The 58707-nt window shown below is 42.1% G+C and overlaps 2 long non-coding RNA genes across 3 annotated transcripts; one reads left to right on the top strand and one right to left on the bottom strand.

The window, feature by feature from the left end:
• The first annotated feature begins 5574 nt into the window (after positions 1 to 5574).
• Positions 5575 to 30769, top strand: LOC135101576 (uncharacterized). The gene is made up of 4 exons (XR_010269312.1): positions 5575 to 5776; positions 11886 to 12041; positions 30307 to 30497; positions 30647 to 30769. It is a non-coding gene; the product is annotated as an uncharacterized LOC135101576 (long non-coding RNA).
• LOC135101575 (uncharacterized) lies at positions 30503 to 43474 on the bottom strand. Of its 2 annotated transcripts, none has more exons than XR_010269310.1 (7): positions 43367 to 43474; positions 39166 to 39386; positions 36740 to 36936; positions 32572 to 32685; positions 32198 to 32276; positions 31954 to 32060; positions 30503 to 31766 (listed from the first exon to the last, which is right to left on the bottom strand). It is a non-coding gene; the product is annotated as an uncharacterized LOC135101575 (long non-coding RNA). The 2 variants fall into 2 exon arrangements; XR_010269311.1 differs by having other exon boundaries at positions 32225 to 32276.
• Positions 43475 to 58707: the final 15233 nt, after the last annotated feature.

The raw sequence follows: 58707 nt of genomic DNA, 5'->3' as shown, positions 1-58707 counted from the left end.
GGCTGAGCGGAGGCGATGAGTGGCGATAGACGATTACTGTACATTAAGGTATTAGTGTATCGGTCAGATTAGGTTAAATCAGGTTTGGTCAGATCAGGCTAGGTTAGATTATGTTAAGTTAGGTTTTTGTTTGGTTTTGTTTAGTTAGGTCAGATTGGGTTTGCTCAGGCTAGGTCAAGTTAAGGTTAGGTTAGGTTAAGTCAGGTCAAATTAGGTTAGGCTAGGATTTACTTCTTTATTTCCAGTCTGCATGATATGAAATATAAAAGTCACTCGGAACTTGACTGACCACATAAAAGATTCTCTCTCTCTCTCTCTCTCTCTCTCTCTCTCTCTCTCTCTCTCTCTCTCTCTCTCTCTCTCTCTCTCTCTCTCTCTCTCTCTCTCTCTCTCTCAAACACATTAATAGTTTACTCTGCTTGGCGTGGGGTTGTGTATCAGATCAATGGAAGAGGAAGACGTGACTGCAGGAGAGGCGAGGAGAGGAAAGGAACGCGCCTGCTAGTGAGAGAAAAAGAGAAAAAACACTGTAAATATTAGATCCTCTCGCTCGACTGAAAAATTTTACCCCTTTCCGAAAAAAAAAAAAGTTACAGAAAACTATAGAAGACAGGAGAGTGTTTGGACAATGAAGACTTTGGGTGAGGCAGGGAGGATTGGCTAGGATGAGGAAGCTTCAGGAGGGTGAGGATGAGGATGAGTGGGATCTGGAGCTTATTAGGATCCTGGAAAGGTATAATTGTACGGAATTTCGGTATTGGATTTTTTTTTTTTTTATTATTTCTTTTGACAGCTACGAGTTTATTTGTATAGTTGAGCAAAATAAAAGTTCGTGGCATGTTTTTTTTTTTAAGTTGGACAAGTTTATTTACGTATTATAGGTGTATTTATTCATTAATTATTATATTTTTTTTTTTGGGGGGGGGTGGTAATGCACTGTTGCTTAGGTCTTCCTGCCACACAACACAGCGTCTGGCGTGTGATCAAATCAGAAAACATGTTCATGCTGGTGATATCCTCTCTCTCTCTCTCTCTCTCTCTCTCTCTCTCTCTCTCTCTCTCTCTCTCTCTCTCTCTCTCTCTCTCTCTTGCATGAAATCTACACGACATATCCTCTTCTTCCTCCTCCTTGTTTTTTTTCTTGTTCTTCTTCTTTTATTATTATTATTATTATTATTATTTTTATTATTATTATTATTATTATTGTTATTATTATTATTATTATTATTATTATTATTATTATTATTATTATTATTATTATTATTATTATCATTATTATTATCATTAGTAGCAGTAGAAGTAGTAGTACTGCTAGTAGTAGAAATAGTAGTACTAGTAGTAATAGTAGCAGCAGCAGCAGTAGAAGTAGTAGTAGTAGTAGTAGTAGTAGTAGTAGTAACGTAAGCATTATCCTCATCACCATCATCATCATTATCATTATTATCCTACTACCTCTTTAACCTTCCATCTCCTGTGATGGCAGAGGCGAGAGGGGTGTGGCGTGGCATGGAGTGGAGCTACAGTAGGTGGGTGGGTGCAGTCAGGTGGCCAGGGAGAGAGTCAGGGAGGGAGGGGTGGTTGGTGGGCAGAACAGAAGCTCTCCACCTCTCGCCGCCCTCCGTCACGTTCTCGCCGTCTCATTAGCACGATTACCACGTACACTTCACTGGCAGGCCGCGGAGTTCTTTATGGGTTAATGTTGTAAAAAGCTAATACCGGATTCTGCCAACTACCACCATAGTGTTCTTGCAAGTTTGCCTGTGTGTTGCAACTTACACAGATACAGACACAGACGTTCTCTCTCTCTCTCTCTCTCTCTCTCTCTCTCTCTCTCTCTCTCTCTCTCTCTCTCTCTCTCTCTCTCTCTCTCTCTCTCTCTCTCTCTATCTATCTATCTATCTATGTATCTGTGTACCTATGTATCTATCTATCTATCTGTTTATCCATTTATCTATATATCAATCTATCTGTCTATCTATCTATCTATCTATCTATATATATATATATCTATCTATCTATCTATCTACCTACCCATCTATCTATCTATCTATCTACCTACCCATCTATCTATCTATCTGCCTATCTATCTGTCTTTCTGTCTTCAAACATTCACTCTCACAAACACGCACGCATGTCCTTAAAAACTACAATGCGATGCTGAGAGTCACGTGAAATGACTGAGTTGCATGACTAAGGGAAGATGGTCGGCTTTCGGGGAGTCAGGATACAGTAGGTCAGCACGGTGTGTAGGTAGGAGGAGGATCCCAGGCAGCGGAGGCGTGGTGGTAAGGGAGCGGTCACTGCCTGGGGGGATTGAAATGTAATGAGATACGTTGAGCAATGAAACGACGCGAAAACGGGATGGAAAAAAGTATGTGTGTGTGTGGTGCCGATATGTTGTAAGAATTGTGGAAGACTCGTGACTTCAGTTAACTTATGTAGGTGGTGGTGGTGGTGGTGGTGCTTCTGCTACCGTCAAATTTATATGCCGCAAACTATTAACATTGTTTGCTAAATTGTTTGAAGGTCACTGCAAGGCAACACAAATATCGCACTCTAAGGGTTGTAGGTTTAAGAAGCTTTTAGAAATATTGTTAGTGAAATAAGTATTGTAGCGTAACACTTTTATTAGTCTCAGTTATCCTGGAGCAAACTAATAACTCTTATCGGTGACAAATACATTGCAGTGTTTAATTTTGTGGCTTTTGTCTATTTATTTATTTATTTATTTATTTATTATTATTATTTTTTTTTTTTTTTGCCTTATGCTGTAGAATACATACCTATTATAGAGATCAGCCTTATTCTGATAATAACACTATAAAAATATAAGGGAAGCCGCGAGAAACCAGTAAATCTACACGTGACGGTCCCTGTGTTAAACGTGCCTTACCTATATCCACCTATTATTCCAATCCACAAATTTGTTAATCTGTAATTCCCTGAGTCCGGTAACTTTTTTTTTTTTTTTTCCACTTGGGCGTCAGGTGGTTTGGTTAAGTTCTGTGACTGCTCCCTTGGATGTCACTGAGTTATGTATTTTACCGTGCTTAAATATCTCTAGTTTCATGCAATTCTGACATACAAAAGACTGTTCTAGTGAAGTACACGGGACCATCCAGATTCAAAGGGTTAAAGCACCAAAAATGAGGCGAAAATCTAACTGTTGCCAATTGTATCGATTTACTGCAAGGAAGAAAGCACCTTGAAGAGCAACTTGAATCAGGCGAGACAAAGAAGGAACTAACGGGTTTAGTTGCTCGCAAAATCAACAAGGGCGACAGACAGCGCGCCCCGGGGAGACCAGCAGACTTGAACTTCTACAGATTCAAAAGCCAAGGGGACGAAAGCAAGAGTTCAGCAGATAATCAAATTCCTCTCGTTTTCAGTCCGACACACTGGTGGAAGGTAATCAAATCTCCCCTCGTTATAAAAAGTTTCGCTCGCTCCCTGGCGCCTCCGTCCTCTCCAGTCACTCCACCTCCTCCACATTAACGCCCTGCTGAGAGGAGGGAGGTCAGATTTACCAGCTCCAAATGTCCCCTGTGATCTTGTGGTGGTGGTGGTGATGGTGGTGGTGGTGGTGGTGGTTGTGGTGATGATGTTTCGTGGTACTGTAGATATGTGTTTGTGGAGAAAGGGGGTGTACATGCAAAAAAAAAAAGGGGGGGAGGGGAAGGGAGGGAGGGAGGGGCGAAGAGAGAAGAGAGAGAGAGAGAGAGAGAGAGAGAGAGAGAGAGAGAGAGAGAGAGAGAGAGAGAGAGAGAGAGAATATGTATACAACACATGTATCCTGTCTTGTTGGATTTGTAATATTGCTATGATGACATTTTACTGCACACACACACACACACACACACACACACACACACACACACACACACACACCTCATTAACTACGTACACAGAGAAATGACACTTTACGTAATTGTTCTGTTATGGTAATTATTATTATTATTATTACTATTATTATTATTATTATTATTATTATTATTATTATTATTATTATTATTATTATTGTAATACTATTATTATTGTATTACTGTGGCCGTAGGATTGTGATGTCGGTTTTGGTGGTGGTGGTGATGATAGTGATGGTGGGATTCCAGAGTAGTGATGATGTGTTGCTCTGGTGGTCATGCGAAAGTGGTGTTAGAGTCGTATTGATGGTGATGGTCCTTGTGATCTTATATGTAGACTATGGTAGTGTTTGTATACAAGTAGTAATGGTAGTAGTAGTAGTAGTAGTAGTAATAGTAGTAGTAGTAGTAGTAGTAGTAGTAGTAGTAGTTACAGTAGTAAAAGTATTTGTAGTTCTGCATCACCTTCATTTATCATCATCCATAAAACTGTAGCGCCCTCTATACCAAACTTGACCACATCCTTAGATCTCAACACACACACACACACACACACACACACACACACACATACACACACACACTACTCAGCACATCCAGCACATCCACGGGAGAGGAAGGCGAGGCGCCTTTCCGTGCCAAGGGTGCTAAGGAGGGAGTTCGTCGATTGTTTTCTTCGCATTCTCGAGGTTTTTCCTGACGAAGCTTTCTGGTTTTCGCCACACTGAACCTCAAATAGCTAACCTTTAAAGATAAGATACATGTGGGCCGGTAATCTGAAACGTTTTGTGGCTCTTATAAGGACCATTTTTCAAAGGCCTTACAGATGACTAGTGGGATGCTCATGTTTTTTTTTTTTTTGTATATATTCTCAATGCATAGTCCTTCTTAATCTATCACTAGAATCATACTCGATACCCCCGATAACCTACTTACACAAGGGTCCATTTCAAATGAGGAAAGCACAAAGCAGCATTGGCAGCGTACAGCATGAAGCATGCAAGTCATACGTACATATCCGTATTTCATCACGAGGTAATGAGGTTATTAGCATAATCTTTAGTTAATAGTGGTTAAGGCAAAGATTATATAAAAGAAAGACAGGAAAGACATTACAAGACGTAACATAACGTAACATAACAAAACATAATAAATAAGTGTAGCCAAAAAGATGCCAGGAAACACCAGATGGTTGTGTTTAGAGCGCCATCTGGACTGAACGCCCACCAAGAGGTCACTGATCCAGCCAATATTTAATATTATATTGGGTTACTTGGGAAATATCCACTATATTATTCAAAATAAGTATCAAAAGTGCAAATTAAAAGGATTATTATTTAAATGTGGAATTCGTGAAAACTGAATATCATTCAATTACATTACCTCTTTGTGAACCATGTTTTTTTTTTTTTTATTTATTTATTCATTTTTTTTTTTTTTTACAGTTAGGTCTTTATTTTGCTCTCTGCGTTGTGTTAATATAATGTGTGTTTTACCGTTATGCATGATTTATAAGCAGCACATTAGTGTTGAAATTTCAGAATACCTGCTGGTGTACTATTAATATAAATAAACTTTTAATATTATATCGTCATTTATTTACTTATTAAAGGTACTAGAAATAAAATGAAAATTATTAATGTGGGCTTAAGAGAAAGGCTGGAAATAGGAAGAATGAATGAGTTTCCCATTAGCTTTACATAATTCTCTGCTAGTTAGCGGTTTGGCCTAATGGAGGCAGAACTATCGCCGGCTCGGAGCTTTACTTAAGGGTTCATGTTCCTTGGCCAAACCAGTCCCTTCCTTCTCTGCCTTTGTCCCTCCGCGCACTAAGGACGTGATGGGCCTTGTGCTGCTTCACCTTTGCGACACTCAGGGACTTTGCAAACTGCACCTGCGCCTTAATTCCTGGCGAGGTGAGTGAGTGAATTTGTAGATGCTTAGGTTATTGTAGACAAAGAAAATGGGATGGCATGGCCGTGAGAAACACCCACCCTGAAACAATCCTTCCCTCCCGGCTTCCCCCTTCTCTTCCTGGCCACCTGGTTAAGTAGTCTGTGCACTCAGGGTTCATTTCACCAAATATCACGAAATATAAGGAGTCTTGTATAATCGTAGGGCGGCTCTGTAATCTGGTTCCTACCGCTTTAGGCATTTGTAAGGTAATGGGTTGAGTGAAGTAAGGTGGCAGCGAGGGATTGTTGGTGGAACGTGGTGACGACGATGCTGGGCAGAGGTGTTCCCCGAGGTGTTATTACCAATTAAGGCAGCATGTGGTTTCATTATACTGATTTATATATGCCCGGCTTACTGTGGACGACGAAACAGTTTTTGCTGCCAAGTAAAATACTAGTCTTCATTGTTATATACATACATACGTCATTACGGTCATTAATTCTTAACTCATCCTAACGTAACGTAACTTAACCTAAATATTTTCTGGTAAATAAAATTATAAACTATTATGTTATGCATCATTACGATCACTTTTTTTTTATGTACCCTACTGTAACTCAATCTTGCAAAACTCATCGTCATTCAAGATAATTGCTATGGTAATGATCTATATAGAAATGCTTACTGACATCATCCTTGCCGGAACAGAAACAAATAATCGTCCACCAAAGAGAGAAAGCGGAACCAGCACCGATCCGTAATAACTTGGCGTAATAACAGAAGTGTGATATTACCAAGTGAACCACGAGCACGGGGTGAGGCTCAAATTAGAGCAAACCCTCGCCATAAACACAGCAGCGCAGCACGTGAGGCAATATCCATATCAGCATCAGCAGCAGGATATCAGGCAATGCATAACGTGTCGGCGCTTCATCCCGTGCAGTAATAGCGGGCATCCATATCACATTAGTGGCAATAATAGTCAGAGTAATGGAGATGGCCCATTATTCTTTACTACACATGTGTCTCGCAATGGTCAGGTTAAGGTCATTACGGATGTCGTTCACTCATTGCATCAGAGAGGGAAAAAATGAAGCCTCGACTCCACCGCTCGGAGCAAATCAGTGCCGAGCTTTATGAGGCAGCGTCCAAGAGCCGTAAGCAGGTGCTATTGATGGGAGAGATGTATTAGTGATAGTTGTAGTTGTTGTTGTTGTTGTTGTTGTTGTTGTTGTTGTATTGAGTTACTAAAGTGAAGCATTAAGAGTTACATTATCCTTAGCAGACACAGGTTTACGTCCAGACGAGCATGTTAAGAGAAGCGGAGCAATGTTGAGTTAGGCTGTGAGAATAACCACTTGGCTTTCCTCTCTCCAGTCCTCCCAGACTGCGGCCACAGCTCAGACTGAACCGCGTGGAGGTAAAAGGTTCATAAACATTTCACCTGTAGCTGCCTTGGGAAAAGAAAATAGTGTGACCATTTTCACCGTTTTCTCTTTCAACAATGGTCTGTAAAGCGAGGAAAAAGGGGAAAGGGAGAAGGAACGTGTTGCTAGAAGAGAAGCAGGGGAAAAAAAGAAAAAAAAAAGAGCAGTAGCAGCAGGAATAACCGGCGCAGTAGGAGCAGGAACACGAGGAGCATGCGTATGAGCAGGGACAGGAGGAGGGGGGGAGAGGGAAACTATAAGAGACAAGGAGACCGGGTAAAATGAGATCCCTAACTTTGCCGACAAGAAACCAAAATACTTTAAGCATAATGGGGACGAATTTTAAGACTGTGGCGGCTTGAGGATGAGCGAGAGAGGAAGGCTATTAGGTTCAAACACAAGGGATAAAAATTTCGAGCCCACTTCGTCATTAGTGGCCTTTGAAAATAATCCTGATGAGAGAACAAAGCGTATAAGGATCCGGACCTTAACCTCAGGACGCCGCGCTGTGGTGTGGCAACAGAAATTTATACAATAGCGTTAACGTTGCTCTTTACCTCCTTTGATGTCTTTGCCACGTCCTCCTCATTTTTCTTACCTTCTTTTTTTTCTCTTCGTTCATTTTTCTCCATTACCATAAATGTTTTTAAGGCCACAGGATCCCAGAATTCTGCCGCAATTTCTTCCTTCCGTTTAGTTAACACTTTCCACCCTTTCATCCATCCATTTATCCGTGTTTCTTTTCTTTAGTCCTCTCTTTCTCCTGCCTACGGTCTTCCTGCCATTATTTCATCCTTTATGCCTTCCCATACATCCATTCTTCTTTTCTTTAGTTCGTTCGTTCTTCTCTCTACATTCGTCCTGCCATTATTTCATCTTTTCCGCCTTCCCATACATCCGTTGTTTATTTCTTTCAGCCCTTTTACATTACTAACCCTCCATCTTAACGTCCCTAAATTAGTTTAACCCTTCCATTCATCCATCCCTCTATCCTTGTATTCTTCAAGTTAGTTTTTCCATCCATTTTCAATTCATTCTTTTCTCCTTCCATTACTGCCTATTTCTACGTCCGTCCATCATTTCCATCCATCTTTCCATCCATCATTACTTGCCTCCTTGTCCCGCACTCCAGCATCCTTTTGTGTGGTGGAGACGAGGGGAGAAGGGCACAAGAGAGGAGTGAGGGGGTGGCATTAATCCATCGAGTTGGGGGCAGAAGGGTGTGGCGAGGCGAAGGCTGATAAGAGCACTATTGATGGTGATGAGCCTGAAGCCTTGGGTGAAGTGGTGGTGGTGATAGAGGACGACTTTCACCACTTCTTCCATTGATATAATAAAGTTGTTTACATAACCTCATATACAAGTTGTATGAAGCGGGAGGTTTTGGAGGGAGACGCTGGGAAGGAAGGGGAAGATGGGAGTGAGGGGTAGTTGAAGGCATTCTTCGGATGATGGAAGGAGAAAATGGGTGTCTTGGGTGAGGAAAAAAAGGTTTAGCATGGATAGAAAAGGGATCAGAGGAACGTTTGACACAGTAAGTAATGAATAAATATATAAAGATTAGCAGGCAATCCATAAAGAGTACAAGGTCAAGGCTTAGCATGCATAGGGATCAGGGAAACGTAGCAATGTTTGACAGAAAAGATAGATAAATAAATAAAAATAGCAGTCAGACCTTGAAAATTTAGTCTGTTGTGAACAGTGAATGACGAAGACCCCGCCCCCCTTAAAAAATGTTAGAGGTTGTATCCTTCTGCCATGCCTTGTTTTTCCCAACTCTTTCTCCTCAATCTTTATAACCCAAGTTGTCCAAGAAATTCTTCACACATTCAACCCATCCTCCTTAAGCACATTCCTGCATCACAGAACACAAATCCCTCGATGGCTAAGACTATATGAAACATTTGAAAAATCCCGCTACATCTTTCCCGTTTTCTCTGAACTAATCGAAGCAGTGAAAACGAAGCACGAAAACAGACCAGTAACCAGCAACACTCCCACCTTCTCCGACCTCCGTTTTTTATCATTCAGAACCGAACCTTTCCAGCGTAGGGTCTTGCATATTTCGTCTCCTCTTCCTGTCCTTTTCGTCACTCACCGTCGTCCTCCCACCAGGTACTCCTCCTCATCTGTCTTGTGGCTGTCAATTGGCTTTATGATGCGGGTGCTGGGTTGATGTGTGAAAGGGCGTGGTGGTGTAGTGAAGGGAAGGTAGAGAGAGGCGTGGAATGGACTGGTAGTGAGCAGAGTGGAGAAAGATGGAGGGAGGTTTTGTTTTGGTGACATTGCAAATGTTATTGATGGTGTTTATTGTATTGATGGTAATGAACATAGAGGGGTACTAATGGAGTGGGAGAGTGGTGAATGAAAAGTAACAGTGATCAGAGAGAGAGAGAGAGAGAGAGAGAGCTTTTCACGTCTCATATTCTTGTCTCATATCCTCGCCTCATTTCAGCAACCTTCCATCTTCAAGCGCAGTTTATTTTCTCTACCTTTCGTTCGTGTCAATACAACAGTGGAAAAATACAAGACTGGAATGCCGGAATTTTTCGAACCCGCGACGCTTTTAATCACATATTCATCAGATAATCTCCGGGAAAACTTTGCTCGCCGGCTTTCAATTTCGGAGGATGAAGCTGAAAGACGAGGGAATACTTTATGAAACTTCCCCCTCATCTGAAAAGTTTCCCTTGAATGTGTATATTTTTCGGATATATAAGTATTCCTACCTGTCTTTTTGCACCTCAGTTATGAACCACTGACCCGCGAGCTGTGTGCTGCGGTGAGGATGCCTGGAAGCAAAGGTGTGAGGGATTGTTGGGAATGCAGTATACTATGCCTCGTCTCTACCACCCTGCTTATACACGAGTGTGATTTTAACGTACTGTAGTTAATATGCAGATAATTATGAACTGGTTATCGCGTAGATTAGTAAAATAATTGGAAACTATCAGTCTTAACTGCTTCGGCTCCTTAGACTTAATCAAAGGTCATGTGCAAGTTTCCATTATAGTTTCCATTAACATCACCGACAACAGGAGTGTTAGAATAACTGAAGCCTTTAGGTGCCTGGAGGTTAGTCTTCAGAAAAGTCGTTTAGGTTTACTGCAATTAAGTAACAAGCAGTCAGAACATTCAACGGCTTAAGGCCTATTAACTTCTTATTTAAGTATTCCTGGAAGATTAATCCTGTGATTCGGTAGTGCCTCTATACTCGTATTATTGTCGAGGCGAGACGTTTTTATTGAGATTTACGACTGTCTGGAAATCATTGAGATACGTATTGTTAATTAAAAAAGTCGTCTTAAAATATCTAGCTCCATACACTTCTCATAATGAATTACCTCGAGTTCCAAGTCGTCACCTGAATTTTATGGTTAAAACTTCAATATCAACACCCCATTCGTTCATGAGAAAATTTAGCGCGTCGAATTGATCTCTCTACTGTTAACCCCATGAGGGCAACGAGAACCACCAGTAAGCGAGTCAAAATGAACAACAAATGCAACAAGTGAAGTGTCGTTAACACGGGTCGCTTGCTGTGTGGCCGAGGCGGGGGAAGGCGGGTAGGTAAGGGTAGGGGACGGAAAGGGGAGCGAGGGTGAGTGAGCAGGGAGATTGGGAAAGGTGAGGCAGAGAGGGAGCCGTGTCAGTGTTTGGGGTGTGGGCTGTGGGTGGTGGAGGTGCGGGAAAAAGATTCGAAAGGACCTATAAATTACTAACTTATTTTTTCTCCTCTCTTTTTCTTCCTTCCATTTTCTTAAACTTCCATCATCCCTGCCTCAGCTAGTCTGGTATCTTCCGTTTCTTTTCTGCATAACTACATTGAATTCCTTGTTTATTTACTCGAGTCGGCAACAACAGGTTCTCAAGGCGTCGTGTTTATTTTTGAACGGGTAACGTCAAACACAACGCAAGTAACTGAATATCATGATTATCTTAAAGGTTACCAGGTTTTGTTGTCCTTCCTCCCTTTTCGGAGTTCGTGGCTCTAACTCCTCCCTCCCTCCCTCCCTCCCTCCCCCGTGGCTGGTGATGGTGATACCCTCGGCTATAGCAGTGTTGGGTAGTGGTGCTTAGTGTGGTAGTATTACGCCGCTACACTGACGGATTACACGTTAAAGTCACTGTGTTGAGAATTTGAGAATGACGAGAGAGAGAGAGAGAGAGAGAGAGAGAGAGAGAGAGAGAGAGAGAGAGAGAGAGAGAGAATTTTCTTCCCCCTCCCTCCCTCCCCTCACCATTCCTTGCCTCAGGACGGCTGTGTCGCAAACAACTCCGATGAAAACTTTTAATGGGAAAGGTTTGTCTCTCTTTCGGCCCTTCAGTCATTAGAAATTTAAAGCTTATGTACCGCTGGTGATTTATTCCTCTTATATTTGAGGTCACGAGCTGTTTTGTATTCATGTATTCATCATTGTGCTGAAAAAATATATATATATTCTCACCAGCCATTTTACCGCTACTCTCTTCCTTTATAAATATTCAGAGCACCGTAAAAATATTGTTATTTATCTTTTAATGGCTACAGAACTATTCGAGACTAGTACTAGTTTAGATGGCCCTCTATCTATTGCTCTATGTTCTCTATTTTTCAACTAGCTTTTCATATTCCAGTAAATTTAACAATGTATGTTGTTCTTTATCTTTCAGCTAGATTCTCATATTCCAGTAAAACTAACGAAAGGTATGTTTATTACAGAACGGAGATGCTAATTACTTCTGACAAGACAAGGCACCAATACGTATCAGACCTAACTTACCTTGAGGACTCCATGGCGGCCAGCGTTACCAAGCCCGGAGTGACGACTGAAGTAGGAAGCAGTAACGGAAGATGAAGTCAGTGTGCTGGAACAAGGTGAGTTACGTCTGATAGTTTGACTAATTTACGTGATTTGCCCCGGCGTTGTGTGACATTTTTGTGGTTGTGGTAGATTAATGATCTGTCGGCCTGTTAGTCAGCTCGATGGGTCAGTTTGTCAAACTATTCAACTCGCCACGGACTAAGTAATAGGCTGATAGAAAATGGATGTGCGTCTGTTCTTTCAAATACATGCGCTCGCTCGCGCGCGCGCACGCACGCACACACACACACACACACACACACACACACACACACACACACACACACACACACACACACACACACACACACACACACACGGACAGAGACTTTTATATGTGTACCACTATGATTCAGTGTACGTTCGTGTTTCTGAAAAAAAAAAAAAAATTCTACTATTAGTTGGTTGCCTACACACACACACACACACACACACATATGCTGCAGTTGCCCATCAGTAATTAATAACTGACCTTTGGCATTACACAACAACACGTTTCCACATCAAATTCAACCACCCCCTTTTTTTTACTCGTGCATGTATACGTCCATTAAAAAAAAAAAAAAAAATATTATGTATTGTTCTATTCACACCACACGTTATTATACTGTGTGGGGAAAAAAGTATATATTGCCACAGCACACGAGATAAAATAGACGTGGGGGGAGGGGAAAAAAAGAGGGAAGGAGGGGTGGGAGCAAAGGTGCAGTACCGCGTTGAGTGTTACCGAGGTTCACCATTTTTTGGCCTCGTGATATTGGCAGGTCACGGGCGCTCCCGGAAATGGTATTATCAAGAGTTAATTGGTTTGCTATTATACGTATTTTTATGGCTGAATTATTAGTGTGTGTGTGTGTGTGTGTGTGTGATTAAAATGGGGGTAAGAGAGAGAGAGAGAGAGAGAGAGAGAGAGAGAGAGAGAGAGAGAGAGAGAGAGAGAGAGAGAGAAAAAAAAAATTGAGTAAATGATCAGGAGAGTTAGCTAACTGCACGATCTTTTTTTGTCCTAATGGTAATAGCTGTCTCTGTCTCTGTCTGTCTCTGTCTGTCTCTGTCTGTCTGTCTGTCTGTCTGTCTGTCTCTCTCTCTCTGTCTGTCTGTCTGTCTGTCTGTCTGTCTGTCTCTGTTTCTCACTGTCTCTCTGTTTCTCACTGTCTCTCTGTTTCTCACTGTCTCTCTCTCTCTCTCTCTCTCTCTCTCTCTCTCTCTCTCTCTCTCTCTCTCTCTCTCTCTCTCTCTCTCTCTCTTTTATTTATACAGAATACATTACTTGTTATAGAGTTCAATGTAGTGCATATTACATACAAGTACAATGTTTTACAGGCTAAAGGAAACATGATTAGTGTGTGCTATCTTAAAGCTCAACTCTGATGCCTGGTGTTCTCATGACGGCAGCCACGCGTTCACCAGCTCCTTGAAGCTCTGTGCCGTCATGTTGTCCAGGCGTGGCTGTGAGGCAAGCAGTCCATTCCACCAGGTTACATAAGTGTTGATGAATTGCCTCTGGTGGTGCCACGTTCTGCAGCGGGGCTGTAACAGTTCGGCGGGAGCTCGGGAGACTGATCTTGTGTCCACCTGTGCCCGCCGAAGGGCCTGCCTGAGAGGCTGGAGGTGATGGACCCGCTGCTGATGTATCTTGAACATCACCGTGAGGCCCCCCACATCACGGCGGTGCTGAAGACTGCAGAGTCCTGGATGTTGTTGCACGCTGCTGCTTTCCCTGATCAACCTCTCTGCACGGCCCTGGACCTTGTCGAGGAGGGCGAGGTGTTTGCGTGCCGCGCCGTCCCACGCGAGGCATGCGTACTCCAGGGACGAGCGAACCTGCGCCTTATAGAGAGTCTGAAGCCCCTCGCCGTTAAGCAGCCATGACATCCTTCTCAAGGATGCCAGCTTGCCTGAAGCCTCTCTGGCGAGTCGCTCGATGTGGGATTTGAAGGTCAGCTTCCTGTCGTAGGTGACCCCCAAAATTTCCACTTCCTCCTGGGACGCCAGTGCCTTTCCTTCGAAGACCAGGGGCAGAGGCTCCCCCGACCTGCCACTTATTGCCCCAGGCTACGATGCGGTTCAGAGTGTTGTTGAGTTCAGCTGTGGAGCGAGCCTCTTCCCCTGCCTCGTAGCTGTGCGTCAAGGTGATGTCGTCTGCATAGGCCTGTGCACTGGGTATTAAGTTTAATAGTTCATTTATATAAATGTTCCATAGCAGAGGGCCTAAGCAGCTTCCCTGGGGAACACCTGCTTTGATTGGGTGTACTTCCGACTCTCTGCCGTTGAGCACAACTTTCAGATGTCTCTCCTTCAGGTAGTCGGTGAAGAGCTGGAGAAGAGGCCCCTCGACACCTGCAGCACGAAGTCTTTCGGTGAGAGCTTCATGCCACACCTTGTCAAAAGCTCCCTCGATGTCGAGTGTCACAGCGACAGTGGCCCTTCCTTTGTCCAGGGCCGCACTCCACTTCGCGGTTAGCAGCAGGTGCAGGTCAGCGGTCGATCTGCCTTATTGGAACCCGTACAGTCTGGTGCACAGCAAGTGATGGCGCTCAAGGTGCTCCGTCATTCTCGTAGCCACGATTCTTTCCAACACCTTACTGAGCACGGGCAGCAGAGACACAGGGCGGTAGTTTTTCACCTCACTTTTAGAATTTTTCTTATGGATCGGAACAACCTTGCTGATTTTCCAGGCTTTGGGCCATCTGCTGCTCTGTAGACAGTGGTTGAAGAGAGAGGTCAGTGGGCGCGCCAGCTCCCCGGCACACTGACGGAGCAGACGGGGACTGATGTAGTCCGGCCCCACTGCCTTACTCTCATCCAATGAGTAGAGCAATTTTTTCACTTCACTCTCACTTGTCACCACTGCCAGTAACTTATTTTTTGTCACTGCAGGCAGAGTTGGTGGTGCTCTGCCCGGATCAGAGATGTTCATCAGAAATGTTCTCCACTGTTCGGCGGCCCACTTCTGGGTGTTACTCATGTGCTGAGCTGCCTCCCTGTGTCTCTGCCGATTCCTGGCCGCGGGATCCCTCTTAAAAGCACGCCAGGCATGATATTTTTCATCAGAAGCGGCTCGGCACTCCGGGCCAAACCATGGTTGGTCTGACCCCTTACTTTTATGTGCGGAGTGGGGAACCCAGCTGTTCTGTAAGTCGCACAGCAGCTCCGTGAGTCTCTCCATGTTCTCGTCCGTGTCGCCTCGCAGCACGTACTCCCAATCCGTGCTTCTTAAGGCGGCACGCATGGCTTCCCAGTTTGCCGCTTCCCAGTTTGCCGCATCCCACTTCCAAAGCGTACGGGTGTGGCTCTCTTCAGGTGGTGTGAGAGCACAGGGACACTAGATTTTTAGAGGGCAATAAATTACCGCCCCGTCATAGGAGAGAACCATCCGCCATGCGGGCAGGTGGGCGGAGCCTGTATCAATGCGCGCGGGCCGAGGTGAGCGGGGCACGACCTTGTTCGGGCTCACTCCCAGCCAGGTCACCCAGCGCCCAGGACGTGCCCTCCTCGACTCCTCCCGAACCAGCCTGCAGAAAGGACAGCGTGGTGCAGCGGTAAGCCGAAGCCCTGACCAACGAAGCTGGCTTTCATCGAAGCAGACTGGAGGAGTGAGTACACCAGTGGAACGCCTGGGGTGAGTTATTTGTGGTAAGGCCTGTTAACAAGATTTCATTTCCAGTCACCCAGCGACCACGTGGTCGTCGCTCCTTGCCCGGCATAAGTGATACAGCGCATAGTGCCGACTAATTACCTCCGTGACCCAGTAATTTAACGTCAGGCAGTGCTCTCACAACGCAAAAGGACCGGGCATTGGCCTCACTTCCGAAGGAATAGGTATTTCTTTGTGTGCGGCCCACGCGCCACTGAGTGTAGCCATAGCTAGCCAGGCCTTTGTTGTAATTACTGTGTAAATATAAGTCAAATATTTACGACTGTGCTTTCTTTTGAGTGTCCCACCCTAGTCTACCTGGAGACTCAACCAGGAGTCGCATGTGATCGGCAGGGGTAACGTAAAGGAAACACCGATCCATGACAGGTGGCTTCCTAAAGCTGATTTTTGTGAGTACCGCCACTTGGTCGGAGGTGCCCACAAAGTCAAGAGGCGAGCACTGAACACTTAGAGAAGGGAGGTCAGTCACCACTGGGTCAATTGACGAGCCGGAGCTGTGGGTGGGAAACGTGACATAATTTTTTTAGGTCGTGCACAACCAGCAGCGTGTTGAAGGCGTCCCTTACTATATTCTGGTTCAGGTCACCGATTATTACCACATTTTCGCACTGGTTTGCCATCATCACATTGTCGATGTTGTCAGTTAGGTAATTTAAAAGCACTGCACCCTGCGAGGGGGGACGATAACATCCAATACACAACATGCCTTTTCCATGAGTGTCAGTCACCTTGAGCATTAACAACTCAAGTTCCCTGGGGGCAGGCACGGGAGGCTCCACCACTCAGACGCTAAGTGACTCCTTATAACAGAAGGCCACGCCCCCGCCCTAGGTGGTTCGGTCCTTTCTTAACCAGGCAGAATATCCCTTCAACCGGGCATAGTTCGCTGGCACTCTGTTGTCTAGAAATGTCTCGCATACGAACACTATATCGGCACTGTTGTTTCTAATTATCATCTGAGTGAGCTCTCCAATATTAGTGTGGAGATCCCTCAAGTTCGCCGACACGATTCTCACCTCACTGTTCGTCGCGTTACAGCATCGCTGCCTGGGGCTGTGACGGGTCTCCATATCGCGTGACATGACCTTGTAAGGTGCCAGGCCAGAGGGACTGGGTTTGTGGGGTCCCGTAGCTGGCAACCACTGGAGTCCCACCTGACCCCAGGTGGGTGGCGGAATGGTGCAGCTGCCAGACAACGCCTCTTAGGGCGAATAGCGTCTCCTGGCTGCTCTGCCTCACCACTTGTACAAGCTCCTGCTGCCTCTGGTCTGCAATCTTGATCCTGCAGTTTTGGAAGGAGTGGTAGTGCCCCTGACAATAGGTACAGAGCTGGACTTGACACTGATCCTGTGAGTGTCCCCAGCGATTACACTGAAGGCACTTGTTCTGCTTCTGTTTGGGCTGCTTTGCAGTTGGTGGCTGAGTCGTCTCTGCCTGCGGTGTGTCTGCTGCTGGTGATTTCCTTGTCCTCCTATTAGGTCGTCGGGGTCTTCTGTCTGTGTCCTGACTGTTTTGCTGGTGGTGGACCTGCACTTCAGTGTCCCTTCTCGCAGCAGAACCTTTATGGGTGTGTCCTCCACGTGCTGCAGGTCTTTCCCGTGCCTCCCGCGACTCGGGGGTGGGCAGAGATTGAGGCGCGGGATCGGGAAGCACGGGGACAGGGATTGAGGGTGTTGGAAGGGTGTGGTTCTCACCAGGTGCGTTCTGACTTGCCTCACTGACCTCCGGGGCGGGGGCAGAGGTAGGGATTAGAGGAGGTGGTGGCGGGTGGGTGGGGCACTAACCAGGTGTGTTCTGACCCATTTCACCTTCCGCCGGGGCAGTGTTAGGCCCAGCTTCACCCCTAAGTCTGTGAGGTTTAGCTCTGCACGACACAGAGCTCTGCTGAATATCCTCGCTATTTTGTATGGCCAGGAGTGTATCAACTATAGACAGCGCCTCAACTAACACGCTCCTCTTTTCAGTGAGGTCACTAGTCACAGATCTATAGTGTGTCAGCTGGGCTTTCGTCGAGGCTAGGTCACGACGAAGGTTTTTTACGATCTTTTTTAGCTCCTCCCTCTGTAGCGTGTTAAGGTCGTCCTCGTCCTCGAGCTGGGCAGAAGGGGAAGGGAGCAGGAGGGCTGGATCTTCCTGAGCTGCGTTGGTGCAGAAGGTGACAGGGTCGGTTATCCCTGCCAAGGCGCGAAGCTCTCCAGTGTTGCCACACTTGAACTCGGCCGCCTCTCTCATGCAGCGCTCGTGGCACAGGTTAGCACAGTTCTGTGACCCGCAGCATTTTTTGTGTGGCTGCTGTTGTTTTTTTGCCACAAACCGCACACCATTACTTTGGTCTGTATCCACTAAGACCACTAGGCCTTTCAATGGGGCGCTGGAAGCATTCTTCAACCATGGCTGTACAGCGAGGTGCACGGCGTGGCACACGGTCAGTGGGTCGGCAGTCTTTGCGGACGGGTAGGGGCGACCCAGAGAAGTCAGGTCACTCGTTTCCACTAGGAAAACCTTTATTTCTAGGTTTTCAGAGCAGGTTTCACGAATGTAACACTAACACACACTTCGTCGCACTTGTATGTCCACGATAGCTCTCACAAGCTTCGATTCCGGTCCAAAAAATCGCCGCAAATGTCCATCTGACACGGAGTGACTTGTGACACGTCCTACCCGCCGAGACCTACCGCCTCTCTCTCTCTCTCTCCCCTCTCTCTCTCTCTCTCTCTCTCTCTCTCTCTCTCTCTCTCTCTCTCTCTCTCTCTCTCTCTCTCTCTCTCTCTCTCTCTCTCTCTCTCTCTCTCTCTCTCTCTCTCTCTCTCTCTCTCTCTCTCTCTTTTTCCTCTTCTCTCTCTCTCTCTTTTCCCCCCTCTTTCTCTCTCTCTCTCTCTCTCTCTCTCTCTCTCTCTCTCTCTCTCTCTCTCTCTCTCTCTCTCTCTCTCTCTCTCTCTCTCTCTCTCTCTCTCTCTCGTAACTATTCCTGTCTCGTGGTCTGTCCAGCTAGTATCCAGGAGCAGCATCTCGTGTAGCATAGCAGAGTCACAAGATCCTTTCGTTAGGGGTTGTGATGGTGCTTGAACCCCTTCTCTCTGATATGCAATAACTGGCAACGATAAAAGCACAGCACGAAATCTTTTTAAGCACCTACAAAAATATAAATACACTAGAAGAGAAGGCATCCAATATCTAGCCTGTGTCATGTTCAGAGGAGGCTGTTGAACGAAAAGAAATGTACTTATCGGATCAGTTTGTGAGTTAAGAGCCTTGTGTTATAAGTACAGTTAAAAGGTTAAAGGGGAAAGAATTATTTACAAAGAGGGAATTTTTAGTGCAATTTGTTGTGTACCTAGAATACGGTTGTGATATTTTGTATTTTTGTGATCTGGTTGGATAGGCTCTCAGTGTTGTTGATTTATCTAGTCTTTTATTTCATATATGTTAATAAAAAGAAACAAATAACTGTGTAGCCCACGTGACATTGAGGTTTTTTCTTCGTCGTCGTCTTTCAGGTATCAGCACAGTATTAGTTGTAGTAATAGCAGCAGCAGTAGCAGTGATGATGATGATGATGATGATAAGAGCAGAAAGGCCAATTTATGCACCAAGACGCGGCCACTGAGACCTAAAAAGTTATCGAAAACTGTTGGCGAGTGCCTTACTGGTGATCAATGCTATCAGTTATCGGTGGGGTCGTTCAGGTCGAGTCGCCTCCCCGTTTCTCTCCCTTCGACCTGCCACCACCACCACCACCACCACCACCACCACGACCACCACCACCACGACCACCACCACCAGCTCTTTCTCCCTCCTCGTCTTCATCTTCCCTCCATCCCAGCCTCCATCTAGCTTCCATCACCATCAGCACCGCCATTACCGCCGCCACCACCACCTCCACCGCGGGGGAAGAGTAGAGAGAGCAGAAGGTTAAAATAGATGACGTGCGATTTCAGGCGTGAAGGTTGCTGCTCTAAATCAGGGTAATAAAACGAAATGAGCTGTGTAGTCTACTGTTGGGTAACTTCATTAAATTTTTGCAGCGGCTCGATTCTCCTAAATTAAACCTGTCGCTTGAGCAGGTGAGCTGTAAAATTCCTCCCTGATTCTGCCAACGGCGGGTCAAATACCAGTGAATATTTTTAGGTGAGCAATTTACCGCCATTACAGAAATTGCGCTCATCCGGAATGCTTACTTGCAATTCGTTTGGTGTCCTTCTCCGTAACTAAGTGCCAGATGCAAATGAAGTTGTAGGTATGTGCAGTAATTTTGTTTTTAGTCAAAATTAATACTGGCCTCTTCTTTTCAGTCTCTCTCTCTCTCTCTCTCTCTCTCTCTCTCTCTCTCTCTCTCTCTCTCTCTCTCTCTCTCTCTGGAAATTCTTCGCGTGGCAGTCTTCAACAGGAAGGACGCCCGGCCTCCCACCAGGCTGACTGTCTCATACAAGGGCTGGTGGCGCCTGCCTATGCTTCAGGTGCCCTTGACATTGGCGCCGCTCCGTGACGGCGCGCCGTCCACACCACGAGGAAGGATGGGAAGGTGAGCTGACAGCAGCTATGTGCGACTGTGGGCTGATGCGTTCGGGACAAACGCAGCCAGATCGGACACCGACTCTCACAGCACCGTACAGGACATCGAGGAGAGCAGCGCCGTAGAGGAGAGCGAGAGCAGCGCCGTAAAAGACAGCGAGGAGAACAGCGTTGCACGGCACAGCGGGACTAGTAGCGTGGCAGGGACTGGCGAACTCCCCGAAGTGGTCTTTCCGCTAATCTCTCACTTATGTCAGCATTTCCTCAACGGTCTCTCTCCCTTCCTCCCCTCCAAGGAGGGAGGAGGTAAGAGTGTGAAAGCTCCGAGATCACCAGAGTGAGTCCACATCAGCAGCAAGGCCGAGAGTAAGGCGAAGGAGCCCACTTGTCCCCGCAAAGCAGTCCATCGGAAGCTGGCACGCGTTACGTGTGGCTGTAGACTGACTGGGACCGAACTACACATCGACTGACTGAGATGAATGGGGTTCGAACCGCGAGACCCTCGGGAGAACAAAGGAAATTTCTCTTCGCAATGACATGAACGCAAGACGTCTGGTGTGCGACCACGTGGAGTGAAAACGTCTGTGTCTACTATTGACGCAAACGCACGACGCAAGCACGAGTCGGCTGAGGAGGCAGAGAAAGATTTTACGAAAGTTTCTGAGAAACTTTCTGGTACCGAAGACGCGGCACGGCGCAAAATGTTCTAGCTCTCCGCCACCTGGATAATCAACACTGCACACTCGAAACCAGATGGTAGAAAATTTGGAAGACATTATCAAAAAGCATTTTAATAGAGTCTGGCACTCTGTCACAAAGCTTGAATTTTCAAACTAGCCACCTACGGCTTCTATCTTTCTCTGTTTAACTACATACCAAGTTTTCTTTCTGAATATTCTATTGCTGATGTGGTAGATGGTCACTGTTCTTTTCCTATGTTTACCAACAGTGGTGTTCCTCACGGTTCTGCCCTGTCACGTCACCCACTCTTACTCTTCGTCACTATCCACTCCTACGCTACTTGCTGTTCTATCCACTCCGTTATCTTCTACAGCTATTTTTACTCAAACTGGTCTTTTGATCTTGCTAACTGCATGCCTTCGCTCCTCCAGTGGCCTCGCCGCACAAGACTTTCTCATCCCCTTATTCTGTCCACCCCTCCAATGCAAGAGTTAACCAGTATTCTCAATCATTCATCCCTTTTTCTGGTAAACTTTGGAACACACACTCTTATTCTCTATGTCTTCCTTTCTATGGCTTGATCTCTTTGAAGATAGTTTTAAGACCCTTTTCCTCCTCCAATTTTGGATTACCCTTTTATACCTCTCTAAGGACTGGCACTTCTGTGTGTGTGTGTGTGTGTGTTCATATATATATATATATATATATATATATATATATATATATATATATATATATATATATATATATATATATATATATATATATATATATATATATATATATATATATATATATATATATATATAATTTCGTTCTTTGTCAGACTAGGCCAGTGTCCCTCTTACATGAAAAAATCATTGTTTGCAGACTTTCTGACTCAATCACCAGTCTCGCGTGAAAGTCAGGCTAGTGCAGGTGACGCGAACTATCATTTGCTTGAATAATTATAAAAAAAATTATAAAAAAAAAGGTACTGGAAATACCCGCTGTCTAAATGTGGAATAGTGCAGCTTGTGTAGGGAATGTCAGAGCGAGTGGGAGCAATCTCGGCATTCCCTCATTACTATAGCCACATCTCACTGCAGCCTCACCTCACCGCAGCCTCACCTCACCGCAGCCTCACTTCATCACAGCTTCACCTCATGACAACAACACCTGATCACAGCCTCACTCCACCACAGCCTCACATTACTACTACCTACTACCTCACATCACACGTCTTGTCAGGAATTAGTCGGTAGGGAAATCTATTACCGTTCTATCGTGTGTCAAGTCCAGCGTGGTTCTGTAATATGCATTATGGCAGAACAGCGCCGCGAAAGAGTTGTTCATTTCACTGATATCTGCGAAGTTTTGGGACCTCGTACTCCCATGTGCCCCTTTAACTTCAGCTCCAAACAAGACTTACAGCGGGGCAAGGGTACACTAGTGGCCGGAAAACGAGTAACCTTTCCACTGTATTAGCAATTTTTCCTGCATTCCCAAGTCCTCTCATTTATTTGTCGGCTGATGTACGGAGACTGTCAGCTGATCAGAAGAGTTCGTGAAGGGAGAACACAAATAGCAGTGGGAGTGAGAGCAATATGTTACTCGACTACTGACCATGATTTTTACGTGGCGTAGGTAAAGCCATTGCGCCCTCTACGTCGTGGCCAGTGTACTAGATAACGTTTTGTGTTAGCATAATTTGTACAACGTATGACAAATTTTCTCCCGCAGATCAGTGAACATCCTCGAAATGGCAACATGGTACAAATATAACTCATTGGCTTTTGAGGGAAACGTGACAAGCTGGCAGCGAGTTGTCTGTTGAAATGACGTGGGTTTGTCACAAGCTGCCGCACCGCCTACCTGCCATATCAGCCTCTAGGGGACCAGCCGTCACTACTTGCTTATGTGACGTGTGTGTGTGTGTGTGTGTGTCGCCGGAATGTATCATCCACCTGACGTTGTGTTAAAGGTGACCACCGCTTGGCCCTCCCTCCCTCACTACTCTTTCTGCACCCACCCTGTCCTCACCGCCACCTGCTGTTACTGCCTTCACCAGTACTACCACCAGTACGTATATTACTACTACTACCACCACCACCACCAACAAGCAGCAATAACATAAAAACAACACTATTGCTACACCCACCACCATTTCCACCGTTGCTTACATATCATTACCATCATCTTGCACGTGTAACACCACTGCGGAATCATAGTCAGTGGATCAAACGGCATACCATTCCACGCTAACTCTGTCTTAAAGGGATTACTGAATTAACAAAGTCATAACTCCTCTACTTACGTTCTGTACCTCTCCTCTGTAAGGTAAACAGGAGCCACAACATGAAAGGTCCAAATTATCTCTACCACGAACCGGGGTGTTGCGAAGCGAGCGTGCTGACCAGTACACCACAAACCGTTTCTGTTTATGTAATGCAGACAGGTGCCGCTAGATGTCGGAAAAGAATGAAAGCGTGACTTTAGTTGACTGGGTTACAGTGGCGCTCTCTCTCTCTCTCTCTCTCTCTCTCTCTCTCTCTCTCTCTCTCTCTCTCTCTCTCTCTCTCTCTCTCTCTCTCTGATGAAATATATCCCAGAGTACTGAAGGAATGTAAAAAGATTATTAGTGGGCCGTTAGTTTCTGTCTTTAGGAAATCACTGGAGTCGGGTGAGGTACCAGAAATGTGGAGGCAGGCTAATGTAGTACCCATCTTTAAGAAAGGGGATAAAACTTTAGCGTCTAATTATAGACCTGTCAGCTTAACTTCAGTTGTAGGTAAAATGTTAGAGTCAATAATAGCCAGGAACATTAGGGAACATTTAGACAAACATAACTTGATAAATCAGTCACAGCATGGCTTCACGAAGGGAAGTCTTGCCTGACAAACTTGTTAAGTTTTTACAGTAAGGTGTACGAGGCAGTAGATAATGGTGATAGTTATGATATCTTATATCTGGACTTTAGTAAAGCATTCGACAAGGTGCCCCATCAAAGGCTCCTGAGAAAGGTTAGGGCGCATGGGATAGATGGGAAGGTGTTAGGTTGGATAGGGTCATGGCTTGGTAACAGGCGACAGAGAGTGCTAATAAACGGCTCGAAATCCGAGTGGGGTCATGTCATTAGTGGGGTGCCACAGGGATCAGTATTAGGGCCATTATTATTTCTAATATATATCAATGACTTGGATAGTGGAATTAGTAGCGATGTTAGTAAATTTGCGGATGACACAAAGATAGGTAGATTAATTAGGTCAGAAGCGGATGCCATCGCCTTGCAGACAGACTTAGATAGAATGAATGAATGGACGGATAGATGGCAAATGCAATTTAATATCAATAAATGCAAAGTGCTTAGCGTAGGTAGAGGAAACCCACACAATAGGTACACATTAAACACCCAAACTCTGGTAGGTACAGGGTACGAGAAAGATTTAGGAGTTATAGTTAGCTCTGAACTCCGTCTAGGGAAACAATGCATAGAAGCCAGAAACAAGGCAAATAGGGTACTAGGATTCATTTTTAGGAGTGTTAAAAGTAGAAGGCCGGAAGTAATATTAAAGTTATACTTGGCGCTGGTCAGACCTCATCTAGACTACGCTGTGCAGTTCTGGTCCCCACATTACAGGAAAGATATAGGTCTTTTAGAATCAGTACAGAGGAGAATGACTAAAAGGATACAGGGGATGAGGAGTATTCCTTACGAAGCGAGGTTGAAGCGGTTAAATTTACATTCTCTAGAGAGACGTAGGTTAAGAGGGGACCTGATAGAAGTCTTTAAGTGGTATAAGGGTTATAACAAGGGAGATGTAAGCAAAATTCTTAGGATCAGCAACCAGGGTAGAACAAGAAATAACGGGTTCAAGCTTGAAAAATTTAGGTTTAGGAAGGAGATAGGAAAAAATTGGTTCTCGAATAGAGTGGTAGATGAGTGGAACGGACTCAGTAATCATGTAGTTAGTGCTAGGACACTAGAGAGCTTTAAGAGAAGATTAGACAAGTTTATGGATGGGGATAACAGATGGAAATAGGTAGGAGTGTTTCATACAGGGACTGCCACGTGTAAGCCTGGTCGCTTCTTGCAGCTTCCCTTATTTCTTATGTTCTTATGTTCTCTCTCTCTCTCTCTCTCTCTCTCTCTCTCTCTCTCTCTCTCTCTCTCTCTCTCTCTCCTCCCCCGAATACACGCATTTCATCGAAGATCCAACTGATTCACGCAAGTTTTTCATACATTCCGTGTCGAATTTACGGCCTTCATCACCCGCTTTGTTAATTAACCGACCCGAGCCGGCGGCTTCCCGGAAAACCACGGAGATGGGTTAGGTTTGGCTCGACTGGGCCTTCACTGGGGCTTGACTAGGCTGACACGGTAGATGATGATAATGGAGGAAGGGAACAACGAGCGAGAATGCAAATAAAGGCGAAGGAAATATCATATTGTGTGTGTGGAATAATTTACGGTGGTAGTATGAAACTAAGAGCACTTGGTGAGTCAGGAATGGGAGAATTATGGGATGCCTCTCTCTCTCTTTTCCCCATCACTCCCTCATTCACCCCCTTCACCCTCCTCACGCCCCCATTACCTATGATCGTCAGGAATTGAAAATGCTCATGCACGCCTACTCTTCCATCCTTCTTGAGTCACAATGTGCTGGAGTCCTACATGTGATGCCGCTAGAGTTCAAAGTCTTGTGATTCTGTTTCATGTCTTGTATTTCTGTTTCATGCAGTAATTCTTGTGTAATCAGTTTCTCTTGGTTTTATTGTTTCCGTCTTTTGACGCCTTGTGGTCTCATTGATACTTACAAAGGAAACATGATTCGTCGGATCTTCATGGATATTTTTCTTCAGTTGATGGAGCAGAATCTTTCTTAAACTATCAATAGAATCGTGAGAACGCGCCCTAGAATTTAGCTAGGGTTATCTTCTAAGTTAGTGGGTTAGGCAGTGTTGCAGGGAGGAGGGGTGTGTGTGTGTGTGTGTGTGTGTGTGTGTGTGTGTGTGTGTGTGTGTGTGTGTGTGTGTGAAGCGCGCATGTGTGCTCAGTGAAACTATTACAGCAAGAAGTTCGCGGTGGTGTATGTACAACCTTTGTGGGAAGCAAAAATTTACAAGCGCCATAAAACTTTAGAGGAAACCACACCGCAGCATCCATAAAGCAGGTCAGTTGTAAGTTTTCCGAGAAGAATGGGCGGGGGTGACCAGCGCGCCCTCCCCCCCTTCCCCGCCTTTACCATTCAAGCAACACGTTTCCTGGTGCCTTGCCTTGCCTCGTCCTGCCTTGCTTTGCCTTCCCTTGTCTTGCTTTGCCTCACCCTACCTTGCACCACCTTGCTTTCCTTTGCCTTGCCTTGCTTCACCTCGCCTTGCTTCCCCTCGCCCTACCTGCTCAACGCTTACTACTTCCGTTCACTGCGCAATGATTACTAAGACCCGCTGAGTCGGAGCATTTCGTCATAATTATTCAGTGTAGGTAAAGGAGGACGAAGAGAAGGACGAAGAGGAGAAGCAGGAGCAGGAGGAAGTGGTGGTGGTGGACGAGGATGATGAGGTAGAGGAAGATGAATAAGAGAGAAGGAAAAGGAAGAGTTGAGAAGTAAGAGGAACATCGGAGAATAGAAAAATGAAATAATAAGACAGGTGGAGACACAACGGAGAGTAAAAACAATGAGGAGGAAGAGCAAGAAAATGTGAGGAGAAAAGAAACAAGGAAGGAGAGAATAAACTAGAGAGAACAAAGACGATGGGAAAGCAAAACAGGCAGTAATGGGAGGATGAAGAGAAGGAAAATGGACTAATAAACAGAGGAAAACTAGAAAACGAAAAGCAACAACGCAATAGAAACAAGCGAAAGGAAGGGAACAGGGGAGACGGAAGAGGAATAGGAGGAAGAGGAGAAAGAGGAGGAGGAGGAAGGATAGAATAGTAGTAGTCGTATTTGTTCCCCCCATATTCTCTATTGTACTGGTTCGCTACTGAAGGTAATGGCATGAGAGAGAGAGAGAGAGAGAGAGAGAGAGAGAGAGAGAGAGAGAGAGGGGGGGGGGTTGACAGTGAGGGTAGCAGATCCACTCAACTCTCCGTTCCTCTTTCCTGCACAGTGAGAGATGGAAGAGGGAAAGAAACCCAAGAAAAGACCCCGCGTACCTGCCATATGGGGAGGGCTTTTACAGTACCGGATGAAAGGAAGGACTCTACGTTTGGCAAAAAGGAACTGAGAGTGAATGAATGTCCTGTAGTTATAAAGGAAACATTCGAAATAAATAAAAAAATAAAGCAAATATGATTCTACAGTGCCTGAAAGTAAATATTAATCTTAAAAACTGTGTGCTTTAGGTTTATTTTAGGAAGTTTTGTTTACGTACAACTCCACGTATTCCGGCTCACGGCAATTTGTTGGTGGAGGAAGTAGAGCTGTCTAGCAACCCAAATCGGAAGTGTTGTCACTATTAATTAGTTTAGGTTTATAAGGAATAAGTGTGTCTGTCTGTCTGTCTGTCTCTTGCCTTTGTCCGTCTATCTCTTGTCCCTCTGGTTGACCGTCTGTCTGTCTGTCTGTCTGTCTGTCTGTCACTTAATCTTTCCTCCTGCTCTTTCTTCTCCTCTTCTGCTCCTCCTGCTCCTCATTTGATCTTCCTCATGCTTCTCCTCCTGTTCTGCCGCTGCTCTGCTCTTCCTTCTCTTCTTCTGCTCCTCTTTCTCCTGCTGCTGCTTCTGCTACTACTTCTACCCTAGTTTAGTTGTGTGTGTGTGTGTGTGTGAGGGTGCATAGTCTAACTTCGCAAACCTGTATTAAAATTGAAGCTTAAACTTGTATGATAATCCTGCGATAATATGAAGCGGAAAATTAGGTGATGCTGTCCAATTATAATATGACGAAGAGTTAAAAATTTCATCATTAGCAAACCGTGAAAAAAAATGCTTGGCTGAAGGTAAAAAATGTGTATTAATTAAAAGATAATTAGTTAATGCGAGAGAGAGAGAGAGAGAGAGAGAGAGAGAGAGAGAGAGAGAGAGAGAGAGAGAGAGAGAGAGAGAGAGAGAATCATGCTATCACCACCATTACGACAAAAGTGCAGCTCACAAACTCCTGATCATTTACAAGTTCCTTAATTCTCTCTCTCTCTCTCTCTCTCTCTCTCTCTCTCTCTCTCTCTCTCTCTCTCTCTCTCTCTCTCTCTCTCTCTCTCTCAAAAACCATCGTTAACCGCATCATCTTAATGGTGTATACAGTAGTTTCATCAGCACACCACCACCACCACCACCACCACCTCCTCCTCCTCCTCCTCCTCCTCCTCCTGAGAAATTCCAGGTATCTAAGGTAAGCGGGAATCGAGCTCTTGTTACATAACCTTTCTGCCGTGGTAATCTATCGTGTTTGAATTTTTATTTTTTTGGTCATCAAACAGCCTAACAGGGACTAGAAAGCATGTTGCTGTTTGTTTTCCTTTGTATGTTCCTCTGTCTTTTTCCTCCTCCTCCTCCTCCTTATCTTCACCTGACTCCTCTTTACCTTCCAAGTCTCCTCTTCATCTCTCCTTCATCCTTGTCGTCCTTTACTTCACAACACCCCCTCTCATCTCTCTCTCTCTCTCTCTCTCTCTCTCTCTCTCTCTCTCTCTCTCTCTCTCTCTCTCTCTCTCTCTCTCTCTCTCTCTCTCCACAGCACTTTATTCATTGCCAGAGGCATGGTGGCCTCCCTCCCTCCCCGTGTTGCAGGATCGATCCCCGGCCAACCCCTCCTCGGATTGATTAAAAAATTATAGGTAAATGGGATTTAATTAGTTATGCATGCATGTATGTTGGGAGGGAGAGAGAGAGAGAGAGAGAGAGAGAGGAGAGAGAGAGAGATTTTCTATTATCTATTTTCTCTTGGTTTCAGTTTAACGAAAGAAAACGTGGCAATAGAAAACGAGAGGCAGGTAGTGACAATAGTAATCAAGTGAATTTATTGAAAATTAATAGTAAACCTAACAATAGAAACGCATCCTTTAGCTCGTCCACACACACGCACGCGCACGCACGCACACCTCATCACATCACATCTTCTAATTAAGTCCTAAGGGTCCTCAACAGTTTTGAAGCGACGCCCTCTCAGCCTCCACTCGACCCTGATGCTGCGGGGATGAGGCGCAGGGCCAGGCTTGGGTACCTGAAGGAGACTTTGGTGGTGGTGACGGTGGTGCTGGTGCTGGTCGTGGTAATATAGGAAGAAAAGAATGAATCCAGTATGGAGAATAAATGCTTAGAGGATAGGAAAGAATGGATAGAAATTAGATGATGAGAGGAGAGAGAGAGAGCGCCTTTCTCCTGTTCCATTTTCTTTTATAGTTGTTTCTTCCCTTCAACTTTGTTTCCTGTTTACTTCTGTTTCAGCATTTTTCTCTATCAATCTCATGTCACTCTATATACCATCTATCTGTCTATCTATCTATCTATCTAGCTTCGACCATTTCTTCCATCTTAAACTTCATTTCCACCACGCTACTTCATCCACACCTCAGCTTCAAAATCAGGTTATCCAGGAACACCAAACTGAGGATGGAATATTGAGCGAAAGGTGTGAAGGTGGTGTGTGTGTGTGTGTGTGTTTTAGTCGGCCCATAATATCGGCGGAATTTCATCTCCCGGGAAGCAATATCTAGAGTACAGATTAACCTGATTAATTACTTGGCCGTAGCGTCGTCCCTCCTCCTCCTCTTCTCTTTTACTGCAGCTCATGCAAATCGTATTGACCTTAAAGCACCGTGAATCACCGCTGACCTGTTTCGAGGCTCCGAACCTGAGGCTCAAGGGGACAATTTTTAACTTCGTGATTATTAAGATATTTTAAGAAGGTAAATTAGAAGACCAAGGAGAAGAGAAGCAAAAGCTAATTTGTCTTCATTATAAAGCCCCCAAAATCTTTTTAATAATAGAAAAACACATCGAGTAAATCTTGCCATGAATCTTTCCTCACTAAAGGCATAAGAATATTTAAAATTTTAAACATTTATCTTTCCTGATTTTTTCCCAATAGAGAGAGATAGTGTGAATAAATTTTGTAATAGATAATAGTGAATAGCAGCACCATAAATAACAGAATGAATAGTAACAGCAGAATATTTCAGTGCTGCGTAACTCTTTGCAGTGATTACCGTCATTGATGATAACTGCTGTGCATGGTGCGTCACGCCCCACAGTGTTCCCAGGCCTTCTCCCCTGCAGCTTCTCTCCTGGCAACCACCACCACCATTAATGAACGGTTTATCAGCCACACCTTTATTAAAATTGCACTAGCACTATAGTGAGTTCTCCATGCGCATTATCTGTATTTATGCCGCGTGTTTATTGGATGAGTCTCTCCAATACAGGTTCCAAATGGACCAGAGCCTGTCAGTCAGTCACATGCGTATATTGTAATTGAACAAAGAATTAATCTGTTCTCTTCCCCACAGCTGGTGTATGGGACGCGTCTGTCATCTGGTTGTGTTCTGCTGCGCTGAGAGGGCAAGGCTGTGACAACCTATATGGCATCTCGTCCTTTTCTCCAGTTTCACCCATTTTCACATTTCAGGTTCCAATTCTCTTCTCATGACGTGCCCCAAATGACATGACATTAAAGTTTCACAAGTGGAAATTAAGACTTGCAAGTATTTGTTTGATTTACTGGTAGCATTAATTCCTGATATAATTCCCTTGTATAGTATTTTGGAAATTTAGTGTATAATTTGTTAATTTTACAAATCAGTATATAATTCCCCGACCACTATAATCTTATCCTACACATTATTTCAGGTTTCGCCTTGGAACAAACTAAAAGAACCTGCAGGCCGAAGATCTCGTGTATAAGCCTTTCACCGTGACGTCCTGCGATGGGCCACCTCCAGGCTACTTGAATACAGTGGACGCTTGCATCTGGTTTGTGACAAGTTAGCTGTTCATGAGGAAAGCGTTGGAGTGAAATTGTTAGGTAGTGCATGCAAGTCACAACCCATAGTTAAAAGATCATCCAATAAGACGTTAGTTTTAAGGATGCAAGTAAGTGTATTTAGTTGAAATGGACATGCTAACCGCTCGACCGTGATTCATACCAGTTTAGTACGTCTTTTTTTAGTCAATATATTGACTAAATCAAGAAGACGCTGCACTCGCTCTTCACATCCTTTGTTTTTTTTCATACTGCATTAGTAAAACTAATCAATTCATGCTTCGATTTTAATTAACAAAAATAGAGAGCTGACGGTAGTGTCGCTGCACGCATGTAAGAGTTGCCTGACATGAAAATGCCTGAGAAAACGGGAAAACTGTCGTATCAGTTCTTTAGTAGGCAGATCCGTAAGGTGGCATGTGCATCATCCACCTAACGCTAATTTCATCACTCCAACTTTAAATTTCACTTAGTGACCAGCTAACCTAACCTTTCTCAGACCTTGCAAGGCTCCAGCCGCGTCTGGTCGATGTAGATGAGAGCTGAACTCCACAGGGCAATACACACATCACACTGCAGGTTTTTTTAACGGAAATCCAACTTAATTTGTGATCCTGCTGCAAATTTGTGATCCTGCTGCAATTCAGAGTCAAGAAGACGCTGTAGTAGGCGCTGGCTTCACGCATCACCCACCCCCCACTAGTGTGTTTTTTAGACTCGTGGGCTGGCTGTGATGCTATTAATGAATCAGTTGCCTTGCATGTATGCTAAGAGTTCTGAGGACTCCCTAACTGACTTTTTTTTTTTGTTTAGCGAAGCTGGAAAGTCCTGAGAACTCTCCACACACAAGCCAGCTCCACACCAGCATCACAGCCTGCTAACTAGTCCAACAACACAAGTCAGAGGAGAGGAATGATGTCGGTGATTAATGCAGTGTCTTCCGATGATTGGTGGTTGTGTGAGTAAGCAGCAACCCAACTGTCAAGACTGAAAGCAAAAAAAGGCTTTTTATAAAAGCCCAGTTGTCTTCATTTAAAAAAAAATCTTATTCATTTAAAAAAAAAAAAAAAGCCAAACTATTTGACTGAAAAATTAGAGCAGCCTAGAAATTTGGTTTAAGTTCTTGAATTTACTCATTCTAGAAAAGACACCATCACATACAAGTACTCCCTACTTTTATGATCACACTTGTACCTGAAGGCACGGAAAACTGTGAGCGGCAATCCTAACGACGTGATGCATCATCAGTGAGGTGGGTGACCGTTCTGGCTACACCAGATTCTGTAAAAGAGAAACTATTGAAAATTTTTCCACCAACACGCCCTTTCCATCATCACCAATAATCCTATCACTATTGCTCATCCCCCCCTCTACTTTTATTTTATTCTATTTTTTTTTTTTTTTTTTTTTTATCAAACCCTATGATCGGTGCCTTCCGTCCCTACACAGCCACAGCCGCATCTGTCTCCTTCGTAGACAGCGCCACGTCCCGGAAACCTGCCCGACAAGAAAATAGAAATTACATTTGAAAATCATCTTTGCTGTTTCAGGATATGGAAACTTTTTTTCAACAAGACATCAACTGCATGAAAGGCTGATGAATGAATGAACCGAACGAAATCAATCTTCTTTGTTGCAGGATATTCTAATTAACCACTCGAAAATTACAAAATTTACCCTTCCTAAACAAACACACACACACTCCATTTTTTTTTTTTTTTTCCTTTCATGTGACGAAGTGACAGATTTCAATAGAATTGTTGTATCAGAATATCTCCAGAATTAGACTGACCTCCGTTTGAGAAATCTTCGTTTCACTTTTTAAAACCTGCAATTAGACGGGCTTCCTGCAGGATTTCTTCAACGATGTCCTTCCTTGGCTGGCCTCACGGACGTGTAAACAGACCTAAAAAACATTATTTTATTAGCCACAATCGCACCAAACCAACTAAATTACGTGATGCGAATCCTTTTGAAAAATACTTTTGTACTTTGATGATCGAATCTAGTTAACCTTGTTTGTTAGCAAGAGTGAACAGAAAAATACTAGCTGACGCGAAACTAAATGGGATTTCATTCACACAATTAGCGCACTTTTTCATAAAAATGAAATAAAAAAAATAAAAAAAATCGTTTTTAATATGAAATTATAAAGGAAGGCATGAAACGAGAGAAACGAGATTACAAGAGGAAAAATAATGGGCGGAGGAGAAAGAGGTCAGTAAGAAAAGGTGGTTGAGATTAGGGCACGAGGAAGGAAGGAATCTAGCAGGATATTGAAAGTTTGGCTGTGTTAGGGCGAAAGGAAAGGTCTTCGAAGGATATTAAAAGTTAGGAGGCTTAACTGTGTGTGTCTGTGTGTGTGTGTGTGTGTGTGTGTGTGTGTGTGTGTGGAATTGGGAGGGGAAAGGGAAAAGAAAGTTAAGTCAGTGCTGATCGAGAAGGGGAATTGTGATACCGGAGGGAGAAGGGAATGAATGGAAGGAGGAGAACAGACAGATCAACGGCAAATTTCACAGTGTGCTAAGATCGTGGAAATACGTGAGCAGGTTTAGGGATACGAGGAGCAGCAGCAACCTGGGTCCGCATTTTGAATCGATCCGTGCCCAATGCCAGATTATCATTTTATCTCCTCATTGATGATGCTGCATTCTTGTAAATTTGGCCTTAGAATCATGAAGAATATTGGCAACTTACTAATTTTTCATCAGAGCCAGTTAATGTCGACAAGATTTTAGACCCAGGAGGGTTTCATAATCGGGTCCCAGCTTGTCACCGTAGAGAGAAAAAAAAAAAAAAACGAGGCAGCAGTGACAGGCGTTTTTCAGACGTTTTCTTACGTCTCTCGCTCTCATTAGAACTCAATGCCTACGAATTATTATTAGTCAGATTCTCACGCTGTTTATTCTTTTTTTTCTCTCACATCTTCACCACTGATAAAGCAGAATCTTAATAATTTAAATCATAACACCCTTGAAAACACTACTAACTTCCTGCTACAGTCTGTTGAAGGCATTGGGAGAGAAGACACCAAAACCTTTCCGTATACGAAGCAAAGACAACGAAGAGGAGGAGCCTCTGACAAACGCATCTGTCATCCGCTTCACTGCTAACCACCACAACCACCACCACAGCGGCGCCGCCCGAGGTCTGGCGCCAAATTATGTATGTAGAGTACTTTCTATCTTGACAACCAAGGGAATCCTAATTACGTGCTGTTAATTAACCAGCGTGATATGGGCCCTTAATTACCACGACATGTTTACTCGCTTGATTACTGGAGCTCGAGGGTGGAAGAGGTGCCTCACCCAATCTCCACCTAGACTAAAAAAAATTGTGAAAAAATATATATAACCACGTCATCAAAAAAAAAATATATATAACCACGTCATCAAAATCATCGAGTAGTTTAACACGCTTCCTCCTTCAATGATAAGTCGTCTGAGCTCCGTGCAATCTATCAATTATTAGGCTGGAAATTGTCAGATCATAGAATACTGAGGGAGAACTCGTGAAAGTGCCCACGACTATAATACACACCGATAATACACGCCGATAAGGACTGTGACGCTTCCCTTGAGCTATCAGAATGAAGTTTTTATCAAGTTATCGATTAAGTCTGGGGTGAATTTTTAAAACGCTTTCCTCTATCAAAAGGCACAGATGGTCAAGTTACACGAAAATACTCTCTGGTGTTGTCAGGAGTGTGTCAGCACATAAGAAGACCATTACTATATATATTACATACTCCTAAGACCAAGCCACATCTCACTAACTTCCCATTCCTGTCAGAATACACTGCAGCCTATCGTAGATCCCGAATTGAAATGATGCCACGACTACATTTAACAAAGAAAATAATGGTGTTAGTGGAATGTTTTATAACGGACATGGTGTGCCCTCACTTCGTTTTTTATCTGTGTTCTTTTACTGTCAGTCGAAGGAATTACTCGAAATGTCAGGGTTCAAGGTGATGATGGACAAGCGTGGTGTTTCGGGAGTGTATCCCCACTGATGGAAGTGCACCAGGAATTCATTTATTCATTGCACAGAAACTAAAACCAAATCAAGCGAATTGCAGGCAAGGAAAAAGATATTCGATCGTCGTCACCACGGCAGCCTGAAACACTGACAGATTCGTACGTCAGGCAGCGGGAGGTTTTCCACACCTGCAAGGTCCTGACTCCATTATCCCCCGGCCCGTGTTTGGAAGTGCTGCAGGTTCTCATAAAGCTTTCAAAGGTCACAGAGACGTGCTCTCATTGGTGCTTTCCCCATTCCTGATGCACAGTTCTTCTCAAAACTACCAACAGAATCATGAAAACACCCCATTAACAACATGACATTAACAACATGACGTTTGATATGTGTTCCCTTTGCAGTAGATTAGAGTTGTTGATTGAAAAACATTGGAATACCTTAAATGTACTTAAAGCAGAACTTCAGTAACGGAATGCAGTTGTTAACATTTCAGAAACAATGAACGCCACCACTAGGTCATTATTAAATGTTCACAACAAAGCTACGGTAAGGAAACTATCTGCAAAAATTCCATTCTGCTCTAAATACAACATGAAGTGCCCAACAGATTCGTAATAAAGTGTGAGAACATTTTTATACAAGTATAATGTAAGAGTACCAAAGAACATGGGTAAAGGGAGGCTGCAAGACGCCACTAAGCCTACACGTGGCAGTCATGTGGATGGCACTACGCAGACGTGATGCTCTCTGACAAACTCCTCCTTAATGGACTTCATCTCACTCCTTGGCATTCCATTTCCTTCTCCCATTCCAGTTTCCCTTCCGTCTCCAGCTCCTGTCCATTCCACTCCCGCTCACTGCTTCCCCCACCACAACGCCTCAAGACAGTGGTGGCTCGCCTGACCTCTTCATCCCACCACATTGCCTCTGCTCACTCTTGAAAATTAGCCTCTCCTCACCCTAGAAAATTACCCCAAGTCCATGACCGAATATAATTTTTCAAGCCTGCCTTCCTTAAACAGTTCGCAGTCGTTAAGAATTTCCGTAGAGTTGGTTGCCTTTACTACTCCCAGCGCTCTTTTGTTAGTGGAATTAATGCTCTCGGCGCCATCCGGGATATGTCTGAACCACAATCTCAAAGCTTTTATTCTTTAGCGTTTTGTTCCCTCATGAGGACTATTCTGAGAGGCCATCAAGGTAATACTCATTGACGTAACTTCTTTTTTTTTGCTGGATCCTTGTTAAACTATAGCTAAAAAAAAATATGAAAAGATCCTTGAAAACCCAAATGACTTCCACTGAAGCCTACGAGAGTCAAGTTAGACACCAAACGTTTGAGAATAGATCCAATAAACCGGTGTGAATACAAGTTAAGAAATACCTTTAACACCTGTTTACAAAACGTACCAAATAAAATTCTAGCCCTACTATTATTATACTGTATATGATGTACAGAGGATGCCGGCAGTAAATAAGAAATGGAGAACTTGGAAGCAGAACGTTAGAGAAGGACTAGTGAAACAGTGCGCGGCCAGCTTTGGTAAGGGGAGAAGACGTAACAGGAGGGAAGCGCCGAGACAAAGGAAGATGCAGTACCTTTGTGCCTGCACGTGGAAACCTACATCCTGCCTTCTTTGATTAACAGGAGCGGCGAAGGATGAGAGGGAGACATCGGGCTTGTCAATAAAGCAACATTTGAGTAACAAATGCACCGGAGCTGGAGACAATTACTCACCGTGGATCTTGTGAACTATCACACATAATTTCAGCAACGTAAGTACAGCAGCGGACCGAATGAGAGAGACGAAACGAGAGGAGCAAAAGGATGAAAGTTTAACAGGAAAATTACACACCGTTGATGCTGAGAACGACGAAAGCACAGTTTATGTAGCCTAAGTGCAGCAGCAAACAATGAAACACGAGACGTAAGTGAGAAAATACAAAAAGAGAGAGAGAGGTTTTATCTCAACTTTGCTCACCGTATTTTAGATTTTACAAAGGACGGGACAGAAGTGGGAAGTGACAGGGTATCCCAAGCGCCGCTCTAGAATTGACGGTGCGGAATATTGGCCAACGCTGATGACATTTGGCAGGTGGTGGTGGTAGTGGTGGAGCAACCCTACCCCTCTACCCTCATATGGCTCCAGGCACCCATTCCTCCTCCCCCACGCTGAACCTGAAATAACAATAACCACTGTAATCAATGTTCATAAATCACCTCACAAACAAGAGTAAGTACTTGATAATATGCAAATATCTTTTAGAAATGTCTTTTTCTCTCCCTGTTAATAACTTTAGTTCCGGGTCGTATATTCATTTTCCTCGATTTAATTTTCCGGCCGAGAGAGAGAGAGAGAGAGAGAGAGAGAGAGAGAGAGAGAGAGAGAGAGAGAGAGAGAGGTAAGTAGGATTAAGGTTCGCATACATGTCAAGAGAGAGAGAAGAAGAGGGGTGGAGCGGAAGGAGGGGAGAGAAAAATAGTGGAATGGAGTGCCAGGAAGAGGAGAGGGAGAGGAGGAAAAAAATAAAAAGAACTCCACAGAAAACACGAACACCATTAAGAGGGAAAACTGAGAAACACGAGAGAGAGAGAGAGAGAGAGAGAGAGAGAGAGAGAGAGAGAGAGAGAGAGAGAGAGAGAGAGAGAGAGAGAGAGAGATTCATAGTTTTAATTTCCTGTCTGTAGAAAATGACACCTTATTCCACAAAAGCCTTTGATAATGCAGAGTGACAGTTTCTGATCCGTCTATCAATTCTGAACTTGACATTATAATGAAAAAAAAACCTAGATGTCTTCAGTGCCGCATACATTCCTTCTTCGTCCATCACCCAGACAGTACCATCACCTGCTCTTTATATCACCAAGCTGAGCATTTCCTCTACACCGCCTCCAGCTATCTACAATTGTTAATCATAGTGACTAGACGTCTTCCTACTGGCGCTAAGTAATCCGACCCTCTCCCCGTCCCACCATGCCCCGGCCCAGTACAGCCTCTCCCCGCCCCGTCCTGCCCACCTGCTGCTCCTCGCCTCGCCTGCCTAATTGGCCCGTCTGTCAGCAGCCAGCTCCCTTGAACACCTTGATTGCGTGCACATTTTCAAACAATGAGAAAGATGATTGCCAAACGCCCGATAATCCATCAGCTGAGAGAGAGAGAGAGAGAGAGAGAGAGAGAGAGAGAGAGAGATAAGCCTACTCTCGGTGGTACAGATTAATTACGGTTATTCTTTATACCAAATCCGTGTCACTTACAATAATGAAACCCGCATGTCGTGTAAGAATCTCTGTAGCCTTGCCGTAATCTTAGAATATCTTGGGCTTAGGGAGCGTAGGACCGAAATAAGGTTATTAGTTTGTGCTAGATTAGGTTGATGACTTTGCCAATTTAGGGAGTCATAAATGAGTCGTATGTGCCTTAGAAAACCCAAAATCCCAATTCCCGACAGGTCCCCAGGCTTGTCTGGGGATAAGGATAGGAAGACATAATTGCACATATAAATACTTAAAAATTATAATCCCCAAGTAGTGTTCCCACCTCATGACTCCTCACAGCTGCAATGAGAGAAAAACTACTACGCGACTCGTAGCCGTAAGTATGAACACATCCAAGGCAATTATTTGACGGTACGTTTTCATTCATCATGCACAAAATGAGGACAATTGTTGCTGTGATAGTTTCGGTTCCAAAATTGTTCCGAGCAATGCAGTTCGGATACATGGTAATAGTTCCTAAATTCCAGATCTCACTACTATGCGTAACTCAAACCCCGATGAAACCAAAATTAAACATGAATTAGCATTTATAAACAGTCGACTGTCGAAATTGGCAATTAGGGAACACTGCTGCGCAACTACCTGGATAACGACCACCTGCTGATCACACCAAATCCCCCCCCCATCACACCCCTACCGTCCTCATCCGCTCACCTCATAAATGCCTAATGAGCAGGAAGGAGAGGAAGTATTCTCAAACTCTTTGGCGTCTTATCTCTTATACTTTCAACAGACTCTACTGAAAATTACCTCGGTTTTCAAGGACGTTTCCATAATGGAATTGATAGTTTAACAAGATTTCCGCATCAACAATGACTAAAAAGACCTTAAAAACTCGACTGTCATCTGCGTGGCCTTTGAAAATAGAATAAATGGAAACCCGAAGCCTTTAGCTAGTTACAGTATCGCTCTACAGTTAGGGGATACAAGATTCCTCGGTTATATTTCCATGCCTATTCGTGAAAGATGAAACAACCAAGAGCACACAAATCACTACATCGAGACAAAAACGGCGAGACAGTAAGATGTGTTTGGGGTTTATGTAGGTTTTCCTCAAGGTCCTCTCTGCTTCCCACCCCTCCCTGCAGCAAAATTAACATTACCCTCATACGTACACACACATTCACTCACCTCTCTAGTACTCAGGGCGTAAGAGCAGTTTGCCAAGTCCTTGAAATGTTGCAAATGCGATGCAGCACAAGATCCAATACGCCCCTCAATGCGCCGAGGAACCACAGGCAGAGAAGAACGGCTGAAGGTTGGTTGGAGCGCCGAGCAAGTGGGTGGCTGAGAATGGCTTGCCGGAAACTGATACCGCTGGGTGAAGTAGGAGAGCCCGCCGCTAGATGACTCTGGTGGAAAGGTTATCATTGACTGTAATTGGTTGTTACGTTAACCTCTATTAAATGACTTTACGAGGGTATGGTGTTTGGTTGATAATAGCATTACTTCACCATGAAATATTAATGTTGACTGGCAATGTTCACTTGTCTTTAATTCTATGAGAGAGAGAGAGAGAGAGAGAGAGAGAGAGAGAGAGAGAGAGAGAGAGAGAGAGAGAGAGAGAGAGTTTACCACATTTTTTTCCCGAGTGAACGATAACAAATAACCTGCGTAAAGAAATGCATACCTGACATTTTCCTGACTAAACACTTCCTTGATAGTTATGTAAAATGCACCGCCTTTCACTCGCGACTTGCAAAACGATAAGCCCGTCGCTATTTTTGCTGCAGTTCTTGTTAGCGAGGTGAATAAGGAAGAGGAGGAAGGTCTCAGCTGTGTATATATATCTCGTCAGCATTTAGCAGTGATTCCTGCCGGTGATGCTGCGTGGGTGACAGTATGGGACACAAAGAGTGGGAAGGGGATTGGCAGGCGGTGAAGAGTGTACAAGAAAGGAAAGTAAAAAGGAAGAATAATAAGAAAAGTAAAGAGGACGAGGAGGTGGAAGGCAGTAAAACAATTAAAAAAAGGGAAACAATAAAGGGAAGGAGAGTATGTAAAAAAGCTGAATAAAAAACTAAGTTAGGCCTCAGTTTATATTCACACTCACTCAAATAATATACAAATCCTCCACTACATTCATTTCCTCCACACAAGGTTAAGTGGACATTGGAATCGAAAACCACACACTCACTTTTTTTATTTTTTTTCATTTACCTCGCTAGACTGATTTCTCTTTTTGATCATGTCCAAGAGGAGTGACGAGGGCACGAGGAGAAAGTCTACCAACTCCAGGCCCCGCGAGACGTCTACCGCAGCGGGCACGTACTCCAAGAAGACACCCATGCCGGAGGACGTCAAGGAGCTCACCAACAAGTCGTACAAGATGAGATTCAACTTATTGAGGCACTTTTGGGAGAATATGCTTAACTTATCGCCCTCTGCGTCCCATACTCCATCTCCAAGTTCAACTCCTCTTACTTCCTCTCCCACTCCTACTTCGTCTCCAACTCCTCCTACTCCGCCTACTACTCAGTCTCCTTCCAGTCTACCACATGACACCAAAGGGCTTCTCGAGTCGCCAACCCTTAAACATTCCATTCCACGTCCCTATCCACCTCCACCTCCTCCCCCACCTTCTCCACCCCACTATCTTCCCCCTCCTCTCCCTCTGCCTCATCTTCCTACAGCACCTCCTACCCCTCCTACTACTCACACGCTTCCTCCTCCGTCGCCACCTCCTCCTCCCTCACCTCCTCCTATTCTCCCTCCAAGTCTAACGCCGCCTACATTCCCTCCTCCTCGTCCTAAACGTTCACGTCACTCATTTCGACCACATTTCCCACCTCGTAGTTCCCCTCGTCTTCTCTCCCTAAAGCCTCGCTCACCACCTGTCAATGCATCGCCTTCCATACAATCCGAGGCACCCAGTTCGCGTCGCCAGTCCAAAGCATCACAACCCCCTACGGCAGGCCTCATCTCGATAACGATTCTCTCACTGCCGCCGGAGCTCCAGGACTCGTACTGCCCGGAGTGTGAGCCCATAAAGATCGTTATCAGCGCCTACACCACGTCTTGACTCGCCGCCTCGACTCACAAAAAGGCAACTTCGGACTCTTCGACCGCCGTTGCTGCTGCCACCGAAAAATCATGATGTAGTTTGTCGGTCTGTTCTCTTTCGTCCCGGCACTCGTTCTCGCTTTCTTTCTTTGAGGTCTTACATGTGAAATGACGCCGTGCAGTTGGGTAACACCGCTATGTTGATGAGCGGTGGATCGCCAAGGAAGAGAAAAAAACTAACAATAAACGATAATTTCCTTCTTTTCGTTTCTTTTCACTCCCCTTCACTTACTGTTTATGCATTCCTTGGTCATTACCTTCTCTTACTCATTAACTAGTCTCGTTTTCATTCTAAGTGTTATCTATTCCACTGATGTAACGCAGGAAAATACATGCTAAGTAGGAATAACATATGATGGCCGTAAGTATAAGTTTATCGTGTTTAATATGAGTCAGTCCACCACCGTATAAGCAGGTAAGTAGATCAGTAGGTAAGTAGATAAGTAAAAGTAGGCGAATATATAAGTTAGTGCAAGTTAAGTTGATTAGTTTAGGTAAGTAAGTTTAACTGTATCTCTGCGGTATGCAACAATTTACAGCACTAAAAAGCAATGCATGATGTCTTTTAAGTATCTACAAGAAAGAGAGGAATAAAAAGAATAGATTTTGTGGTTTTTCGTTAGTGGAATATTCGGAGGAGGCTTTAAAACTAGAGCACATGTCTGCGCGTGGTTAGCAATTAAGGAAAATGTGTCAAATACCAGTAAAAGGGTTACCTGAGTAGTAAACAAGTAAACGCAAGTAGGTAAGTAAGAGGATGAAAGTAGATAAAAGTAGACAAGTAGATAAGTGTTAAGTTTAACTCGGTAATTACGCTGGACAAGAGAAAAAATGTGTCCTTTCATGTAACCCACTCCACCTCCACCTCCTCCTCCTCCTCTTCCCTGTCTGCCTCCCTCCCTTCCTCCCTTTCCCCCCTCCTCCTCCTCCTCCACCACTACCAGACTACAAATGACCACTCAGTCCCAACACTCCGCCATCTAAATTCAAAACATCCACTTTTTTCCTCTCGCCCGACGTTTCCTTTCTTTCTCTCTCCTTGTCCTGTTTCACATCCCCTCTCACTGCTCCTCCTCTTCTGCCTCCTCCACGACAAACGCCTTATCTTCAGGGAACATTCGCATTCACACTTACGAGCTGCGCCAAGGGACACACTTCCATTCACTCTTTGTCCCCCAAGCAACGGTTAAGGCATTAAAATCACAGCGTCTGAAATTGGCCGGCGAGCTCCCCTCCTCGCCCCGCCCCGTCCCAGGAATGCTGCCAATATTTTTGAGGGGAGGATGACTGGAGATAATTGGATTTTTTTTTTTTCTCTCTATTGTTTTAGGACATGACTGCCGCTTTTGTGGTTTGATTGTGGACTACATTTTGGGTCTTCGGTAGTACATACATGCGCGCGAGCACACACGTATTTTCCAAAATTATCCTACACGCTGCCCCTACTTTTTTTCCTCCCATCTAAAACCTCACACACCCATCTTACCTCTACACCTTTCTTATTTGTGTTTATACAAAAATCATACATTTTTTTTAGTTTATACCTCCGCACTGTTTAGGAAAGCGAAGTTCTTTGCCTGGATTAGAACTAATTAAATAATACAGGCACGATGCGTTTTAATAAACATCAGTGTCTTGGGATTTATTTAATTACGTTTCCTAACCTATGATTTTTGGGCAATTGATTTTACGCCCCCCTCCCATCCTTGTATCTTCCTCATATTCCCTGTGAGGAACCACCGAGTTAATGAAAACAATTGTGATCGTCACTGTTTTAAGTTTTAGTCGCTGTAGTGAAGTTATTAGGGGCTTTTTCAGGGTGATTTCATGATTTTAGCAATAATTTAACGAGGAATCAACATCAATTGAATAAATACTCATGAGAATGTAACTAAGCATCTCTGTGGCCTTTGAAAATGGTTCTGATGAGAGAACAAAGCACTTAACAAAACTGCCCGGTGATGGTGGTTGTACTGACAGTCGAACGATACTTACAGCAATTCTCTCTCCTAACACGCGTAGACACACATACGTAAGATTATTGTACGTATAATTTCATTGCTGCAGACTGTTGACAGAATCCAAACTTTCGTGTAATGTCATTATTAGACGTGCAAGTTCTTGACCCCTCTATGGGTAAGTTATGAAAAGAAACACTGGGCTCGACTATCTACTATTAATATTCTCCAATTTCCGTCAAGATATCAAATAATACCAACCTCTGCTCAAACCTAATACCTTGCCTCGCTCTAAGAAGAAAAATAAATACCAGTGCAAGTCTTAATGGAGAGAGGGAACAGTAAAACGTAGGTGATGAAAGAACGGGGAATTGGCGAGCGTCCACCACAACGCCCTGCAGACTAGCGTTTCCGCGCCCCATGACTGCCCACGAACCTCGCTTCGCCTGACCGTTCGCCAAGTAGTTCCTCTGATATATTCATATTATTCTTACGTCTCTCTCTCTCTCTCTCTCTCTCTCTCTCTCTCTCTCTCTCTCTCTCTCTCTCTCTCTCTCTCTCTCTCACAAACACAACACAAAGTGCTAAAATATATAGAGGAGTTAATGTTACGTCACACACACACACACACACACACACACACACACACACACAGCGGACATCCGAACCACACTCAAATTGTTATAATAAAGCTTTCAATTTTTTTTTTTTTTCGGTTAGAGATGAAGAGGGATGACAGTGGACAATGTAATCTGGTGGTGGGTGGTTTTACTGTCATCACTCACTCTTGCCTTTCAACGGTCCCTGTCGCGCCATTCTGACCTCTACTGACATGATAGAAACACCACATGCACCATCACCACTATCATCACCAGCATCATCACTAACAGCATCAGCAGTTCCAACATCAAGCAGCATCCACCCATTGTCTTAATTATCCAATCCGTCGCGCACCAGCTCTAGTTAGTCACTTGTCATGTGTTCCTCCCGGCGCTGCATTAATTAGTCAACTGATCAGTCCATTCAGAATAATAAGAAACTGCATTGAATTCACGACCCATATGGCTATTTTTTTTTTTTTTTTTTTTGAAGAGAGAAGCTGGTGTTTGTTTACTTGAACCTTCACTCGATTCTTATTTTTTTGGTTGGTGCTGTTTTGATCGTTATCTTACTGCCTTCTGGATCCTCTTCAAATCCTCGGTGTAGAATTCCTTGTCTCATTTCTTCATGGTCTATAGTTCTCTTGATAATCAAAATCTTGATAATCTAGTTCTTTTCATAATCTTGTTTTCATAAATTTGTTCTCTTCATAATGCAGTGTTTGATATTCTAGCCTTTTCCATGTTCTCTTCGTAATTCTTCAGAATTTGGTTCTCTTCATAATCTAGCTCCTCATAATTCAGTTCTTTTCATAAATCAACGTAGTTATTTTTTTTTTTTCCATAATGTATACTTCTTGATAATCTAGTATTTCATAGCCTAGTTCTCTTCAAGGTCTGATCATTTTCAAAATCTATTTCCCTATGTGTTCTACGTCTTCTTTTGTCGTCTGCACTTCTCATTATTTATTGTATCATCTCTTCAGAATTACCTTGTTTTCAGTGCGGGTGCTGCGTCTTCTCCCATCATTGATTGACAGCTAGGAGGTCTCAGCAACAATCGTCACCTCGTCTCACCGTCTGTTGTAATAGTAGTAGTAGTAGTAGAAGTTCTCTGTCTCTCTTGTCTTCTTTTGTCCTTTGTAGTGATGATGACAGCAAAACTTGTTATCTCATCTTTCTACCTAATTTCTTTGATGTTTTCATGTATTGAGGAAACTTATTTTATTTTATTTTAATATCTTTTGATTGAGATTTTTACCATTATCTTACCCGAACTTGGTAATTTCCTTCATCTGCTCTGCTCTAGCTGCTCTCTCTCTCTCTCTCTCTCTCTCTCTCTCTCTCTCTCTCTCTCTCTCTCTCTCCTCTCTCTCTCTCTCTCTCTCTCTCTCTCTCAAAATGTGATGGTGAAAAAAGCTGACACATGATCTATGTTACCCCATGAATTACGTAAACTGGCACCATTTGTGTCCCGAACCAAGGGAGGGAAAGAGGGGGGATAAGGATGACGGGAAGAAAGAGGGAGAGATGGAAGAAATATATATATATATATATATATATATATATATATATATATATATATATATATATATATATATATATATATATATATATATATATATATATATATATATATATATATATATATATATATATATATATATATATATATATATATATATATATATATATATATATATATATATATATATATATATATATATATATATATATATATATATATATATATATATATATACACACACATAGAGAGAGAGAGAGAGAGAGAGAGAGAGAGAGAGAGAGAGAGAGAGAGAGAGAGAGAGAGAGAGAGAGAGAGAGAGAGAATTAAAGTGACTGAAACTGAAGAAACTGAAGAGAAATAATAACAGTGGTAGTAGGAGTAAGGTTTTCAAGAACAGAAAAAGAGAGAGAAGGATGTCGAGGCAGGAAGGCAGTGTGTGTGTGTGTGTGTGTGTGTGTGTGTGTGTGTGTGTGTGTGTGTGTGTGTGTGTGTGTGTGTGTGTGTGTGTGCGCGCGCGCGCGAGCACGTAGGTAAAAATGACTATTCATCTTCCTTCATTTAATGTTTTTTTTTTTTTTTTCTCCGAAGAAAAATAATATTGCTTCATATATCAGTGTCGCTCACCAGTATAAGTCTGGGGCAAATTTTCCCTCCAAATGGTTCTGGTGACATTTTTCACCGAAAGCCAGCAAGAGGGAGGAGACATTTTCGGCTTGTCTTGAGAGCATCTTCCTTGTTCAACATTCCTGGGGTAATTCCTCGTTAACGTAAGCGTAAGACTTTTCTCTTTCATATGCACATGGAGGACATTGCTCCCTAGAAAATGAGCTTCAAGACACTTTTCCTTTCTAACATGTCAAAAGAACTTTTTTCCCTTGAAAATTTGTAAACACGACATTTTCGTAATTGAAAACTTGGCCGAAGGGTCTGTTTACCCCACGAATGAGAACAGAAACCAATTAACAGCCAAGCAACACCCAATACACAAAGAACAAAGCACACGCTCCCGAACAGTCATAACACTCTAGTACACTCGGAATTAATCCACACCTCGCCCCCAGGCGTGTCCTGCAGGCAGACTGTATGCACGGGGCGCTATTTTCTGCCTCTGAACAGCACGGGTCATTAGGCAGCCTCTCGCCGCCCAGCCCGGCACTTCTCTGACCCGGGCTGCCTCGCACACCTCACCTGAGGCTCTCTTCACGGCGCCCGGCACACGCGGAGGCTCACAGAGGGTCAGAGGGAGCGAAATAGATGCATGTATGAGGTGGAGAGGCGTTAATGAGGCTCCAGGTTACACAGGGAGGCAGACAAAGAGGTTTTTTCTTTTTTAATAAGCAGCTTCTGGGAATGGAGGTGAGGGTAAAGGTGTGTTGAAGGCAAGGGTTGAGTCCAGACGTGAGGCACATGAAAGCAAAAATTAATGAAAAGGAGCCATAAAAGAGATGAGTTTAGGGAGTAAGGATGAAGCGGTGTTTAAAATTCATTATTAATGCAGGAAAACCGTTTTACATTTTGGCAGCGCTTATTTGATTATATAATTTTCTACTCGTGTATGTGTGTGTGTGTGTGTGTGTGTGTGTGTATATATATATATATATATATATATATATATATATATATATATATATATATATATATATATATATATATATATATATATATATATATATATATATATATATATATATATATATATATATATATATATAATCGGTCTCTCTCTCTCTCTCTCTCTCTCTCTCTCTCTCTCTCTCTCTCTGAGACATATTTTTCATCATAAAAATGTGAGTTTTTAAGAGAGAGAGAGAGAGAGAGAGAGAGAGAGAGAGAGAGAGAGAGAGAGAGAGAGAGAGAGAGAGAGAGAGAGAGAGAGAGAGAGAGAGAGAGAGAGAGAGAGAGAGAGAGAGAGAGAGAGAGAGAGAGAGAGAGAGAGAGAGAGAGAGAGAGAGAGAGAGAGAATGGGGACACTAAGAATTGAAAAAAAAAAAAAAAAAAGATGCAGCTCAAATTCAGACCATGCTCACGCTCATCAAACATTTCAAAAAGATCCCTGCGTGAGATTTGCACTTGTTGGATTCCTAGGCGAGCATCAACATGCGAGTGACATTCCATTAGTCCTAACATTCTATATACGTATGCCCAGCGACGGAAGAGGCAGGAAAAGAAAAAAAAAAAACAGGAGAAAAGAAAAGGAAAATAACACACTATATTCGTTTCTGGTTAATAGATTTTTACAGATCACCGAAGTTGCCAAAACGACGCAACAAATCGATGAGTGGGGATAAAAAAAAATAAATAAAAAAAAAATATATATATATATAAGAAAAAACGAGAGCAGATTGAATAACGCAGTAAAAGGGGAAAAGGTAAGAGCAATAACACTGTTTCTGTGCCAAATGCCTCCCCGAAAATCTTGTTTACCGGTGAAGGAATGAAATATGCAGAAAATATACGGCTTGCTGAAATCGTGAAGGCAATATATGCGAGCGTGGAGGAAAGAGAGGAAAGGGGAAGAGGAGGAAGAGGAGGAAAAGGAAGGAGAAGGAGGAGGAGGTGGTCGAAATTGGGGAGACTGAGGGAGGAGGAGAAGGAGGATGGAAGTAAACGAAAAGGAAATAGAAATGAAGGCTTAAGTTAGGATAAGAGAGAGAGAGAGAGAGAGAGAGAGAGAGAGAGAGAGAGAGAGAGAGAGAGAGAGAGAGAGAGAGAGAGAGAGAGATAGAAATAAGTCCCCTGAAGTTTATCAGATCGATCAAGAAAGGGAAAATCAAATCATGCGCCCTTCTCTTCCCTTCCCTTCCCTTTCCTTCCCTTCCCTTCCCTCCCCTTCTCTTCCCATCCCTACCCTTCCCATTTCTTCTTCACCCTTCCCTTCTCTTAACTTCCTTTCCTTTTCATTCCCTTATTTTCCTTCCTTTCCCTCCTTCATCCTTTGTACTTTTCTTTTTTTTTTCCTTTCTCCTTCCCTTCCCTTCTCTTTCTATGCCTTCTCTCCTCAACCCTCTCCGCCTTCCCTCTTTTTTTTGGGGGGGTTTTCTATTTCTTTCTTTTCTTATTTTTTTTCTTTGCCATCGCCATTTTCATTTTTCCTTTTCCACAACCTTTCTTTCCGCCTCCTTATCCGTCCCGCCTCAATCGTCACCTCATCTCTTTTCCCTCCTTTCCTTCTTCCCTTCCTCCTTTTTTCTCTCACTTCTCTTCCCTTCGCTTCCCTTCCCTTCCCATTACTTCCCTTCAACACTTCCACTTTTTTTTTCACGAGTGAAGAATAAAATAGTAAAAGAATTCATTCGAAATGACTTTTTTCTTTATGTATTTGCATTAGTTAATTAATTTGCACTGAGTCTGTGGAACGCACGACAAATATTTTCCTTTACTTATTTTTCCTCACTATATTTTTCATATTTTGTTCCAATACTTACGTTTCTATTTATTTCCCCTTCCCATTTTTTTTTTCTATAGTCCCGATTTTTCAATGGTCACCTCCGTACTTATTTCACGGTACTTATTGCGCGAGCGTCCATTTCACAACCAGATTTTTTTCTCTTATTCCGTGAATTCACTAATTTACATTTTTTTTTTCTTCAGTGCTTCGGGAATTCTAGTTCACTCGCTCATTTTAGTTTTTATTCTTTAACTTTTTTATTCCTTGTCCTTTTTGCGCCGATGAACAATGACAAACTCTCTCTCTCTCTCTCTCTCTCTCTCTCTCTCTCTCTCTCTCTCTCTCTCTCTCTCTCTCTCTCTCTCTCTCTCTCTCTCTCTCTCGTGTGGTAGTGGTGATGGTAGTGATGGTGGTGGTGGTGGTGTTGATAGTAGTGGTAGTGGTGATGGTGCTCATAGTAGCGGTGATGATTGGTGGTAGTAGTGGCGGTGATGGTGGTAGTGGTGATGATGGTGGCAGTGGTGGTAGTGATGGTGATGGTGATTGAAAACAAGATTAATATCATAGAAGTTGGTTTTTAGTTCCATTATAAAAAATGAGAGAGAGAGAGAGAGAGAAAGAGAGAGAGAGAGAGAGAGAGAGAGAGAGAGAGAGAGAGAGAGAGAGAGAGAGAGAGAGAGAGAGAGAGAGAGAGAGAGAGAGAGAGTTGGAATTTAATTTTCTGTGAATGCCAAGTTTTCTATCGCTCTTTGTGTGTGTGCATGTATGTGTGTGTGTGTGTGTGTGTGTGTGTGTGTGTGTGTGTGTGTGTGTGTGTGTGTGTGTGTGTGTGTGTGTGTGTGTGTGTGTGTGCAGCAATACGCGCACAAACTAGCAGACATAAAGAAGAATACACCAACAGACAGACAGACAGAGACGAACAAACAGAAGAATGCCGTTTGATAAAGAGAAAAAAAAAAAAGAAAACAAAAAGAAAACAAAAGCAAAGAGAAAGAACTGCTGCAAAAATGATAAGTAAATAAATAAAAACCAATAAAGGGAGGAACAAAGAATAAAAAAGACTAACCAAACAAGAGTAAAAAGAAAATGAAAAATAAAAAGAGGAAAACAAACAAACAAAAAAAAAAACAAATAGAGCAATGACTGACGGAGAAGAAAATAAATAGAAAATGATAAAAGAGCAGAAGAAACTGAAAAATGTGAAAATCCATTGAACAAAGAGAGTTTTATGGTCACGGCACCTATGTCTTTTGTCCCTCTGTCTGTCTGTCTGTCTCTCTGTCTATCTGTTTCTGTCCAACTGTCCATTTGTCTGTTTCATTTGCCTGTTTGTCTGTCTTTCTGCCCAAATGTCTGCCTGTCTGTTTGTCCATTGCCTTTTCACGTCTATTTGTCTGATGCTAGAATTATCATGAAAGAGAGAGAGAGAGAGAGAGAGAGAGAGAGAGAGAGAGAGAGAGAGAGAGAGAGAGAGAGAGAGAGAGAGAGAGAGAGAGAGAGAGAGAGAGAGAGAGAGAGAGAGAGAGAGAGAGAGAGAATTTCCCAGTATCCTTTCATCGTAATAATAAAATCACCACTACTATCACCACCAGTCCAAGAACATTGACCCTTCAAATTCATTGCATTGGTTGCACACACCATAGTAATGCTAAAACCACCAATATTATTTTTTTTCTATGAATACGAAAATACGATTCCCTTCAAGTAATAATGCACTAATTTCTCATGGAAGGGCTGATGTACTGAGCTACTTTACAGCGTTTACATATATATATATATATATATATATATATATATATATATATATATATATATATATATATATATATATATATATATATATATATATATATATATATATATATATATATATATATATATATATATATATATATATATATATATATATATATATATATATATATATATATATATATATATATATATATATATATATATATATATATATATATATATATATATATATATATATATATATATATATATATATATATATATATATATATTTATTTATTTATTTATTTATTTATTTTTATTTTTTTTTTTTTTTTTTATTGACTTTGTAAAAGTACTTTTCATGAAACATCCGTGTGCCAAGGGCTGCCCAGGTTTTTGTATTAATAGATATATTGATTCTTTTTACAGTCTATGTAGATCCTGAATAATTCGTATTAAAAAAAACTGGATAGCTTAGTACATGAAGTGCACGCAACATTTAGCGCAGGCACAGTACATAGCTAACTTTGTGAAGGGGATGTATCTGGCGCATGCACATAACGGCTAATTTAATGCACGCAACACTACAAACAACACTGGTATATTCCAATAATTCCACGACCATTGTTTAATTATTAGGGCCTGTATTACTGATCTACCACTGGTCCATAATGTTGAAACACTTTGTTCTATAAGTAAGAAGTGTATTTTCAGATGGCACAAAGCGTCTTACATAGACAATACTAAAGGCTCTAATGGAGATTTTGAGAAGTGTTTTCATGACTGTAAAGAAAAATTTTAAAGATAAGATACCAGGACGATTATAAGATGAAGCAACCATAATGATATTTTATTATCAACAAGAATCTGATAATAATGAATATTTCAGACTCCGTAAAAAAAAAAAAGACGTTGGCGCTTAAGACATTTAGCATCAATTAACTATCCAGTCCTTATGTAGCTGAAAAACTGTTTTTTTTTTACCTGTAAAGGAGACTTTCCATTGTATCATTCTTTGTTTTGTTTATCTTAGCCCTGCGGGAAGCTGTGCGCTGGACCTGAGGAACAAATAAATACGACGTATGATGGGAGTTCTGGTGCAGTGGGCGGGTTTAGCTTAGGAAAATAATTAAGGAAAACACAGGAGATGCAAGGAGATTATTGTGTGAGCAGCTGGGCAGGGAGAACACTAGTGAAATCGGCTTATGTGCTCTTCTCGAATGGTGTTTATTCCTCTTAAAGTAAATCCACATCAGTTTTTCTATATTTCTTTTTTCCTCTCACTTGAGTGTTCTGGCTTAGTGGGTGAAACAATTGCCGCCACTACGTAAAATGACTGAGATAATCGTGATAGAGGAATATATGCCATTACCAACTGCAGTAAATAATACCAAAGACTATGAGTTTAAAATGTGTGTCTAGTAACATTTAGATTCCACTCTTTTCTTCTGTTTTCATTCATTCACTTATTCATAATTTCTTTGAAATGTGCAAATTCATTCCATTCTTATAATCTCTTACTTTTCTTTGTCTTTTATTTTCCTTTATTTGTATGAAACTTTCGTTATCTTTTCTTTTATCCTTCCTTTCTTTCTTCCTTCCTATTTGCTCCCTTATCTTTCCTTCCTTCTTTCCTTTCTTTATCTCGTGCTTCTCTTATTCCACCGTCAGTCTCCCTCCCCTGCTCTAACCCCCGCCTTCCCCCCTCTTGTCAAAACAAACATTCAGGTTCCTCAAACACGAGTGAAATATTCGAGTCGTAAATCGTGCTGTATTGCGATCCACTTGTGCACACATCGACGCCCCCGCTCCTCCTCGGGCACTCCTGTCTCGCCACCACCACTCCCTCTGCTTTCCTCTCAACACACCACAAGAGCGGGAATACGGGCATCAGTAGTTGTTCGCACGTTTATCTCTAGTCATCTATTCACGGATCTATTTATTCTTCTTTAAAGTCAATAGTCACTCGGCCCCTATCCTTCTGCCCCCTCCTCAATATCTCTTACTTTTCTCCTGCTAGACACGTCTCTAGTGGGCCCGTATTTTGGAACCATTTTCAAAGACCACTGAGGTGATTAGGCGAGTTTTTATGGATGCTTTGTTTCTTTTTTCACTATTCTTATAAAATCACAACTAAAATCATAATTGATAAAAAGAGAGGAAAAGAAATGCTGAGCCAGACGTGTGTTGAAACGCGAGACTTGCTGCGGTTCTATTGTTACAACACTTTTCTGTTGCCAAATTTCGGACGCTCCTGTGTGTCAGTGCTATTCTGGGTGGTGCTAAATAACCTTCCATGAAATATTACAGAATGGCCAGGCGCGACACTCCAGCAGTTACTGCACGTCCGAAACACTGCAATACTCACCGTCACTATCCAGAATTGTTATCAATATTCCTCAGGGCCTTCAGTTCCCCTCTGCCTCCTGCCTCCCTTCCTCCAACCCTCTCCCTTCCCCCAAGGCCCTAAACTTTCGATATTAATTTCAATCTTACCTCAGCGTTTCATTTCGGCTGCAATATGCTTCATGCATCATTAATTATTAGCACGGACATTGCAAAGAAAACTAACACTTTGAACAGCCTGAAAATTTTATTGAAAAGGTGCACATGTCATTTTCTGACTAATTAATAATTAACGCGATAACTTCTTTCATCAAACGAAAGCAGCAGCCACGGTGGAAATTATTTACTATGAAATATATCTGTCATTTGACCTTCCCTCCATTCCTCCTACAAGCAGCCCATTACCTCTCCCTCCCTTCCTACACAACCATTGAAACCTCCCTTTTTTTCCTCCCACAGATAACCAATAGGCCTTCCTCTCTTCCACTCTAACCAGACATTCCCTTAACCTATACTTCCCGTCTGGAACAGCTTCTGATCCTACTCCCTTTTCTCCTTCACTCCCACAGACAGCACCTTAATTAATCCTTCTTACCTCCTACGCAGCTCTTAATCCTTCTCCTCTTCCTCCCACAGACAATTCCGTCATTCCCGTACCACTAAACCTCCGTCACTTCGCCCAACACAAGTGGAAGACATCTGCTTTTCACTCGCCTGAGGACAATGGCTCTTAACTTGTGCAGTGCAACATGTGGGTAAGCATATTTGGGAAAAGCTGGCAACATTGCTGGAGTCATTTTGCTCCCCAGTCTCTTCTTCCTCTTCCCCCTCCTCCTCTTCTTCCTGTTCGCGGCTCCCTCCTGCATGCATGTAGTTTGCATACCCTGCTCGTATTTACACGGCATTCGCTGTATATTTCCTTTGGGGATACTATTTCATATTCGAGGTGTGTGTGTGTGTGTGTGTGTGTGTGTGTGTGTGTGTGTGTGATTCATTTTAGGCGGAAAACTTTATCCACATGAAATTGTGATAAAGAAACTGTTGTTTTAAAGAAATAATAAAAGAAAGAAACAAACAAACAAGTAAAGAAAAGAAAGAAAGAGGAAGGAAGAAAAGAAAGAATACTTTAGGACTGGGAGCAGAGAGAGAGAGAGAGAGAGAGAGAGAAGGAGAGATTGTAGGCCCTCTTTACAAATGTAATATTATACAAGTGATATATATTCTTTGTATTTGCTACTGGGGTATGTGTAGTTGGGAGATACTTGCTTTTGTAGAATGTGTATACATGAGGTGTGTGGATGGCTGGGTTAAGTGTATCCTACTTGGGAAATGTGTGGCCGAAATATGTGGATATACTTATTACTTAGTACTTGGTAGATAAGTGGACATTTAAACATCTGCCAGCTTCACATCTCCCACTTACATATGTTCCTAGGAAATGTGTACCTACATATGTACGTGGAAGATGTGTGGTTGGGAGATGAGTATTGCTGGGGGACTCCTGTATATGAGGATGATGGGAATCTGGAAAATGTGCGATTTTTTTTTTTTTTTTTATTGGAAGTGTGGCTGAGAATCGTATGTGAGATGAGTGCCTGGGAGATGTGTGCCTGGTAATTCTGAATTGTAAATAGTGCAGCGTCTGTAGTGATGTGACTGGTGTTTGTAGTGAATTGTTATCTCTAAATTAAATAAGGTATATCTGTAGTGACAACCATAACAATATTCCAGTTTCGATGAAAAAAAAAAGTAAATAACAACTAACGTAGATCGGGTACCATAATGAAAGATTCTGAACTAAAAAGATGGCTATGATAACGGTTCGCATAGTCATCTGTACTGCTTATGACACAACTTGTATGAATGTGAGTATAATATCATTTGTTATACGGCATATTTTAGAAAAGATTCTCAGAGGATACATGCCAGGATGCTTCAAATACATATTTATCGTGTCTTTATTTTCCAGTACTGTACAATAAAGGTTTTGATTAATCATATTCCTTTCATTAATCATAACATTAATACATTATCATCTGTATAAAGCTAAAAATTCAATAATAATAATAATAATAATAATAATAATAATAATAATAATAATAATAATAATAATAATAATAATAATAATAATGAAAATGCATTGAACCTCAGCGAACACACATAGCAGTAGGTATATATATCTATATATCTATCTATCTATCTATCTATCTATCTATCTATATATATATATATATATATATATATATATATATATATATATATATATATATATATATATATATATATATATATATATATATATATATATATATATATATATATATATATATATATATATATATATATATATATATATATATATACACACACACACACACACTCACAAAGGAAATAGCACATAAAATAGATATTCACAAATAAGGCAGCTGAAATGACTGCTATGGGTGAGGAAGGCAGGGCTGCTGATCACCTGAGTTGAGGCTGTGAAAGGTATTGTAGGAACTTCTGTAAAACTGAAAGGATCAAAATATTTTTGCCGTATGTGGTAATCTTTGATAGTTTATGTGGTCACTGTTATTAAACGCCTTGTAATAAGAGAGCTTTTAAAAATGTTTTTAGTTGTACAATGTTTATTCATTTATTTTTTTTTTCTTTTTGTAGCATTATGTTTTAAACAAGGAGGCAATGCACTGTCAATAATGACGCTTTTTTCTTTCTGTATCCTTATTTCCATATTTCACAGAAACAAAACTGAAAAAGTAGTTCATACTCTCTCTTGTTTACTTTGACACTAAGATACATGAAACTGCTCTTGGTTGATGAAATGATAAATCTAATAGCTGTATTCCCAAATGGCTTGACTTTACACTAGATTGCATATACTTTGCATTACAGTAATAACATGCCTTAAAATGTTGAGTACTGTGATTTTGGTTCTGCTTTACATTGGTGTTTTATTATTCAAATTAACCAGTGAACATACTGTGCCTAGGCTGGTGTAATATTAAGGGGTGTGGGATGCAACTCACATCAACACCAGTAGTCACAATTCCCATAACCCCTTCCCTGTACTGACAGACACACCTGTAGCCAGTCAATTGGCCTGTGAAGTTTACTGGCTGGTGGAATACTGAGTATGCCACATTCTTATTTAATCTGACATTTACAGATACAACTTATCACAGGTTGTACTTAATTTCTTCTTTCAGTTTCTCTCCATTTGGGTGATGTATTCAGCAATTAGCTCACACCACCAGATAAGCTGAGGTTAATTTTCATAATTTTTTTCTACAGGATTTTCAGTTGCTTCAGATTTTTTCAACATCCTCTTGTTTTTCTTCAATAAAATTAAAATTTACAAACAGCTAGAGTTTCAATCTTGCTGTAGCTGCTTGCAATTAGTACTGAAAAGGTGACTGAAGGATACTAATCAGTATTAAACATTTAACTATATAAAGTTTTAATGCACTTTATAATTTGTTTTAAACAGTACAACTAGCCTACCATTCATATTTGAAGTTTTACATAATTTACATTTTCTTAAGACATACATTATATTACAGATGAAAATTAACGGTTTAATATTCTAAAAAACAATATGATAAAATAACAGTAAATAAGAAAATAAATAAATAAAAAAATATATGCATGGTAAATATGCACATATTTGTTGTCGTACATAAGCACACATGAAAAAAAAATGAAAAAAGTAAAAAAAAAAAAGATAATAATAATAATAATAATAATAATAATAATAATAATAATAATAATAATAAAAATAATAAAATAAATAAATAAAAGTAAATAAAAGTACTGGAAACCGTAAACAAAGGCAGGTCTGCAATGCAGGTTTCATTTGGGAGGTTGTTGAACAATGTTGTTCATGGGTTTACATAAAAAAATAAATAAATAGAATAAAAAAAATATCACTCAAACTGTCATGCATGCAAACTATTATTGTTAACATGCAATAATCATTAGTGGTGCAGGTGACGGTTCAACACATCTTACAGCATCAGATGAAGGCACCACCACATTTCAGTATGAAATTCATTGAGCTGTATAACTCAAGCTACCTTATCAAAACGTCATTGTGGTCAGAAACACTATTATCTACTACATCAATTCATAGCTTGTTCAAATTGTTCTTGCCCTTTCATGTACAAATCATGTCTTGTCATAAAAGTATGGCAAAATGAAGATAGATAGTCTTTGAAGTTGAGCAATGTAGGCTGTGAATATATATATATATATATATATATATATATATATATATATATATATATATATATATATATATATATATATATATATATATATATATATATATATATATATATATATATATTGATCAGTTAATGTAACACACCTCCAGGGATGAACACCCACATATAGTAAGACCTGCCCTTATATATATAAGTTTTCATTCATATATACTTTTACTTAAGGGAGCTAATTTTTATGTATATACACATGAATGTATGATGGGTAAATGAGGCACAATGTGTTAATACTATTGTGAAGTACCTGCTGTCTGTTCAGTCACATGCTCTTTTTTCCAAGAATGCTGATTGGGGATGAAAATTATGATAACATGACTTCTACTGAAAAAAATAAACCTAACTTATGTAATTCTATCAGAGCTATTACTTATCATACTAATCATGATATATTATATGTACACTTACTGCCTTGTACAGCAGGAGAGAACAGGAATGCTTGAGCACTTGTACATGTCCAGTGCATCAGATAAGCAAATAACTACTTGGCACTTGTAGAATTCTTGTTGGCAGTGAATACTATATACAAAACAACAAACAAACAAACAAACATACGAACAAACACAGGACAACACATAGACCTGAGGTAGTGATATTGTACAACAGTGGGTGGAGTGTGGTGGTGGAAGGATAAATATGCTGTGAAGGCAGTCATGTGAATACAATACATGCCCTCAAATAAGTACTGGCAACATTTAAGCAACTTAGTAATGAAGAAGCTGTCAGTGTGTTTGTAACAATCATGAATTGTGTTAGTAACATTTGTTGTGTATGTAAAGACAGCATTAATTTATACGGGTATGCTCATTGCTTCTTTTTTGCTGCCAACATTTCAGAACATTATAAAACATGTTGCATAAAAATGTATAAATACTATTGCATATATGTATTCAAACATGTGGCTCATTATGATGAAAACATGTTCAAACATACTGAATGCACTTCAAGTGGTTATGATGGCTTCAGTGCATAATATGAGGTATAACAAGCCAGGGAACATACTAATCACAAGAGTGGCTGAAACTATGATGCTAGAGACAAAACATTTTGCAGGTTGGACAAAACTTACAACCCCTTGAAATTTGATTACTTTGTTGTTACACAGGCTTTGGAAATCATTAGTGTGTAATGTCAGAAGAGAATGTAATCAAAGTTTATATAATGTTGGCACATAACATACATAATACTGGCTAATACAGGTAAACTAACCATCCAATTATGTGGGTTTGTTTAATTTGGGAAAGCAATTTACATCTTCAAATCTCATATCCTAGGAAAAAATTGAATATGGGATCTTAGATTTTTTAAATACCAAGGGTTAGATCAAACAAATCTATGTTGCTTCTAACCATTCAGAATGCTGTCATCTAAAGAATTTCTTTTAGTTACTATATTTCTTAATTTACCAATCTATTCTTTATGATTTTTCTATTTCTTTTCTTTTTTTTTCTTTTTTTTCTTTTTAGTGTGAGAGAGAGAGAGAGAGAGAGAGAGAGAGAGAGAGAGAGAGAGAGAGAGAGAGAGAGAGAGAGAGAGAGAGAGAGAGAGAGAGAGAGAGAGAGAGAGAGAGAGAGAGAGAGAGAGAGAGAGAGAGATGGGGGGGATAGTGCACTTAAGGAGGGCTATGGAAGCACATAGTGTTGCCACTGAAACAGTGATGTTTCTTGAGCTGGGGCATGTTTCTCATCTATACATAGTATTACAAATAAATGTAAGTAAGACATATTGCCACAGTAATAATCACAGGACTTTTTTTTAATTGCACATCTCTAAC

This window comes from Scylla paramamosain, chromosome 6 (genome assembly GCF_035594125.1).
Source record: "Scylla paramamosain isolate STU-SP2022 chromosome 6, ASM3559412v1, whole genome shotgun sequence".
Lineage (NCBI taxonomy): Eukaryota > Metazoa > Arthropoda > Malacostraca > Decapoda > Portunidae > Scylla > Scylla paramamosain.
This window is presented reverse-complemented; position numbering and strand designations above follow the sequence as displayed.